This window comes from Copadichromis virginalis, linkage group LG20 (assembly GCF_057382275.1).
Source record: "Copadichromis virginalis isolate Kocher_CV1m ecotype Utaka linkage group LG20, C_Virginalis_male_GT1.1, whole genome shotgun sequence".
Lineage (NCBI taxonomy): Eukaryota > Metazoa > Chordata > Actinopteri > Cichliformes > Cichlidae > Copadichromis > Copadichromis virginalis.
This window is the reverse complement of record NC_140637.1, coordinates 34537394-34608887: the sequence shown is the minus strand read 5'-3', so window position 1 is coordinate 34608887 and position 71494 is coordinate 34537394. Positions and strand designations below refer to the sequence as shown.

The 71494-nt window shown below is 47.0% G+C and overlaps 2 protein-coding genes across 2 annotated transcripts; both read left to right on the top strand.

Annotated features, from left to right (window-relative positions):
- Positions 1–19925: 19925 nt before the first annotated feature.
- Positions 19926–44048, top strand: cry3a (cryptochrome circadian regulator 3a). The gene is made up of 15 exons (XM_085444519.1): positions 19926–20102; positions 22000–22163; positions 29860–29968; positions 30076–30218; positions 30370–30554; positions 33925–34013; positions 35755–35895; positions 36715–37026; positions 37322–37473; positions 40250–40452; positions 40852–40950; positions 41033–41161; positions 41262–41339; positions 41416–41540; positions 41764–44048. The coding sequence occupies exons 1-15, from the start codon at positions 20076–20078 to the stop codon at positions 41770–41772; spliced, it is 1965 nt and encodes a 654-aa protein (XP_085300645.1). The 5' UTR covers positions 19926–20075; the 3' UTR covers positions 41773–44048.
- Positions 44049–56506: 12458 nt separating this feature from the next.
- LOC146685292 (uncharacterized) lies at positions 56507–58537 on the top strand. The gene is made up of 3 exons (XM_085444683.1): positions 56507–56827; positions 57069–57208; positions 57699–58537. Exons 1-3 carry the CDS (start codon positions 56807–56809, stop codon positions 57886–57888), a joined length of 351 nt encoding a protein of 116 aa, XP_085300809.1. The 5' UTR covers positions 56507–56806; the 3' UTR covers positions 57889–58537.
- Positions 58538–71494: the final 12957 nt, after the last annotated feature.

The window sequence follows — 71494 nt, the reverse complement described above, 5'->3', positions numbered from 1 at the left end:
GGGAGCACAGGAAAGGTGCTGGAGACAATGGTGAACAGGAAAAGCTTTTCAAACACACAGCACATGACCTTAGCGTGTTTAGCGGTTTGTACGCTGCACCCTGATGAGAACAAACCAGCCTCACACAGCAGAAACACAGTCGAGGCTTCTGCCACAACTTCACCTACATCCAAGGTGCCCAGAGAAGGAAACTAAGAGATTGAAGCTCCAGAAACACTCACATACATTCATATTAAACACCTTCGTCAATTAACTTTATTCATTTCAGCTTCGTCAGTCCTGATCCACATGAGTTTGAGAGTCCTGGGTGGGGACCCAAACCTGATCTTTGACTAAACCTCTGGAGAGTAAAAGAAGTCGAAGAAAAGAAGTGAAATGATGATGACATACTAAACAATGAATGACACACACCTCCAGCCTCCAGCAGAGGCACACGAGCTAACAAAAGAAAAGGTCTGGTTCAAACCTTTTAAACTGAAAAGGTTAAATTCGTGTTTGGGAATCAGCAGGTGTGCCACCCAGGTAAGCAATGCGAAGCAGAGGCTGAACACGGAAAGGTGGCGTTCAGCGTAGGCGTGGGGACCAGAAGGAGCACATGGAAGGTGAGTGTATCGTGAGAGAACGAGGTGCAGAGCGTGCTCGGTGCAGCCGTCCATCATCTCCCATCACGCTGAGTCGTCCCGACACGTGGCGTCCCCGTGCTGGCGGCGAGGCGTGTGTGAGTGGGTGCTGCACAGCATCAGTGGGACATGCACGGGAGCTCCGACCTGCTGCGAGAAATTCTGCTTTGAATTTTTACACTTTTACTCTTGCTGACAGTTTTTAGCTTCTTTTATTTTTCAGGTTGTCTCCTTGTTTCATTACCTGTTTTACTCTGGCAGTTACCTTCCCTCTGCGTTTCAGTTTGTTTACTTCCTGCCTCTGTCTGTTTCCCTCCTCCTGTGTTTCCCTTCTGTTTCTCAGTGCCTCAGGTTGATTCCTTTGAGCTTATTTGGACTTTCTGGGGGTTTCCAGGATAACCAGCATGCTTTGTGTATTTCCTTTTGCCTGACCTGATGTCATCTGCATTTGTATCCAGTTGTAGCACAGAAACATTTTTCAAAGAAGGCCTTCGGACTGTTTTTCTAGATCTGATTAATAAACATGCTAAAAAGTCAAATACCATCTTATGATTACCCAACTAAGTAAAGTAAAGATAATCAGGCTTATCCTCCCAGGGTGTCATTTGTTTCAGTGAGAGCCAGAGAAACCTGAGAAATTCTTAGCTTGGATTTGGAGCAGGTTCATAAAATGGTCATATTAAGCTTTGGTAAAATTACTTTAATCCCCCAAACAATTGCAGTGAGTAATATCAGGAAACCACAGCCACGTGATCAATAAACTACTTCAGCTTCAAAGAGACCCTCACCACCTCACGCTGTTTTAGTCCATCTGAATTTATGCATAAAGTCAATGTAAATTTCCCCGATGAACATTGATAACATCTGAATTCATGCAGGTTAAAGTATTTCAACTTTAAGCTACTGCAAAAAATGTCCCATCAGCTGCAGGACGACCTAACTGACTCCATCGCCAGCACTCTTTGGTTCACTTTTAAACAGAGCTCAGAAAACATCCAGTGTGACGGGGCGTGGGGCGGCTGCAGCTGATACACCTGAGCTCAATCAGCTCATCCCGCCTCCCCTGCATAAAAGGAGTGGACTGGGTCCAGAGTTATTGTTGTTGCCGCTGAAAAGCTGCATCGCAGGCATGTTTAGACGACAACCAGAAATAAAAGGAAACTGCTGAAAAGTGTTGAAACATGGTTGGATCCATCATGCATCTTTTACATGCAGAAAACAGAAACCCTGGAAGCTTCTATAACTTCCAGCTGTGGGACTAATACAGGCTAAAGGCTGTCTTCTCTTATCACACTGGCTGAGTGGGCTTTCAACTCAAATGAATTCTCACGTTAGGCGTGAGGACGTCATAGCGGTGAGAAAACCATTTAATTCCAGAGTCAGAATCTTTGAGATGGTTTAATTCTATCGAAGTATAAAGTTTTTCTTTCCATGTTTTTGACCTGTCTTTGGGTTTAGCTGAAGAGTCCAACAATGATCTGCTCCTTTTCCTGTATGCTTGGATCGACTGGTTTTCCATTACAATCTGGTACTACCTAACGTGTGTGGCTGTTGTCATAGCAACACGTCTCGCATGTGCGATACAACAAAGGTGGACATCAAGGTGACGATATACCTGCTGCTTGGTCGTGCGGGTCGTTTTTAGCTCCTGAACTGAGTTTCAGGTAGTTTTTAGCATCTAAATCTGAACAGCAGTGGAAAGCGACGCAGAAGCCATAAAGGTGGAACCACAGCTATTAGCATCCTGCAGCTTTAAGATTTCATTGTTCGGCACCCCCATACTCCGGGTCGCGGAGTATGGGGGTGCCTACTGGGGTCAGCGGGGGAGGGGTCACTTGCCCCTCCCTTCCTTCCCACCCCACCTCCAGCTGCCTCCCTCTTCCCGCTCCACCACAACCACCCACACATGCAGGGCCTTGGAGTAGGGGTGTGTCACCAGGGGAGGCTACCCCCCCCCCCCCCCCGCGTCCCCTTCTGGCTGCCTCTGCCTCAATTTTATCCCACAACTTAGACATTCACATTACTCACACTCTCATTACACATACATATAGGATCTTGGGGGTGGGCACGATACACGGAGTCCAAATTACCATCAGGGTGTACACCCCACCCCTGGCATCGTTGCCCACCTCTCAATTTTAAATACACGTAGACATTGAGGGCTAGCAGGTGGGACTATGCGCTTACCTGCTGCTCTCTGGCAGGTAGCTCCATGCCCTCCTGGGTTTTAATTGCACCTTAGAACACACATGCATCAACACTACAATGAGCGGGTGGAGGGAGGTTTGGAGTCTTCTCTCACCCCCGTTCTCTGCGACCTGCTGGAGCAGGGGGGCTAGTAGGAGGAGTTGGCCGTCCGACTGCGGTCTGGAGTGTGGGGCCTCCCTGCTGCTGCGGAGTCGGGGCGGTCTGCCTCCCCCCACCGCAGGGAAAAGGGTAACACCACCTGGGTCTGGGTGCAGTTCCCCCTCCAGGGGCAAGGGTACCTAGACCCGGTTTGTAGAGTACGCTTGGGGAGTGTGATCGTGTGTACAGCGTCTCTTTATGTCTGTCTCCACGTTGGTTGAGTGTGGAGTAAGTGCATATGAGAGCATGAGGGTGGGAATGGATGTTTGTATCTGTGTGTGCCTGTATGTCTGTGTCTATATGTCAGGTTGGGTGTCAGGCGCCACCTCTCTGGGGACATCTCAGGCCCTCCAAGGTTTGGAGGCCTATCTCCCCCCACCACCACTTCCCCTACCAGTGGCGGACTCCCTCAGACATCGGTGCGTTGGTGGTTCTTTGTGTCCGGGGATGGGCGTCCAGGTACACACCGGTTCACTCCTTGGCGGCCGCTTATCGGGGCCTGGAGCCTGGGGCTCGCTCGGGCCACTTCGGAGGTGGGGTGCCCCTGGCCTCTCGGCCTGGGGCTCGGTCACTCAGGCGCAGCTGGCTGCCGGCGGAGCTCACGGGCGCGTCACTGCAACCCCCCCTGGCTTCTGCTCCGCGGCTGCTGAGTGAGCCCTCATCTGGGACTCTCCTCAGCTCTTTCTGGGACAGTGGCGCGGCTGCCCCTCTGTTGGTCTTCCTTGGTCTCTTGTGTTCTGGGGGCCTCTGGATGTCTGGAGTTTTGATCTCCTCCATACCTGCTTCATGCCCTGGAGGACGGGGCTGTGGCCCCCCCACGCCCTCTAGCAGATCATTACATGAAGGAACCTTTTAAAAACAAGCGCGTCCATGCTCACAGGTGTACACACGGGTGATCACACCCACAAACTACACCCTTTTTGGCTCCTACCTCAAAGCACACTGTGTTCTGTTGATCTTATGTGCTGCACAATAATGTTTAATATTTAGTATTTACGGTCATATTCCCATATAGGGCTTTGGAGTTGACGTCACGCCGCAATGCATTGTGGGAGCGCGGCGCCATTTTCGGGGTCTACGATCCAAACAAACTCACTGTTGGAACGGCGACGACGACAAGAAACATGTTTAAAAGCAGCTCAAAAGAAAACGGACGGTATAGAGACCGATTGCGTCCAGAGGCGAAGCAGCGGTATTTGAATAAAAATAGAGTGCATCGCAAATCTGGACCCATACGACATACGGCAGTGGAGTAAAGACCCAGACGACTTACCGCCACTGTCCTACCCCGATATCTTCACCTATCTTGTTTGTGGAGTAAGCGCTTACACAGCGAACCAGTTTCGTAATTACAAGTCACTGGAGGCGCACATCCAATTTACAAATGGCTGGGTGCAAGATTTGACTATTTTCAAGCCGCCAAACTCTGAGTACGTCGTCAAAGTAAGTCAGCTGGAGTGCATCGAGTGAAATAGCCATTTTCCACCCCCCACCATAATTAATGTTATACATTTATCAGTAAACTGCTAAAATATCGTTATCATATTATATGCCCATAATTGTAAAGTAGATGCAAATTAACACATTGATAATCGGGCAAATTATTAACGCCAATTTGTGTCCTCCCTGTCTCCTCCTGCGAATCTTTACATAGCACATATGTCTGCAAAGTCACTCCATTTGATGTTTGATCGCAATTTCTATAACTTCCGAGACCACCAACGATGATATTATTCAGCTATAAAGTGTGATGTGAACATATTTAGAACTTACCGGAATGAAAATGTCTTGAGCACACCAGCTGATATCTGGAGACGTAACAGAACTTGATATCAGCTCGTCTCACGGCTGCTATCCAGGCTAGACGCCTTCGTTTGGTAACATCCGATACATGAGCTCCTTCATGTTGCTTCCAGGTTGGGAAAGCATAAAAAGACAATCCAAACTTATTCCCGTGCCGGTCGTAAGATCGAACATTGCAGCCGACCACACAGCAAGTACGAACCATGGCTATGCTTTGGCTCCTTACTTAGACCCCCAAAATGGCGGATCGGGCCAAAATCCTTTCCACGCCCACCCCCGTGACATCACGCTCCAAAGCCCTATATCATTGTGATGTTGTTTATTCTATTACTCTTGTTCTCTTCTGCTTGTTTTCTTTTTTCTTTCTCAGCAGGTGATCCAGGTGATCGATAGATGCATTTTCTTTTTTTTTTTTTCTGCCCGTTCTGTTGGTTTTTGTCTTTTGCCCTTCTCCCCCGTCCCTCTTCTCAGCTGTTTCTCTTTCCCTCTTTCTTTCCCTCTTTCTTTCCCCCAGTCAAGTCTGTCCCGTATTCAGCAAGTGAAAATAAAATAAACAATAAAAGGTGAATCAAATGGACCATTACGGCAAGGCTGGGATGGTCCATTTGGTAAAGTAAATCCGTTGGGCATCTTTCTTTGCCTTTAGACAACAATTCTGATGCAAAAGAGCCAAACGGGACAGGCAAAAAAAAAAGAAAAAAAAATTTCATTGTTCAGACCCAGAAGATTCATTTATGTTTTCACAGTCTATGGTTTACTTCCTGTTTTATTTTGAAGGTTTGTTGTGTGGTTTTCTTCCCTCCTTTCGTCTTCCTCCTGCTCTTATTAGCGTGTGATTATTATCCTTCCTTCTGATCTTCTCCTTTGGCTCCTTTAGCTTACTGTTCCACCCTCTCTGCGGTCCTCTTTCTAAAAACAATCAAACTGCTGCAGCTTTGGTTTGTCATAAATCAGGAGGCAACGTGACGGTCTGCAGTCAGTGTGAGGTTTCTGTAACTGATTAAACACACTTTAAATGTTTCCCCGTCACTGGAGGCGTTAATATTCACCAGTGAGCTCTGAGCTCAGAGCTGGAAACCCTCAGAGAGGAGGCCGAATGTTGGACAGATGGAGCTCCTGTCTGTGTGTCAGCCTGTCATGGCCACCCCACAGCTCACAGCAGGGGGGGGGGCAGTACCAGGCTCCTCAGAGGGGCTCTTTAGCCGTTAATGGACACAGTGTTGAGAGCGCTTTTCTCCTCCTCTCACTGAGGGGGCCCTGCTAAAGATGCTTTCGCCCATTTTACATGGTCGCAGAGGATTCATCATGGCTTCATGGACAGGTCGCCTCGCCCCACATATTCAGGTGGCTGGGCTGCAGGAGGCTTCTGAGAGCCCCAAATACTGGAGCTGATAATTATGGCCTATATTGTGCAGTGACCCGGCCCAATGCACTGAATGCACAGGTGTCATCCTGCTCATCGTCACATGACAAGGTGTATGTAAACAAGCCCACACAGGCAGCAGACTGCAGCTGAAGTACAGTTTATTAGAGGGTTATAGAGGCTGCAGTGCACACATCTGGGGCTTTATGCATTAGCAGCAACGATTTCTGGCACAACTTCAGCTACTTCCAAGGTGCATGGAGAGGATGAAAGAATTCACAATGCAAGAACTCCAGCAACACTTAAGGGAAGATGAACAACTTTAATAATTGACCAACGCGTTTCAGTTTGTGGCTGTTACGGGTTCGGAAAAGTTCAGTCAAACAATGGTTTATTGAGTACACGCGTGGGAAGATGTATACTGCAACACCAGCATCGATCTTCCCCGAACAGCTCAATTCAGAATGGTTTCATTCATCAGGGTTACGCCCCTTCATGCGTCACAAATGAACATGATATGCATCAGTTACCAGAGGTGTGGACTCGAGTCACATGACTTGGACTCGAGTCAGACTCGAGTCATTAATTTTATGACTTTAGACTTGACTTGAAAAAATGTTGTAAGACTTGTGACTTGACTTGGACTTTTACACCAATGACTTGGGACTTGAATTGGACTTGAACCGGTTTACTTGAAAAGACTTGATATTTTACCCCAAATATAAAATTTAACATGCATATTATATAGAGATTGAAAATGTGACGTCATTCACGGGTAGAACCGCAAAGGATTCTGGGAACTCGTGGCAAGCGGTACTAGCGCACGCAGGCTTTCAATTAAAATCAGTTATACAGCGATAAAAAGAAACACAAAAATGTCAAGAAGCCGTTGTATGATTAACTGCAATAGCCGGTCGCATGACAGCCACGGGAAGCCGACGGGTAAAGAGATCGGTTGTTATCGGATTACGTCGTTGAAGAGAAATTGTTCGAGCCATGTTTCCGAAGTAACAAAGACGCGACTGGATCGCAGCCATTCAAAGATCAAATATAACGTCCCAGAACCCTCCAGCTCACAGGTTAGTCTGCTCCAAGCATTTACACAAAGGTCAGTCTGCTGTTGTAGTTAATGCGTCATTTTCATAACATAATTAGTGATATAGGTTACAAGCAAGTCTGGCGCTGAACAGAAATTGTGGCGCTATGCTCCTTTATTTATTGTGCATAAATAGTGAATTGTCCTGACACAATATTGCGTTTCGCTTCTGTTATTATGGTACATTGACAAAAACATATACTTTTATTCACAGGATAAAACAGGTTTTTTGTATCACTAATTGCCCAGTACGATTACAGCATACAGTCTTATTGTCACTGCTACATTTCTGTGATGCTACCAGAAATTATTTCCACTACTAATTAATTACCGTTGAGCTCAAAGGTCCTATTAATAAACGGTTAAGGAATGTGTATTTATGACGACGATTTGTGAGACTGGTAAACTTATGATAGGTACGATGGTCTTTACTTTCTACACGGTGCATTTCAAGGTCCTGCACCCATCCGTCGGTAAACTGTACCTGGGCTTGTTGCAGTGACCTGAAGTTACTAAACTTCATGAGTGTATGCACTCACTCCAAGAAGCGTATAATTATAAATATGCATATAAATATGCTAAGATGAGATAGCTGACTTCATCTAACTAGCAAATGTTGTCCAGGCTACGTTGGTGATACAGTTTTTTTTAATGTGTATGATATTTTTGTCATGCGATTTCAAAGCCGGTCCTACAACCGCATCCAAGAATAACATGCAGCTTATCTCAGAACTGTCGGTGAAAATTATTCTTGGAGCTAGGTTTAATTGAGCTGCATTTTAAAGAGGTGCAATTTCACAATTTGTGTATATTTTCTAAGTTCACTATTTTGTCATGTGTTGAGAAAAACACAGATTAAAAAATTACATGGTCTAATATTTACATTTAGCATAACTGCAACATGCTTTTTTTCGTTTTTTTTTTAAAGACTCGAAAGGACTTGAAATTCAAAGTTTCAGACTTGTGACTTGACTCGGACTTTTACACCAGTGACTTGAGACTCGACTCTGACTTGCCTGACATTACTTGAGACTTGACTTGAGACTTGAGGATAAAGACTTGAGACTTACTTGAGACTTGCAAAACAATGACTTGGTCCCACCTCTGTCAGTTACAGTAAATGGTCAATCTTAAACCCCTAAAATTAGACAAAGAAGTTCCTTTTTCTATCACACCTTCCAAACAAGGCAATAAGTTGCAAGCCTAAATGGTCCCTGAGGGCTTGTCCTTTTCTTGACTTGTCTTCTGTCACCTGTTACAGGAAACAGAAAAAAAGTTCAAATTAACCAATCAAAACTTCATAGATAGATCAGCTGACATATAACAGGTAGGTATTGGTTAATTGGTTAATAGTAAATACTGGACTAGATCATTAATGATGAGGGCAAGGGGAGGAGACATGACCCCCACCTATCTCAAAAAAACACATGCGCGAAATACATAATAATACTATGACTGTACAAAAGAAAAGGGGGGGGGGGGGGGGGACAAAGGGCAGTATTTAATAATAAAAGGAGGTTGGGCCAGCAGTTGAATTAAAAACAAGAGGACATCATCACATGGGAACATATTTGTTAAAAGGTCCTAATTTATGTCTCTAAAATGTAGACTTAAGATGAGATGTAGATGCTACTCCTTCTTTGGCTGAAAAAATAAATACAATTAATTAAATAAACATTACCCGTGTGAGAACAATTTAACTGATAAAATTAGAATAAAAACATAAAAAATAAAAAAGGTTCAGTTCACAAAAACTCATTGATAGAAAAGTCCTCATTCATACCTCTGGGGTGCAGACTCTTAAAGTGGAGCATGCAAAATGCTTCTCTTTTTGTCTGGATAAAATTAATATGACCACCTCTTTGGTTTAGTTTAATGGCTTCAATGCCTAGAAAAAATAATGGGGAATATGGATGTTTATCATTGGAGCGTCTTGCAACAGGGCTGGTTCGATCACTCCTCTTGATCGAACTTTTGTGTTCATTAATTCGATCTTTCTGCGGGCGCGATGTTTCTCCTGTGTATATTTTATTGCACGGGCACTGTATCATGTAGATTACATTTTTTTTTGTGATTAATATTTTATTGTACTTTTAGAACACTACAGTCCACTGCGGAGACAGATTACATCACATAAAAAAACATCAGCATAGCAGCAGAACAGTAGAGAATACCAAACCAAAATGAGGGGGGCAAACAAAGCAAGAGATAAACAAAAGCATGAAAAAAAAAAACAACAACAAAAAAAAAAAAAAACAACACGAAAGGAACAAAACAAAAACAGCCAGCCTTTGACTATGTGGGTCTTACTGCATGCCACACTCTGACATCCCTGAGAGTGCTTCGTCAGAATTCCAATGTCTGTCCCACTCTAGGGTCTAGTCTGTTCGTTTTATTCTGGACAGATATGGATCCCACTTCAGATGGAAACTCTCCACTTTATTCAGGAGCCTGTATGAGAGTTGTTCTAGTGCAGCAAGTCTCCCTAGTTGAATATGCCATACAGAGACAGGTGGGGTGGAAGGGGCCTTCCACTGGGAGATAATGAGTTTACGCCCCAGCATCAATGCAGCCTTAGGTGGAGCATAGTTAAGGAGTGATGGGTCTCCCAAAACAAATAGTCTTGGTGAAAAAGGAATATCCCATCGTATGGTTGATTTGATAAAGTCATGTATCTCAGTCCAAAAGATTTGGGTTTTAGGACAGCTCCAAATCATATGGGTCAATGTGCCTACCCCAGTCTGACATCTGCATGAGGTTCGCCCTATACAGTCTGTGTGGCGACCAGTAAATTCGGTGTAGTAATTTAAATTGGATTAGTCTCGTTCTAAGTTCCCTGGACACCTTTTTACTATTCTGCAACATTGCAGTCCATTCCTGATCTGTAAAAGCCACACCAAGGTCAGATTCCCAAGCTAACCGGAGGGCAGGTAGTCCTTTACTCGTGCCCGTAACAAGCATTGAGTAATATTTAGAGACTTCACGACCCCCCCCCCCCCCAAAGATTTTTTTGATGTAGCTGAGATATTCAATATTTGGAGGTGGTGTGGAGGAGGAACCAAAGGTTTTGAGCAATAAGTGCCGGAGCTGCAAGTACCTCCAAAACTGACTTTATGGCAACTGAAACTGTGCTTTAAGGTCGTTGAAGGACTTGAGAATCCTCCCCTGATACAGGTCTCCGAGAACAAGTATCCCTCTCTGGACCCACAGTCTCCAGAAAAACGGAAACTTATTAATGCAGAGTTTGGGATTGAGCCATATGGAGGCCTCAGTGTGAAGGTGGGAGTTAAAATTTAGTAGCAAGGCCACCTTCTTCCAGACCGTCTGCAGGAAAGAAAGAATGGGGTGGGTTTGTATATCTGGTGGGAGCTTGGTGGTTAAAATGTGCATCGGAGGGAGTGGTGAGCACAAAGTACTCTCCAGACTAAGCCATGGGGGGGCTCGTTCTGGAGGGAGGGCCAGTGAACCATGTGTCTCAGACTGAAAGCATAATGGTAAAATAGTAGATTTGGGACCCCCAGGCCTCCCGACTCCACTGGTTGCTGTAGCTTTTTAAGCTTTATTCTAGGGCGTCTGTTGTTCCATATGAATTGGTTGCATAATCTGTCAAATTGATGGAAATATTTTGATGGGATTTTTAGCGGGAGTGTTTGTAGTAGGTAATTAAATTTTGGAGCACAATTCATTTTGATGATGTTAACTTTACCCCAAAGGGTGAGGAACAAAGGGGACCATCTACTTATGTCGGTTCTGAACTTGTCCAATAGAGTTTCAAAACTAGCCTGAACTATGTTGTATAACAAACGGGGGAATGTAATGCCTAAGTATTTAATACCAGTCTGAGGCCAGCTGAAATCCCCCGGCTGGAACAGGGTTTTGGGGCAGAAGGCTGTCAGAGGGAGCGCTTCAGACTTTGACCAATTTACTCTATATCCTGATATATTAGAGAACCGGTTAATAATTCTTAAGAGAGCAGGTAGAGAGCGTTCTGGCTGTGATATTAGGACCAGGCCGTCATCAGCATAGAGCATCAACTTGTGATTATTATTGTGGACCTGGATACCTGGAAAATCAAGGTCTCTACGTATTGTCGCTGCCAGAGGCTCTAAAGCTAAAGCAAAAAGCAGAGGACTCAGTGGGCAGCCCTGTCTTCTACCTCTGTGGAGGTCGAAGGACTGTGATATAATACGGTTCGTTAGTATTGATGCTCTTGGATTGTTGTAGAGAAGTTTGACCCACCTTGTGAATTTTGGGCCAAAGCCAAATGCTTCCATTACACAAAATAGAAAACGCCACTCTACCCTGTCGAATGCTTTCTCTGCATCCAGGGAGAGGGCTATAGCTGGAGAAAAGTCCCCCGTAGGGGATTTATTCTGGGTTGCCCACATAATATCAATTAGGCGTCTAATATTATCGGCAGAGCAGCGAGTCCGAATAAAACCAACTTGGTCGGGGTGTATTAAGTAAGTCATGACCTTATCTAATCTGGTTGCTAGTAACTTGGCTAAAATTTTGCAATCGCAATTGATCAAGCTTATTGGCCTGTAACTCTTACAGTCAAGCGGGTCTTTGTTTTTCTTTAAGACAAGGGAAATAAGTGCCTCTGACAGTGTTGGTGGCAGGCTGCCCTTATCCAGGGCCTCCTCAAACATTTGCAGGAGTAAAGGGAAGAGCTCATCTGCAAAGTTCCTGTAAAACTCTGCTGTAAACCCATCCAACCCAGGGTCCTTGTCAATTGGGAGATCTTTGATTACCCTTAAGATCTCTTCCTTTGAAAATGGGGCGTCCAGGGAGTCCACCTGTGTCCTAGAGAGAGTTGGGAGGTTGAGGGGGGAGAGAAAACTGTTAATTTCTTGAGAGTCTGCTTGTATTTCTGAGGAGTAGAGTTGCATATAGAAATCTCTGAAGGCTTCATTCACTTCAGAGGGTTTTGACACCATAGTGCCATCCTGTGCTCTAATTGCTGCTATGATAGTCTGAGCTTCTTTTTGTTTAATATATCTTGCAAGCAGTTTGCCAGGTTTATCTCCATCTTCGAAGTATTTCTGCCCGAAATAGAGAAAACTCCATTTTCTGAGTCAAAATTGAGTTAAACTCATATTTAAGTCTAGTTAGGTGGGTCAGATTTGCCGAGCTCATGTCTGCCTTAAAAGCGGCTTCAGCTATGGCAATCTTCCTCTCCAGGTCTATCTGCTTGGACAGAGCAGTTCTTTTCTTATATGAGGCATGCTGGATGATGAACCCTCTAATAAAGGCTTTCAAAGCTTCCCATGCTACACCCGCACTGGGAGCTGTAGAGAGGTTAATTTCTATATAAGAATTGATCTGCTCTCTCAAGGAGTGGAAAAAGTTGGGATCATGTAAAAGGGTTGAGTTTAGCCTCCATCTGGGAGACTTGGGGGGGTACCAAATGAGCTCAGATGCAGGAGCACCGAGGCGTGGTCAGAAACGCGTATACTACCAATAGAGCAGGACATTGCTGAGGGCATGATAGAATTTGACACAAGAAAATAATCTATTCTTGACAGAGTGTTGTGGGGGGCAGAATAAAAGGTGTAATCTCTGGTGGATGGGTTGAATACTCTCCATACATCCACCAAACCCAAGGTCCTACACATTTTTATAGCGACCGAAGCTGATCTAGAGTGTCGCTGTGAGGGAGTGCTTCGATCCAGTATATCATCCATGACCAAATTGAAGTCCCCTGCTATCAGGATTGGGTAGTCGCCCATATCACTAATTTTGCATTCCAAGTTTCCAAAGAAGGTGGGGTCGTCGATGTTTGGTGCATAGACATTGCTTAAATTCATCCTATGGCCTTGAATCTCAGCCAAGAGTATCAATGTCCGCCCATCTTCATCCTTAACCATCCGGGAGCATTTAAACTGTAACTGCTTATGAATTAAAATTGCGACACCCCTACTCTGACTGCTGCCACACGAAAAGAATACCTGACCCACCCAATCACGGCAAAGTTTATCTGACTCTTGGGGAGACAAGTGAGTCTCTTGAAGAAAGACAACGTCAACTTTTTTTGATTTGATAAATGTCATGATCTTCTTTTTTTTGATTGGATGGTTAAGGCCCTTTACATTCCAGGTCATCAAAGTAAGGGCCCTTTGTTGCTTATTCGCCATCATGCAATACGTATCAGACGCATAGCAGTGGGGTAACTTATTATTAGAACCAGGAGTTCAGTACCGAGTGGACAATATTTGGAAGGCTGGCTGTAAGAAAAATGGGGGGGTTTGGAAGTAAATAAAAATAACAACTGATAAACATTTAAACAGATACGTCTGGGGCAACCGAGAACACTAGTCACCCTCAGGTGGGCTATGAGCCCCAGCAGGGCCGGCCCGTGGCATAGGCCGTATAGGCAAATGCTAAGGGCGCCGTCCATCAGGGGGCGCCACGCCAGTGCCACAAATGTTGAAAAAAAAAAAAAAAGTTGGTACTATTAATTCTAAATACAAAAAATAATCCCACGTTAATTAAAATGCAAAGTAAAGCTTATTTAATAGAAATATTATTTGTTACAACATTACGCCCCCCCTCCCCGCACGATGCGCCCCCTCCCTTCCCGTATCATGGTTCCTTTTGGACGTCACCACATCAAAAAATCAACACAAGATGTCAAAACGGCCAAAACTGTCAGGTGCCCAGGGAAGAAAAAAGAGAGAAGAAGAGGAGGAGAAACGAGAAAAAGACAGAGGTAGGTAACGTTAGCCTACATGAAATTATTTGTCTGAATGTGATAGTAACCTAAATTTTTAGCATTAAGCTAATGTTACATGATTCGCTAATTGCTAATCAATAAATAGCTAGTTAACTGTTTTAACGTCAGTTAATATTGTGGAGGGGGCTAAATTGTTATGGAAAATAATAATGTAACGTTAGGTAATTACAGTACACCCACCTTTCCCACCATTCCTCATTTGTATTCATCTTTTAAGCAGGTGTTTTTTGTTTACATTGTTATTGCCTTCTGGTTAGCTAACGTTTACCCTGCAGGTAATAGTCACATTTCCACCCCTGTATATATTATAGTTGTAAGCCTAGTTGTTAAAGCGCACATCATTAATGTTAATTAAGCAATATCACATGAGAGGGAATGCTGTTTTTTAATATGAGCACTGCTGTGATTCGGTCAAAGATAATCATAACATAACATTCTCATATGATATTATACTGTTACTTTGCATTCTGCTATTCAGCATTTCACTGTAATGATGACAATAAATTGAATCTAATCTAATCTGCATATCAGTTAACATCATATATATATCTCTTTGGTTTTTCATTTATATTATATCATTTCATTTTATTCCTGGAATCATATGTTTTTATTATTAGACTTTAATTCTCAGTGGTGTCACATACTCCTCTCTTCAGATGCACTGTTGAAGTTTCTAAATCCCACCCCTGGGCCATCTACCACATCTACCGCTGCTGCCTCCACTTCAGCAGCACAACCCACCAGTGATGCAGCATCAGCAGCACAACCCAGCCATGATGCAGCAGCATCAAGCGGTCTTCCTGTTGCCTTATTTATATTGTATTTTTAATTTATTTTATCCAACTTGTTGACACGTTTTATTGTGTTTATGTATGTAAAATTTATTGTATTTCATATATTCATTTTTTATTTTTTGTATTCATTTATTTATTCATATCTTTTTTTATCTTGTTAATTATTCTGATTGTGAATTTGCTTTCTTTAAGTAAAAAAAAAAGAAGGTCAAAGACAAAGCTATTCGGTTTCTTGTGAGTACATACACTACACTGCCGATGTAGGGGGGCGCCACCTAAAATCTTGCCTAGGGCGCCAGATTGGTTAGGGCCGGGCCTGAGCCCCAGAAAGCAAAACATAAACTTTATGGTCCGTGACTCTAACCAGTCGAACAGTCATAAACAGGACCCGTCGCCAGCAGCAGCAGCATATTAAGTCGTCGTAATATGAGGAAAACAGTCATTCTGGGACTTAGCTAACTGAACAGACCTCTATGCAGGTTGGTTAGCACTGTCCCCTGACAAACTGAAAAGGGCTTCATGACAACTGAATTACTAAAAGAGGAATTTAATAGTCTTAGTGAGCTTCTCTACCAAGCAGATTGTGTTGTATTCTCAAAAGTAGCACAACTGAATAAATCAAATAAAGCTGTGAAGCCCTATAATATTGAAACTAAACAGTTAAGAGGTGCAAAGTATAGCGTGTTAATTAACGCTAGGGCGAAAAGAAAGAGAAAAAAAAAGGGTAGTGTTTAAATCCAAGCCCTGACTGTAAATAACTCAAGGTAAAGACAGAATGTAGTCCTGGGCTTTTTTGGGGTCAGTAAACTCACGTCTGCCCTCTGTCATTTCCATGCGACACGGATGCCACAGGGAATCTTTGAGTGCCTCTGAGAGACGAGCTGAGGACATGGAAAGTCTCAGTCAGTTAATAGATGCTGATTTTGCTTTCATCATGCTTTTATCAAAGATGGCGAGCACTCGCTGATTTCCACCTCTATTTGGAGCTTTGTTTCCCCCCCCAACAGATCAGACGATGACGTGCGGCCTGGCTCGCTGTGATGCTCGGAGGCAGCAGCGTGGGAGGTTCACATCGGCCCATGTGGGCGGGCTCGCTGAGCCCCCTCGCTCTTGTCATAGTTACATCCCAGAGAGGGAGGAATGGCGAGCCTGAGTCACGATCAGGGCCTGGCTTCAGGCCACAGGAACTCCCAAAGCAGCGTCTGTTCCTCGTCTTATTTTCAGCACGCTTTTCCTCCGGTCTGTCGTCACGACCTGGCCTCAGATCTGAACATACTGGAGTCCCCGCTTTGCTGCTTCTCAGTGAGGGCGCCCATCCCACAGACATTGGCCCAGTTTTATTTATACAGCACCAGGAGACTGGAGGTCTTCTCAGGAAGCTTTGCATTTTAAGGTAAAGATGCTGAAATATCAGACGATCTCCTACACGCAGCACAGGAAACAGCAGGAAGGAAGAACTCCTGACCAGCCCAGTGAGGTTGGTTTTCCAGTTCGTACGAAGCTCTGCGAGTGCGAGGGCCCCTGCAGGTTCCAAAGTGCTGGCTGAGCAAAGTTCTTCAGGCGGCCTCTGAGAGGACTGAGAAAACACAAGACTCAAAAACTCCCTCAGCTGTCGAGCTTTTATTCTGAATATCTGAATCCTGCTGTGCTCTCTCGTTAGCCTTACCTGCAAACAGGTGTACGTTTTCAAATTACACCAGGGATATCAACTCATTTGGCTCAAAACATGCCAGTTAACCTAACCAGTGGCTTATTCCTGTGAAGGGCTGCCTACCTGTCCAGGTTGAAGGAGGTGGAGCGCAATCACGCCTTGCGGCCTTAAAGTCTGTGCTCTCTCTGCTGTTGTGTTGTCGGGCTGTGAGCTGCAAAGCTACAGCCGGCTGTGTGCTTACAGCAACCGTGTGTGAAAAGTGGTCATCAAAGAGATGCTGAAAAGCGCGTTCATGGAAACATCGTCGGGTCTGCTGTGATATGTTTACAATAAGACTTATGGTCCCGAACCTCTGCGCACAGCGTCTGCAGGTCGGGGCTTTCATCTTTATGCAGGACTGCAAGCTGTCATCTGTGAGGCGTGAGCGGTGTTTGTTTTTAACATAGTTCACGGTGGAGAACAGCTGCCGACATAATGTGGATCCGAAGATCCATAACTGGCCTACCTGGGGTCGAAAGTCTCGATAAATGCGCGGCGTTTCTGCGGGTATACCGGTGTTGTGCCAAAAAGTGATTGTCTGCCAAAAACTGATTTCCGGTATTTGCCAAAAACTGATTGCTCGTATTTAAACTGCTATAAGTAACTTGTTGGGCTATAATATGTGAAACATATGTCAAATGCATCCCTCACGGATGACATAAAGTCATCTTGAGCCACAAACAACATTTGTGTAACAAGGTAGTCGCAATCAGTTTTTGGCAGTGACTTTTATATAACCTTTATTTATGCAGTTAAAAAATCTCATTAACATTAAAAATGTCTTTTGTAAGAGTAAGTTGGCCAAGAGGACAGAAGAAATGGCAGCAAATATTACAATAGTTCAGTAAAAATATTTGAAGTGGGGATAAAGGACCGGATTGGTTATAATGTAAGTACAACAACACAGAGTTGTAAAGATACTTGAAAAACGGATAATTTTTTAATTCTATATATAACCTCTTTGTAAACCCTGTTCACCGAAGTCTATTTACGAACATACGTAAAGATATTACACATAAAAAACACACAGAAACATTGGAAATCAGTTTTTGGCACAACACCGGCTACCGCAAGCGTGACGCTTATTTTGAGCGATGAAAAAATAATAAGATATAATTTTATTTTTATATTTCAAAATCACAATAATCTTCCAATTTAGAACTACAAGTTAAAAAAGAACTAAACACAAATAAAAGACACTTCAGCTAAATACTTCTAATTTATTTTCCCAAACCACCCGGAACCGCAGCATAAGGACTAAAGAACCGCAGGTTGCCGACCCCTGGTCTAACCCCTGCGAGTCATCGTACAGTTTGAGGAGGAGCTGATTAACGCGACTGAAAAAATCGCACAGTGGCTGTGTCCCAATTCAGGGTCTGCACGCTTGAAGTATGCATTTTGAGTGCGGTTACGTCACCGCCACGCGACGACGGCTGTCCCAATTTGAAGTGTACTCCAAATGCGCCGTCGATTTCCCCAAATATCAATCGTGGTCCGGTGCACGCTTCGTGGTCCCATATATCCCACAATTCATAGCGCGGCGGTGGGTGCGGATAATTTTGCCGCAAAATACGGCAGAAGGGAGCGGCCGAAGAGTTTTTTTTTGTTTTTTCAAAACTTTATTGAAATTATAAAGCAAACAGTCAGTCATTCCAGTTCAGTTTGTACAGTAGACATACAAGGCAAATAAGAGTAACAATATACAGCACAATGAAATAAGAAGGATAAATAAATAAAGGATAGAAAAGAAAAAAAAGGGGGGGGGGATGTGACAGACTTCATAACAACTTTGTACTTGAAAATTGTGACAGCTCATTCATTAAACATTTCTGAATGAATTTCAATCAATGATAAACCTTTTTTATTGGAAGTTAATTTAATAGAGTTTAAGTAATATTCAATTTCAATCAAAGACAAATTAAATGATGGGGTTGAGTTTTGAAATTGACATTTATGTATGTGGAAGTTCCCTAATAAGATGGAGCGGCCGAAGAGTGAACTGTCAAAAGTACTGAATATGACGCCACTTATTTATGTGCGAATGTTTAATAATTAAAGTCAGTCATATATCCACAAACACAACAAACTGAAAGTCAGTGATTTTATATATATATATATGTATGTATGTATATATATATATATATATATATATATATATATATATATATATATATATATATATATGTATATGTGTATGCATATATATATATATGTATGTATGTATGTATGTATGTATGTATATATATATATATATATATATATATATATATATATATATATATATGTATGTATGTATGTATGTATATATATATATATATATATATATATATATATATATGTATATGTGTATGCATATATATATATATGTATGTATGTATGTATGTATGTATATATATATATATATATATATATATATATATATATATATATATGCATATATATATATATGTATGTATATATGTGTATATATGTATGTGTATGTATATACATACATCATAATAATCTGACAATACTATAATATTGGCCATATTATATTTACATCACCACAGTGAGATGACTTTAGTCTCATGAACAACATTAGCTGATTGTTATTTACTAGCTAATCTTAAAATGAGTGTTCAGCACAGAAATGAAGCCCAACAATCATGTTTACAGTCCTGTGGTCTCAGCCTCAGATACTCAACTAATCAAAGTGATGTCATGACAAAAATTAATGACCAACAAAACATTTTTCTCCTTCATTTCTGTCACACAAAGCTGTATGTAACGTGTCTCGCGGTTAGTATCATGGTTGCTAGGCAACCTGAACAGCGCGACGAAGCGTATACCGTCCCATTTCACAAGCCTCTCATTTCCGCACTTCGCGTACTTATAGTACGCACCGTACGTAGTACGCGTAGTGCGCGTACTTCAAGCGTGCAGACCCTGAATTGGGACACAGCAAGCGTCTGCCCAGCTTAAATGGACTTCCGGATCTCCACGCCTAATAAACGTGACTCGGCGTGGAGCACGTCACTGCTAACCAGCCACTGAGGAAGCCCGGATATGGAGCACGTCAGCATGCGCGTTCAACAGTGCTTGTGTTGCATTCCAGTGCCGTAGGAAAGAATAGGACGACGGCGTATTAGTGGAAATGTGGAGATGACAGCTGTGGTTTCAGGACGAGCTGCTGTGTCCTCCATAAACGCCTCGTGTGAAACTAACTGATGTGGTGTGTAATACAGCATCGTTATTGTACGAGGCTGGAACCGTCGATAACCTCGCACCTGTCCATCACAAGACAACAAGACACTCCTTTGTAGAAATCCACCCTCCTGACTTGGAGTCTTTGAGTCTGGGCAGCTTCTGCAGCGTCTCTTCAGCTCCTCCTGATGACCACCCCTCATTTATTTTATGACTTTAATCATTTATTTTCTCGGTGCACTTTTTTTCCATCGTTCCATGAACGCAGCCTGAGCTGTGGGTAAGAGGGCGGAGCATGCGCACTGAGCCAAAGTGTTATGAAACAAAGTAGCGCAGCAGCGGCTCGAGGTGCAGACAGTCAGAGGGACCCAGCGCGCAAACACTACCCCGGCACAGCTCTCCGCTCTGCCCGAAGACATGCTCCCGTCCCTGGGCCTCACATAGATGTCACCTCCGGGGAGCCAGCACAAGGTGAGCGGGTGGGTGCGGGTTGGGGGGAGACGGAGGTCGGCGTATACAGCGCCACCGGTTACATAAGCTCCGCTCCGGTGACCCAGTTTCTGGGGCCGTATCGGGTGTGCCGTCCCGGGCAGGTGTGTGGGGGGTCTCCCCGGTGTGTGAGGGGCAGGTGGATGTGGTTTGGATTCGCACCGGTTTTATTCAGCCGGAGCTGCGCTGAGGCGGAGAGCCCATTCACAAAAAAACTCCGTGACCTAATTTCCATTTGGAGGGTCCGTGAACGCATCTCAGCCTGTTGGCGTGCCGAAAGCTTCAGCGTTTATGTTTTCATCTTCATCGCGTGGGCTGAGTGTGAGGATGAGAAGTTCAGGCTGGAGCCGCTGGACATCCTGAAGGTCAGAAACGTCTGAGATCCGCCGACTAATCACAAGAGCGGAGCTTTGACCGCAGTCGTCACAACCTGGATCCCAGGATTGATCCCACAGCTGATCTCTGAACCAGCAGCTTCCTGTGCTGGCTGATCGGGGGTCGGTGTGCTGATCGGGGGTCGGTGTGCTGATGGTTTGATTGAGTCGGGGGGAAAGTGGGTCAGTGGGAAGTTTGTGTTGTTGTTAGGAAGAAGTCGGAGCGGCGCTGCGGGTTGCACAGGAGGAGGTTCGCCCCAGAGATGATCCTTGAAGCCGCACATAGTGCAGACCCGCAGCACAGCTGGAAAGTTTACAGACCAGGCTCAGATTATAATCTAGTGTGTTTGGGACATCTGGAGGAGGAGCAGCAGGAGCTCCGACCTGCAGCCCAGCGGCACTCCCTCACCCAGGTGCACCCTGGGAGTGTCGTCATCATTGTTAATATTCTTGATATTGAAAGTGTGATGATGCTGCTTAAAGCTGGGGGAGGGGACAGCTTGGCTTGTCATCTGACCTCAATAAGTTTTGTCTTTGTACGTTTATTTCAAATCAGCCTGCGTGGAAGCAGTCTGGACTCACTGAGCGATGATTGGCTGCTCTTGTTTTCTGGTGTTTGGTGTCGTCTGTATGTTTTTCATGCAGAACAGTAAAAAAAAAACAAAAAAACACTCAAAATATTTAAAAAACAAAGAAACGCATCTTTGTAAAACTGTGTCCTCAGTGAAAATGAGCCCACCACACTACGACTCAACCTCTGAAGCGAGCCTCCAGCTGGTGATTGGTTGAAATATCTCCTCCACGCTGATGACACTGTTTACATCACATTCTAAATAATGGCGTGTGTGTGATAAACAGGTGTGCAGTGTTAGGCGTGCAGCAAACGTCCAGGTGTGGAGACAAACACCACACGCTAACCGTGCGTCCATGTCTCACAGCTCTGTGTGCGCTCTGAGTCTGTCGTGAATCTTCGAGGCGCTGAGTTTTTGTTGAGCACGGCGAGTTCACCTTTGAAGACGAGCTCAGACGAAACAAAAGGCAGTAAAAGTTGTCCGCGCTGCAGGTAAAGCTCACCTGCTGCTTTGATGTTTCAGTGTCAGTAATCGGGTTAAGTTCTCAGCAGGTAAACACTCTGCTCACCGTTTCTCTCGCAGCTGACAGATCCTGCGAGCACCTGTGGGACAGGTGCGATGGAGGGGGTCGGTGCTGCCCGTCCTTCAGCTCTTTAGTCTGATTGGTTGTAGAACTCTGTGATGAGTGAGCTGCACTCACCGAGCTCAATATCAGATTATGAGGTACGACAGGAAGTGAGGAAACAGGAAAAGGTTTGAAGATTTTTTAACCTTGTGCTTTGAGCTTGTTGTGACTGTTTCTACCCACAGCAGAAAGTAAAAGCCTGCTTCTATTGTGGGCCCATCCCACGCCACTGCTCGCCGAGACGCGCCTCCCACCGCTCGGTTCAGTAGACTCACCGAAGCTTCTTCCTGTTTCCTCTTTCCTTTCAGAATAAAATGGCCCTAAATTCCATCCACTGGTTCCGGAAGGGCCTCCGTCTCCACGACAACCCAGCTCTGCGGGAGGCGGTCCAAGGGGCGTCCACGGTGCGGTGCGTTTACTTCCTGGACCCGTGGTTCGCGGGCTCGTCCAACGTCGGGGTCAACAGGTGGAGGTAAGAGGATTTAAGTTACAATCAGATTATCAGTTATTAATCTGTTATTGAGTCCTATCAGGACGCGATTTTAACCATTAAAGTTAACTGGACTTCAAATGATCTGATGCTGAAACTGAGTTTAAAATGGATGTTTTTAAATAGTTTCTGTTTTTCCATCATTCATGTCTTTACTGAGAAACACGCGGCGAGAGAGCGGCGTGTTGTTTAGGAGCACTTCATGCTTCTCTGCGGAGCATCATCTCGCTGTTTCTTCAGTAAGGACAGAAATCACCTCTTTATCCTTCCTGATAACAGCAGAGGTGTTGGAATCATGCTGCTCGTTGTTCCGCGTGCGTTTGACAAACTTGACATGTTTCCATGACGATCTGGTGGTCCTGTCGTTATGAGTCCAGCAGGAGGAAATGAGCAGACCGGTGCTGGGCGAAGCTGCAGTTCCTTAAGGCGCAGCATGATGTCAGCGTTTCTCTGATGTCAGTCACATGAGTTTTATTTAACGGCAGACGTTTTTTTCCATGGGTCGGTGGTCTCTCTGCGCCGGGTTTCACCCGGAGACGCCCGCTCAGCTGCTTTCACAGTCGCTCACTTCTGCATAATCCCAGGAAAGGAGGTCAGCCGGCGCGATGAGCAGGTTACAGCAGAAGTAGGTTAGAGGATCGCTGTCCAGGCTGCGTGTGGTCAGACCAAGCTGCTCGCCGCTTGGCTTCACGTGCAGACCGGCGGGGTTGAACTGCTATTCTTGGTCGCCGCGCAGCACGATCCACCCTGAAGGCAGTGACCCGCTCGTATCCAGCTGACTGCAATGCTAAAAGTGTAAACTGGTCAGCAGTTTCGGCATCGAGACAGGAAGTGCACATGGGTGACGCTCTGTGACTGTTTCTCATGGATTTCCAGAAACTTTCCAGAAATTCCCAGACGGATATTTTTCATTCAAACTAATGAAAATGAATAAATATTAATAAAAGATGGAGTTTAGAGTCCACGCAGAAACTGCTAATACAGGGAGTGCAGAATTATTAGGCAAGTTGTATTTCTGAGGAATAATGTTATTACTGAACAACAACCATGTTCTCAATGAACCCAAAAAACTCATTAATATCAAAGCTGAATGTTTTTGGAAGTAGTTTTTAGTTTGTTTTTAGTTTTAACTATTTTAGGGGGATATCTGTGTGTGCAGGTGACTATTACTGTGCATAATTATTAGGCAACTTAACAAAAAACAAATATATACCCATTTCAATTATTTATTTTTACCAGTGAAACCAATATAACATCTCCACATTCACAAATATACATTTCTGACATTCTGACGTTGCCTAATAATTATGCACACCTGATATAGGGTGTTGATGTCATTAGACCACACCCCTTCTCATTACAGAGATGCACATCACCTAATATGCTTAATTGGTAGTAGGCTTTCCAGCCTATACAGCTTGGAGTAAGACAACATGCATGAAGAGGATGATGTGGACAAAATACTCATTTGCCTAATAGTTCTGCACTCCCTGTAGTAATGGATTGCATTTATATAGCACTTTTCAAGGCACCCAAAGCGCTTTACAATTCCACTATTCATTCACTCTCACACACTGGTGGAGGCAGCTACAGTTGTAGCCACAGCTGCCCTGGGGCAGACTGACAGAAGCGAGGCTGCCATATCGCGCCATCAGCCCCTCTGGCCAACACCAGTAGGTGAAGTGTGTTGCAGGGGGATCGAACCGGCAACCTTCCGGTTACAGCTGAGCTTCCCAACGCCCTGAGCCACGGTTGCCCTGATAGTGTGTTTGATGCCAGTGAGACAGGTTTTATTCTTATTTTCAGACACCAGTTCTTAAAGCTGTCGTACTTTCCTGTGTTGAATATTCACTTTATGATCGCGTGGCATCAAAGTCTGCCTTGAATCTGAGACATGATGCAGGGACCTGGGATGAAAACCTGGAGAATTTCCAAAGGATTCCCGGTGGGGCAGCAGAGGGAATAGCAGTGAGTTTGTGTTGCTACAGCTAAAATCTGCGTTTTCCTGCCATTTCTGTTCATGTGACCAACAAACACATTTAAGGTTTTTCTGAGTCAGTCGTAAGGGGAGGAGAAGCAGAAGGACTCGCAGGGTTGTGCTGCAGCTGAGGGGATGTGGACTCTGAAGGGAGAAGCTTATTTTGTTGAGGTTTTGTTTTCGCGTCTTAAACTAAATCTGCAGACCGTGGCTTAGAAGTGCGCCGTCGCTGAAGCCTTCTATTATGAGCTGCTCTGAGCTTTAATGTCCTGCTTTGGGAGAAGATGAATGAGAGCCAGCAGATGTCTTTTCAGCTGCTGTGACACCTGCAGCTCTGTGATGGCAGCCCATCATCCCATTAGCTTCGTTATCTTTACCTGAAACCTCGAGTCACACCGGGATTAAATGGCTCCGTCTCCTGAATGAGCACGTTTGAAAGTAAACTTGATGGAACAGAACCCTCTGAAGCTTTCTGTGTTCCCGACCCACATCCTCTGTGTGCTGCAGGACTTCGTATAGAGGTCAGAGACGATCACGTTGGATAACATACGCTGAAACCAGAGAGCTGCCTGAGATGTAGGTTACTGTTAACCCAGATCTAATCTGTGCTGCAAGCTTCACTTAAACAAACCAGACTAAGCTGAAACGTCCTAAGATTTGACAGAATAAACACTTAAATCAGTTTTACAAACGACTTCTTTACAGATCATAAAGGTTTTTATATTTTCCACCAATAAACACAGATTATAACAAACATGTGTCAATCACATATTTAAGAGAAGAAGGATCCTGTGCTCATAATTATACATAGATTAGTGTGTAATTATTCTCCCAACAAACTCATTCATTCAACGTATATTTAATATAGGCAAAATACTTGGCAGTGTGTGGAAGCCGCCATGTTCCCCCACCATATTTGAAGGACATCTCCCTTCTCACTAATAACGTTGACCATCCAGCAGAGGTGATGGAGAAGAGGTTGTAGGCTTTGTGTGCCATCTTCAGACTAAAGGATCATATATTTTATTGTTGGATTAAACGTCTTCAAGAAACTTGAAGTCCAGTCACTTTCTCTTGCAGCTCCTTAGACCCCCATGACCTGGATGACGAGCCTGCACAGACATCTGGATAAAACGTCTCCAGAGAGCCAGCTGAACAACCACTGCTGGTTACGATTTAACATTATAACAGCTAATATTCGGCTGTAGTATCGTAGAAGTCACTCTTTCCCCCAATAAACAGTTTGATTATATTCTCAAATCCTATGAAAGTTTATTCAGTAAGAGTCCGAGTCCAACAGTTTCACTAAAGCCAGCTAACAGAGGCTAATGCTGGCGAACAGAGGCAAGCGCGGGTGAACAGAGGCAAGCGCGGGCGAACAGAGGCAAGCGCGGGCGAACAGAGGCAAGCGCGGGCGAACAGAGGCAAGCGCGGGCGAACAGAGGCAAGCGCGGGCGAACAGAGGCAAGCGCGGGCGAACAGAGGCAAGCGCTGGTTAACAGAGACAAGCGCGGGCAAACAGAGGCTAATGCTGGTTAACAGAGGCTAGCGCGGGCGGGCGAACAGAGGCTAGCGCGGGCGAACAGAGGCTAGCGCGGGCGAACAGAGGCTAGCGCGGGCTAACAATAGTGCTTACTGATTCAGCGAGTCCTCAAAAGCACACCTCAGTATCGCTGTCATTGGTCAGAAGTGAGCTTCTGACTGTGTAAAGAAAGATGGACGCTGCTCACGTGCATTGACAGCTGAGGTAAACAGCAGACTGCCAGCCCACACAGCCGGGAAAAACACTTGGGGGTGGATCCAGATTCAGAAGCACGCCGGTGGTCATTAAAGGGCCAAGTTTAACGTGTCAGACTAAAACATGTTTGTCCTGTAGCAGCCACCATAGCTTGAATTATGCACTTGAGCTGCTGAGAGATTTCACACTCACCAGCCTGCAGCGTCTCATTCACACTGCTCCTCCGTGGCTCCTCTCCTCCTCTTCAGCTCACTTCTGCTCTGCTGCTGCTCTGCTCCACATTTCACTCTTTATTTGTTGGCATTGGTTCTCTGGACTGTGTTCAGCTTTGCCTCCCCTGCTGTGCTCAGCCAGAAACCCACCGGCACATCCACGACCCGTTCTGCAGCTTTCATTTAACTACAGTCCTCTTTGTATTTATTAATCAGTCACAACTGGCTCATGTTAAAGCTCCCTTTATATCTCAATGTGTGTATAAAGTCACGCCATCCCTAAAAGTCCAGGATGTAAGTGGACGTTTTGGGGGGGGGGTCTTCCTAAGATTAAATCTATAAACAGTAAAGAAAGTGTCACATTTTGTATATGGACTCATTTTTATCGATACGCTTCTGTTACAGGCTTTTATTTTTCTGATGATCATGGAGATTTTTCTGACATTACCATCATCCTCACAGTAAGAGGCTCAGACACTTGTTTTCAAAGTCCTCGAACGTGCTCAAGTTTCCCGCTCGGTTCTGGTTCTGCTTGGTTGGCGAAGGACCGAAGAGGCGGAGCAGTCAGCGTGCACCAGCGCCGTGTGAGTGCAGAGGCTGAGCAGTGGCCTGTTAATGTGGGACCAGATATTTTGCCATTTTCAGGGAAATGTGAGAGTCTGTGCAGACATGTAGGTTAGTGTGCCAGTGCAGTAAACTTATGAGCGGTTATGTGATGGTGACCTACATGAGGGGAGGCTTTCCCACGTGGCTCTTATTCAATCGTACACACAGCTGATCGATGCTGGAGGAGCAGGAAAAGATAAAGGAGCATCAAACTAAATAACAGTCTGTTAAACTACGTAAGCGTCGGGCATGCCGAGCATTCCCTCTGAGCGAGGCTGGCGGCTACTCCATCAGGCCTGAGTCTCCCTCTCCCTGATGAAGAGCCAGCGAGCTCTACTCGTCAAACACAGCTGCCATACTGTCAAACTGGACTTGCTGCTTATGGGCTGCGAAGCTTTCCAGAATGAGTCCTGATCTGTTTCAGGTCTGTGATGGTGCTCGTAGAGCTGGGCGATATGGCCTAAAATCCATATCATATCTTCTGTAGAACGTACTTTACACACTATAAGGCGCACTTAAAATCCTTTAATTTTCTCACAAATCAACAGTGAGCCTTATGTGTGAATTCTGGTTGTGCTTACTGACCACGAACCGATTTTGTAGCACACGACACGCAGAGCTGTCAAAAATGTTTTAGTATGACGTTGCTAAGCTACGAAGCTGCACCGCTTGATTGCTTGTCGGAGCATTACAGCTGCCGTAGTCTGGAGCCTCGCGGAGTAATCTGGGTCCTAAACTCCGTCTGTTTCAGGTCCCAAAGTCAAACCAACACTGCGGCGTCACAAACTGTATGGCAGCCTCGCTTCTGTCAGTCTGCCCCAGGGCAGCTGTGGCTACAACCGTAGCTGCCTCCACCAGTGTGTGAATGTGAGAGTGAATGTGAGGGTGACTGGGTGTGTAAAGCGCTTTGGGGTCCCTAGGGGGGACTAGTAAAAGCGCTATACAAATACAGGCCATTTACCAGGTGTAACAATTAAGTTTAACATCCATGAAAACAGAATTTATTACTTTTAACAGAGTTAGAAGTTAGCAGGAAGTTAGCTCGCTAGCTTCCACCTAAACATGATATAGCATGTTCTGACTGAGAGATTTCTGAAACAATTCATCCTTACTGAACCAAGCCTGGGAACTCCAACCAGAGCTGGAGAGATACAGCCAACGCACTACAGCACATGAGCCCACCCAAACACAGTGGGAGGGTCTTTGTGCTCTTAAACGTGTTTGTGGCGTTGAGCGGACTATGGAGGATGAGAGTGATCATGTCAGAGTTCACTCTGTCACCTGACTTCCTGTAGTGTCTGTGTTGCTGTTACTGCTGACAGAGAAACAAATGCTCTAAAACTCACACCTCCTGGACAACAATGATGTTACGCACAAAGCTCCAACACCTGATGAGGTTTCTACAGTTTGTGAGCCGTTCAGGCCTCCAGCTGATCAGATCTTCTGAAGTGTTAAAGTGTGAGCCTGCAGAGTGACTCGTGCTGAAGGAATCAGGGAAAACACAACGTCTGGATTTATTTCATGATAATTATCCTGAAGGTTTTGCGTGAAAGTGTCAAAGCACCAAATTCATCCAGTCAGGACAGTGTTTCTATTTGCTCTCGATTCAGCCTGTGACTCATTACAGGTGTGTGTGTCTCTGTGTGCACGCGTGTGTGTGTGTGTGTGCGACAGGAATGAGGTTACTGGGCTAAGGGATTGTGTTGTGGAGCGGTCGAAGCTGAGTGTGTCTGCTCTGACAGATGTAGGCCAGAACAGTTATATAAGGATGGCTGTACACACACACACACATACATACAGTGACACACACACAGCGCCTCCCTGTGTTTTCACCAGCATGTACGTGAGCAGCAGTGCGAGCTTCCCCATCAAAGATACCAGCCTGCTTGAGTGCACGTGGTCATACAGGTTCACTCTCTGCACGTGTACGCTCATGAGGGTGCTCACGTGTGCACACATAACAGCTGATGGCACGAAGGAGCCGAGCGTCTGGCTGGTTTTCATCCAGTCAGATGGAAATGAGGATTTCCTCAGAACAGTCTTTTACTGTCAGTGTTCCTCCTCCAGGGGGCGCCGTTCTGCCATTTGTCTTTGTGACTGCAGACGCGTGGCTCAGGGTCAGGACTCGGGCTCGTAGCCTCTTCACTGTTTTGGTCATTGTCCTCTTTATTCTCACCATCTGAAAACGCAGAAACCTCAGTGATCAGAACGTGTTTCACTTCCATGGATTCAGGCACAGAATAACGGAGGCCACACTGAGGGCTGCACTGAGCCTCTGAGTCCCTGCACACATGAGCGCCGACTGCAGAGAAACCACAGCGCTGTGCTGTGTGAGCACCGTCGTCTTTAGCTCGCTCACAGTCGTTCTTGGACATCAGGTCCGGGGGACTTTTGCGTTTGACTGACTGAATCTGATGACTGCGCTGGTTTTGCGGCCTTGGTCGAGCCGTTTCTGCGCTCGTTGTAAAGTCAACGTCGGGCCGGTTTATTCTCCTGAAATCAGGCATCATGTTGCTCGGAGGCCCGAGTGGCTGCAGACTGAACCGAGCTATAAAAAGAGCAGACGGTGATTATAAAACCTCCTGGCTGAGTGTGTGCAGGCGCTCACGTGCCGCCGCACACAGATTGGGAGCAGGCAGAGCTTTGGCGGTTTAACGATGGGGTCAGACGGGGGGACGGAGCTGTAACGATCAGACTCTGTCTGGTCTGTTGGACCTGCAGTCACACCTGATCAGAACCCCAGCACGCCCTCAGAGCTCATCAGCTTCAGACACTACACACATGAATGCACGCTTTCTTTTCCAAAAACCAAGAAACTTCTCAGGGTTTCGCTGTGGCGCCCCCTAGAGGGGGCAGCTGAGAGGATTTGTGGATCATAGCCTGTCTCATTACAGCGAAATGATTTTTATCTGGGTCGGGTTTTAAAAGCGCGAGTTTCACCTGTAGGATCCAGCATCTTCCTGTGAGCTGTAATTATTACTAAAGTGTTTTTGTAGTGGATAACTCTGAGAGGGCATTTCCAGCTTCGCGGCCCAGCGGGGCAGGGGCGCAGGTGTTGGGAATCCCTGGGTTCCCGTCCTAGATGAGGGTCAATGATTTTCGCTTTGTCATGCATCTCGTTTCTGTCCTCCTGTCTCTCCTCAGGTTTCTTCTCCAGTGTTTGGAGGATCTGGACGCCAGCCTTCGCAAGCTCAACTCTCGCCTTTTCGTCATCAGGGGCCAACCAGCCAACGTGTTCCCGCGGCTCTTTAAGGTGAGATGCAGGAAATCCTACTCCGGGGTTAGGGCAGACATGTGACCAGGGCGCTCTGCTCTGCTGCTCCTGCAGCCTGTTGGGAATCCTCTCTCTCTGTTTCTCAGGAGTGGAAGATCTCCCGGCTGACCTTTGAATACGACTCAGAGCCTTTTGGGAAGGAGAGAGACGCCGCCATCAAGAAGCTGGCCATGGAGGCGGGCGTGGAGGTCATCGTCAAAATATCGCACACCCTGTATGACCTTGACAAGTGAGTGAGCTTTATTTAACGACAGCGCGGATCCTTGAGAACACAGCGACGCTGTAAGGACATTCAGGGAGGGTTGTTTCAAACCGTCATGGAGCCTGAGGTCACATGATCACGGTCATGTGTCATGAGATTCCTCTTTGCTTCTCCGCAGGATCATCGAGCTGAACGGCGGGCAGCCTCCGCTCACTTACAAGCGTTTCCAGACTCTGATCAGCCGGCTGGATCCTCCGGAGATGCCTGTGGAGATGCTGACGGACACACTGATGGGGCACTGCGTCACGCCCGTCCTTGAGGACCACGGGGACAAGTACGGCGTCCCCTCGCTGGAGGAGCTTGGTGAGAAATCAAACACACTCACGAGAAAACAACCACAAAGATGGCCGACAGCGTTTCTCGTAGTTGAAGCACCAATCAGAATCTCCGTGTACTTATTCATCCACGCCCTAAAACCAAAATCCAACAACAAACAGGCGAAGATCTATGGGCTCAAATTGTGGTCATAAATATTTTGTACTTGTAAATCAGGATTTATATGTGTAAAAAGAATTTGTGTGTGCGTAAAAAAGATCTGTGTGTGGCCAAAAAATACGTGTGAAATTCTGCACTGAAGTTTCAGGTTACAAGTATGAATTTTGACCCTACTTTTCTTCCTTTCATCCGGTTGGTCAATGTCATGTCAATCACAAATTTAACAATCCAATCAGAGAACAGATGGGTTTGGCTATTGGAGGGGTGCTTTATGGAGCTTCAGGTCCTTGAAGGGAGTAAATGCCCTTTTACATGCCAGCCCAGCTTTTTCTGTCTGTGGCGGTCCGAGTTTGGTGTCACAGGTTTACGTGCTTAATAAAAGGACCTCCAGAGCCTTTTCAACAGTGCTGCAGACCTCAGGGGGCCAGGCAGTGCTGTGGAAATGACAGTCTTCACTAGTGGGGATAGTTACAAAGCTTTCTTTGTTTTGAATTAGCATACATGTTTTTATTGAACATTTGAAGATAAAAAAACTGAAACACTTGTAGAGGACGTAAAGTCAGAGATAGAAACGACAAGGAGCAGGTGCATCTAGTACAGGTAAACCCCACAGAGCTCAGCAGCCAGCGCAACAAATTCTGGATCCTTTGCTTTTAGTTAGCAGTTAGCATTAGCAGCACATGTTACGTCCGATGTGAAAGGACCTTCATGCTGCGCATTGTGACTCACAGCCATGGTCCCGGGTCAGCCCTGACTTTGTGTTAAACTAATCCTAAAGTAATGATGGTGTTTCTAACCACTGATATAGCACAACTTTATCTTTTAACAGCTGCGGAAAGTTAGGGGACCTGACTGCTATCGGATATTTATACAGAGATCCTCCAGCTTCAAACTGTATCACCCTTCAAGGACCTGCAGTTCAAAAAAAGAACCCCTCCAACAGCCAAACCCATCTGTTCTCTGATTGGACTGTTAAATTTGTGATTGACATGACATTGACCAATCAGATGAAAGGAAGAAAAATAGAGTTTCACGCGTATTGCTTACACACACACAAATTCTTTTTACGCATACAAACCTGATTTACAAGTACAAAATATTTATGACTACAATTTGAGCCCATAAAAATCGACCAATGATCAAATCACACACACACACAGACACACACACTCTCACAGACAGAGACACACTCTCACAGACACACACAGAAACACTCTCACAGACACACGCACTCTCTCTCACACTGAGTGTAGCTGAGCAGGCCTGCAGCGCCCCCTGTGGCAGCTGTGTGCATCACAGCTTCGGTGCAGTTTGATGGCGTTCCTGCACAGCGTCCGTCAGTCAGCTGCTGCTTTCACACCTGCAGGTTTTGTCCCAGAGAGTTTTAAAATCAAAGTAAGGGCCAGGAGACCTTAAACGTGGCTCCTGAGTGAAGCTGTGACGCTTGAAGCTCTTGAGTGTTGCACGTTCATCCAAAGCTGATGACACACATCAGCTTTGGATGAGTGTCTGGAGTGAAATAATATAAAAGATATTTGGCTGAAACTTTTTTCACTTTGAAACACTGATTTGTTTCTCAGACGACAGGGACCAGCCCACCCCAAACAGGGCTTTGGCTTAGTTGTCCTCTCTGCTGAGTCCCTCGACTTCATTGTCATATTTTATTTGTTCCTGTGTGTGACCCGGGCACCGAGCCTGAGCGAAGGCCTCTGCAGCTCCACAAACAGACATGAAACACTTGTTGCAGCGCCCTCTGCTGGAGCTGTTTTAAACGCAGGAAAAGAGCTTCCAGCCTGGTGGATCTGATTCTGGACTCATTCAGCTTTAAGGAGAAACTGCAGTCAGCTGATTGATGCCGAAAGAAGAACTCCTCCCATAATTAAACCCCAAACCTGTCACCTGCTCTCTAATTTAAAGCTCTGAGTCGGGTGAAGCCATCTGTCTCTGTCCATTCATGCAAGCACCTGCTGTGGAGCACCTGCTGTGGAGCACCTGACCCTGAGACATTTAAGGAGCTCTGTGCTCCTGAATGAACGTGCTGATCCTCAGTCTGCTCCCCATTCAAAGAAACCTGCTGCTCCACAAAGCTCCGCCTCCATCTGCCACTCACAGCTGCCGCTCAGGTCACGTGTAGAGTGATGCACACCTGCCCAATATAACTCTAATCTGATCCCAATTAAGTAACTTCTGGTGCTCGTTGATGACTTCTCCTCACTCAGAGTTGAATCTGTCACGAGTCGTAGCGTCAGGCCCACGCCGCTCTCTCAGTCCGAGTCGTCCTCGGGTTTGGCAGGTGGGGACACGGTGGGTTCGGTTTCTGCTTCATCCTACAGCAGGTTCACTGACGGGCCGCATCTGAGCAGATCTGATCAATAACGTCAATAAAGTCCAGAAATGAAATATTGAACTTTTTATTCTGGTGATAAAACATGAAAATAAATCATCTTCAGTCTTTATTTTCAAACCAATCAGACGTTTACTCTGAGCTCGTTCTCAAGAGGTTACAGAAGTGAAATGACGGGGTCGTTTACCCATGGGGTCGTGACGGGTTAGTTTAATCACGGGGTCGTTTAACCACGGTGTCGTTTACCCACAGGGTCGTTTAACCACGGGGTCATGGCGAGGTCATTTACCCACAGGGTTGTGACGGGTGGTTTACCCACGCGGTCGTGGAATGACGGAGCATCGCTCTTTTGTTCCTGAACTAGTCAGTTCAGTTCAGTTCATTTTTATTTCAAGCATTTCAAACATGTGGCTTCACAATCATTACAAAATATCATTCCATTATTTGTTTGAAAAGGAGTGTCTTAAATTAAACAAACAACATATGAAACATATGAAGTAAAGCAAAACAAAACAAAACATACATAAATCAAAAACAAGAAATTAGCAAGCCCCACCACAGTATAGTTTCTTTCATATGAAAAATACAGAATGTGTATATTTGCAGATACACAAGTTATGGAAAAACAAACAAACCAAAACAAAAGAAACAAAAAAGAACCACAACACCATTACCAACAACCAGTCGAAGCTTATTTCTTTGTGTCTCTGAGTACCTTGGGTTTAAATTTCACCTGTGCAGGTGTGACTTAAAGGCACAGCGAGCAGGTTCAGGTAATCCAGCAGGTCTGGGATGGGAGACAGGTGGGTGGGGTGCCGAGTTCTGATTGGCTGTGTGTGTTTATGGAAGGTTGACCTGCTAAGGACAATGATGAAGGTGAACCGTCTCTTTCAGGCTTTGACACGGAGGGGCTGCCGTCAGCCGTGTGGCCAGGAGGAGAGACCGAGGCTCTTACCAGGATAGAGCGCCACCTGGAGAGAAAGGTGGGTACTGCAGCTGATGGTGGGCTGTGGTCATAGAAAGCTCTGAGGGGATGACGTTCAGCAGAAGCGCTGAGGACTTCTCAGTGACGCAGCTCCTATTTTCATTGGCTGTTATCTTTGATGGGGCAGATTAAAGATCTTCAGCATCACAACAGAAGAAACGCGCACTCATCTGTTTCAGTAAACACATTAGTAGGGCTGGGCCATATTATACCGTTCACGGTAATACCGGTACAATGTTAGGCAACGATAAGAAAATGAAATATGGCGATAGAATGTGGGTAAAATGCACATGCGCAGGGCCTTTGTTTTCATATGCACATGGCCGAAAAAGCATGGCGGCGACAGAGAATGAGAAGGGAGAAAGGAACATGCAAGCGGCCGTCGTTATTGCCGTATTTGTCGGACTAAGGTGCTTGTAAATCTGGGAGTAATCTGGGTCCTAAACTCTGTCTCTTCAGGTCCTAAAGTCAAATGAACACTGCGGCATCAGAGTTAAAAAACTGTCTAAATTCTTTCATCTTTAATAAAATGATCAGCGTTGCTGCTTTACCAGGTGTAACAGTTAAGTTTAACATCCAGGCATCCATGAAAACAGGATTTATTACACTTAACGGAGTTAGAAGCTAGCAGGAAGTTAGCGGAAGTTAGCTCGCTAGTTTTGCTAGTTACCTAAACATGATATAGCATGTTCTGACTGAGAGATTTCTGAACAAATTCAAACGTACAGCTCTGCTGTCACTTCCAACATATAATAAGACAGGAAACTAAACAGCAGTGACGTTTGTAGGGTTACTGAAGTTGGACTAGCTGGTATATAATGATGTGCTACGTGATCGCTAACGACACAGCTATGTTAGCACAACAAACACAGTGAAGCTGGAGGATGAACGCTAACACTTTTCCACTCGATAAAAGTTAACTTCAGGGTTCATCATGGTTAGAGACAAATGCAATCCTATGGCAGGATGCTGTAAACGGACCAAACTTCAGTCAGGAGAACAACTGAGATAATCCATCCACAATACGAGGTTAGCCATTAATATACTGCAGCAACATGGGAATAGAGCAGCTGCCAGAGAATTCAACATTAATGAATCAATGGTACAGAAGTGGAGGAAGCAAGAAGAATGAGTTTAATCAAGTTTGATTCATCTGACTGCTTTGTTTCGCTTAATGTGCCTTATAATCCCGTGCAGTTTATGGTCCAAAAAAATACGTATTTGACGTTTTTATTTGGCACACTGCAGTTTAATATTGCAAAGCACCTCTTTTTAACTTTGGTGGATATTATACATGGTTATGCTCAGGATATGTCAGCCCATTTCTACTGGAAATGCCTTTTGGTTAAACCTTCAGCAAGGAATTTGCATTTGCACTGTTCAATTTTTATATAGCTTTAATGCACATAAAAAACAGCTGCTTGTTTAAGTGAAAATAAATGGATGGGTTTTTGCGCTAGTAAAGTTGTGGAGTTGTATTTTGTCTCTTGCGTGTTATCGCAAATTTTCAAATATATATCGTGATAAATATTTTTGGCCATATCGCCCTGCTCTAACAAACACTGTTCGCTTTCTTTTCTTGTCATGTTCTTGTCTGTCCGAAAACGTCTTTTGTTCAGGTTCACAGACATGTGAAACACTCCCTGCTTCTTTCCAAACCAGCCGCCTGTGATTTGGTGAATACTTTAACGTGGCCATCTTACTTCCCCTCCTTTCTCTCTCCCTCTCTCTCTCTCCAGGCGTGGGTGGCGAATTTCGAGCGTCCGAGGATGAACGCCAACTCACTGCTGGCCAGCCCAACAGGCCTCAGCCCATACCTGCGCTTCGGCTGCCTCTCCTGCCGCCTCTTCTACTTCAAGCTCACCGACCTGTACCGCAAGGTCTGCGTCAGACCCACACGTTGCTGTTGCATATTTGTGCTGCCCCGAAGCATCGGTGCGACTGCACCGCAGCGATGATCTCATTTATGGACGTGTATGAAGCAGAGCCCATCTGCTACTCTGTTTCTGTACGAATGAACTCCATAGACGAGACAATGCTGTGCAAAAGTCTTGAGCCACCCCTCATTTCTTCACAAACGTTCCTGTAATCTTTGAAGTGCTCTTGAGCAACAGTTGTCCAGAGGTCTTTGTAATGTTAAACTCTGACCTCTGAATCATTCTGAACCAGTGTTGTAGTGTTAGGTTGTGCCTGTTGTGTGCAGACACAACCTAACACTACAAACACATTTGAATCAGAAGCTAAAACTAAAGAAGGCAGGCTGTCACACAAACACGTTATCTGTGAATCTATGAGACACGCCAAATATAACGCAGTTTGACATGAAATGGGATTTTTGGCCCAACAAGGCGATTCCCAAAGAGGAATAATATCATTTTATTATTTCCAGATCATTGCATATCAGTGCAGGTGTGAGCTATGAGTGCACTTGCCAGATGCAGTGATCTGATTGGTCAGATCTGAACCATCAGAGATGAAATATTGGCATGAAGGCCCCACCGAAAGGGCGGTGACATCACCGCTGGGCTCAGGTCGGTGCTGCTGAACCCACTGAGACGGTCGAACGGTGACTGACTGCTGTGATCAACAGAACGTCGTTGAAGTGAAACACTTTTATAAAACCGATGGCCGAGGTTGAAAGAGTTAACCCCCCCGAACGCTTTTAACCCGATGCTTTTGTGATGTTTCTACTGATGCAGGTGAAGAAGAACAGCTCTCCTCCACTCTCGCTCTACGGACAGCTACTGTGGCGCGAGTTCTTCTACACCGCCGCCACCAACAACCCACGCTTCGACAAGATGGAGGGAAACCCCATCTGCGTCCGCATTCCCTGGGACAAAAATCCTGAGGCGCTCGCCAAGTGGGCTGAGGCGAAGACGGGCTTTCCCTGGATCGATGCCATCATGACTCAGCTGAGGCAGGAGGGGTGGATTCATCACTTGGCCCGGCATGCCGTGGCCTGCTTCCTCACCAGAGGAGACCTGTGGATAAGCTGGGAGGAAGGAATGAAGGTGAGCACATGGGAAGCGGTCATGGTGCGGTGACGTGCCGATACTGAAACATGCCGATGAATCAGACGGGAACAGCTGACCGCATTACTGCCTTTATTTTTGTGCGTCAGGGTTTAATGTCGTAGGTGTTTTTCCTTCTTCGTGTCGGCCTTATTATTTTGGCACGTTTGCCAGTAACTTCCGTTCATGCTTAAGGAATAAAAACAACCGAGTTAAAACAAAGTGATGTTACTCACTCAGGTGTCGGCTTATTTTTGCACTTCCTGTTTTAATGGGCTGTGGTTACCTGCTGCAGGTGTTTGAGGAGCTGCTGCTGGATGCAGACTGGAGCGTGAATGCGGGCAGCTGGATGTGGCTGTCCTGCAGTTCATTCTTCCAGCAGTTCTTCCACTGCTACTGCCCCGTGGGCTTCGGCCGGCGCACCGACCCCAACGGGGACTTCATCAGGTGGGTACCTTTCCTTCTATCGCCCCTTGGTGCCAACAGCTGAGCCCGCACCTGGTTGGCGCCCTTCCTCCCTCTGTCTCTCAGGACTGCACAGATATTAGAGCGTTGAGGGTCATCAGAGGAGAGCAGTGAGTCACAGGGGAAGCACAGACAGATTTACCTGTTTTAAAAGTAACACCTGTTACACCTGATGGAACCTGCCAGTTACTGATGACGTCAGTGTCTCACACACAGTCAGCTCAGGGACAGGTCAGCTGAAGACAGCAGAGGGGGAGAGAGAGATGGGGGGATAAAGGGGACGTCCAGATCTTAGGGTAAGTCAACAAACCAGCGTCCTTCCCTCCTCGTCTTTGTCTGTGTGTCATCAGCTGTTTGTAGCTGTCTGTTCACACCTCAGCACTTAGTCTGGGATCCAGGATGCTAACGACCTCACAGTGTGTGTGTGTGTGTGTGTGTGTGTGTGTGTGTGTGTGTGTGTGTGTGTGTGTGTGTGTGTGTGTGTGTGTGACTCTGAACATGTATGCATCAGTAGACGTGTACCTGCAGCAGCGTGTTCATTACTGCTGCTCTCTCCCCCCTCCTTCCACTCTGTTTGTGATTTTTGGGGGTTGGGGGGAAAGTTCAGCGGTCCCTCTCCCCTTCGTAGATTGTAGCTGATTGCTTTTAAGGTGATTGGCCGGTCTCTCGCCCCTCCACCCAGGTGCAGCCTGCGCTTCCAGCCGGGGCTGCCGTGGATGGACGTTGTTGATGGCGGTTTGTTTCATGTACCTGTGCAGCCCTGAGGCACTCGCGCCCCAGCGGCACCCTCTGAGCAGGTTTATGACTCGGTGGCGTCTCATTTCGTCAAAAGGGATTCTGACCGCTTGGTAGGGAAATGCAAACGCCTCGCCTGCATTCGTTAGGTAGAGCGTTATGAAGCATTCCACGGAGGGTAGTGAGGAGAGGCGTTGGACCAGCTGTAGCTCTGCCATCGCAGTGAAGCACGATTGGCGCCGGTACTCGTTACCTGCGCCGTGCCACGCGAGCCGGTCCACTGTCCAGGCGCTGGGCAAAGCCCCTCATCAGGCCCTTTGTGAAATGTTCAGTGGCGCTCTGCTTTTGTGAATGCAGCCCTGCGGCTCAGGCGGAGCTGGAGCGGCGGCTGGCTCACTCAGACACATGGCGTGGATCACTAGTGCACATGTGCATCACGTAGGGTAAAAAACAGGCCGAGATCAGAGATACAGATCTGACTGCAGAGGATAAGCAGCCCTCGCATGGCTAGGCTTAGGCTTTTCCCCGACCATCATCCACCCAGTCACATCCATCCAACATCCAACCACATGCAGCAGGGAGAGTCAGCCCCACCCTTTATGTTTAAAGATGTCTGCATATCTGCCAGTGTAGGCGTGAGGTGAAAATCCAAAGCCGTGCAGCAGATTGAAGATTACATCATCAAAGATTACATGACAGGAAGAGGAAGCCCTTATTGCCCACGCCACCCGCCGCCCTCCATCGGCTCGCGTGCTGCCGGCAGGTCGCGGATCTTCCTGGCAAAAGGGTTGTGGTCCCTTTTGGTGAAATGAGGGGGCTCCCTAGTGTGCCGGCCCAGAGTATGGCGCTGTGGCGATGGGAGAGGACAGTCAGCAGAGGCTTTGGGCCCACTGACCACTTAAAAGACAACCACCACAGTCAGAGGGGCAGGGGGGGCAGATTTGAGCTCTTTTCTCAGTCCACTGCTGTTTGAAGGGGATGGAGGTGGGGTAAGGTTGGGGGAGGGTGGGGCCAGAGCTGGGAGGTACGGTGGAGGACTTCTGTCATCAACGGCGAGCTCTCAGGAGAACTTCAGCTTCCTCTTCTGTTCAGCTGTGAGGAATGAAACCGAAGAAGAGCTTTGAGCGATGGACGGACAGGAAGCTCGATGGCAGATCTTTTCCACCGTACGCCGGCTCTGGTCCAGGTGGGGTGGGAGGGGTTGGGCGGGTGGGCTCAAAACTTTGTGCTTTCTAATGGCGTGTTGCAGTAGACGTCTTCCTAGCGGCACCAATCAGCAGTGATGTCTCTAACGACACGGCGCTCTCCGTCCGTCGAGCACGCGTGCGTCCACACGGCCGCACCGCTGCCTGCCCCCACTGTGCCGCTTCCCACAGTTCCACTCGCCCCTCTCCTCCGCCCCGCCTGTGTCCCCTCCTCGGACTCGGTAAGGTCGGACCAAGCGCAGTAGGTAGGTGGCTCTCTTTCCACGACAGTCCAAGGAATCTTCTGCACGTTGTGAGATGTTGACCTCTTGCTGCAGTCTGATTGGCTCTCGCAGCGTCGCTCTGCGTGTGCGTGGCGTGGCTGCCGTCACACCAGCTCACAGTAAATGTTGTTGGGACCACAGCCCCTGGTTTTCCACCACGTTTGGCAGCATTAACGTCTCTCTGAGCGCCCTGTGACGGTTACTGCCCGCAGTGCTTCTGACTCATGTCCTGTAGCCTTACTGTGCAGTGTTGTGCTTGTTTGTAGCTTCGTTCTGCAGCAGCTGACTTCCTTAAAACTTGTAAGCACGAAGGGCTGCAGACCAGCGTGCTCCGGCTGCAGGCCTAAACCTCAGCCAGCTCTTCACACAGCAGCAGCTAAAGTTTGGAAACACACATTTCAGCTCATATCTGAGACGGTAGCTCCGAAACATTCAGACATGACATTTTTTCCTCTTAACCCTTTACCTCCCTGCATCACCACCACCCCAATGCACTTTGTACCCCTCCTCGTGCTGACAGAAGCCAGCATGTCTAATGTCTCCATCTGCTTCCAGACGATACTTACCTGTCCTCCGAGGTTTTCCTGCTAAGTTCATCTACGACCCGTGGAACGCTCCAGAGTCTGTGCAGGCGGCGGCCAAGTGCATCATTGGAGTCCATTACCCGAAGCCCATGGTGCACCACGCAGAGGCGAGCCGGCTCAACATCGAGAGGATGAAGCAGATCTACCAGCAGCTGAGCCGATACAGAGGACTGGGTACGAGATCAGAGAACATGAAACGTTAGCCTTAAACCACAGCACAGCACGCCCCGGTCGCTCCAGGAACTAAAGCTATCAGTAACTTTAGAATATTTAATGAGGCCAAGTTCTGTCTTCGTGCTGCGCAAACTTTCAGTTCACACACTCATGTGATTCTTTCCAGAGGTTTGAGTCGTCGTAGCTTCAGGAGTTTAAGAGAGATGCACATGAAAAAAACGAATTCAAAGCTGAACCTAGTTTTTATTCTGCAGGAGTGTTTTTCTCCTCCAAACAGGTTTTATGTGATGGAATAACCTGCAGTAGTTTGATGTCTGTGACGTGTAGCAGCAGTGTTCAGATTTATTACAGTTTCAAATTGTCAAAGTTACGAGTAATAAGTGTGTGTGTGTCTTTCAGGTCTGCTGGCATCAGTGCCGTCCACCCACGGGAACGGGAATGGAGGAATGATGGCCTTTTCCCCTGGAGAGCAGCACCCAGGGACCAACAGTTCACACAGTAAGGCCTCTGGACACAGTCCGAGCTTCCAGCTGCTCTGGCAGCTCTGTTGTTGAGTCACGTCTTCTTCTGTGGTCTTCAGCGCCCGGAGTGTCGGGGAGCCCGGTTCCAACAGGAAATGGCAGCGGAAGCATCCTTCTCAACTTTGACAGCGAAGAACAGACCGGCCCCAGCGGCGTTGGACAGCAGCATCAGCGCCTGCAGCAGCATGGTACATGACGCCGCAGCTTCCTGTGTGGACTGAGGTCAGATTCACAGTTTAGTGGCACGATGTCGTATTTATAGTGTGTTTGTGTGTGTGTGCGATGCAGGATACCACTCAGTGCCAGACACCAGCCAGAACACCAGCAGCCGACTCTACCACGAGTTTGCTGTGCCTCAGCACCCAGGTACGCCGTGGGCAGGAAGCATTTGAAGTGTTTCACGTCAGCTTCGGCTCAGACCTTTCTCCTCCTTTTCCTTCAGGACTCCTCCTGCACCCCCGGGGCGGCATCACAGGGAAACGGGAGCGCGAGTCGGAGCGTGAGGGGTCGGGGGAAGAAGAGCCGGCGTCCTGCTCCGTGCACAAGATGCAGCGACAGAGCGCAGAGGTCAGCCCACCACTCGGCAGAGCTTCTGTCCAAAAGCTGCCAAAACAGTCCTGACACGTAAAGCCAGGCATCCCGTATTTCAGGACTTATTCCTTGTTGAGGGAAATTTAGGCCGTGTGTGAAACAGGAAGAGAGAGCGGCATTCCACCCCGCAGATATGAAGAACTCCTGTGGCGTGCTCGGTTGCCTGCCAATAATCCAGGTGTGTCTCGTCTCATTGCAGGCAACCTAGAGCAGATGGAGAAGAGACCGTGCGGAGTCCATGGAGCCGGCAGAGAGAGGAACGCCCGACATCACCGCCTGTCCTCCAATCACAGCAGCTCCAGACAGGCGCCTCCTCCTCTTCCTACTTTTCCTCACACACAGAAAATCCCAGGGAGCACACAGAGGTGAAAATGTGTCAGTTGGCTCGAATCGGTTGACCTCTGACCTCAGAGGAATGTGCAAAGAAACAAATGACCTCAAACTTTATTTCTAATAAAATAAATAAACCAATAAAAACTTTATTGTCTTAAACGGCAGCCACCGCCACGCAGCTGCCAGGCTACGACGCGGAGCCTTCGTCACAGGCTTCGGAGAGTCTTCTTCTACTCAAACAGGCTTAAACAGGGAAACGCAGCTAAAGCTCCGCCCACGAGCCACGCCTCGAACAAAGAGGTCATCCAGAGGAGCGCAGCTGTAACACGAGTGACCCGAAGCACCAAACGCAGCCTGCCAACTTCACTTCCTGTCTGTGTAAATAAAGCCTTTTTTTAATACTGGAGGTGCAGCGGGTTAATAAACACGAAACCTCCTACTTAACGGCACTGGTTGTGATTCCCCCTTTCACCACCTGGGGCAGCATTTCACCAGCACGTGTCTTCACGCTGTAAATGAGCGCGGCTCACCGCTCCATACATGCGCACGCACGCTACGCTGGGGCTTTGGATGTGGAGTTTCTTCACATCCTGGTGATGCTCCAGTTAACTTTGAGCATTTTTAAAGCAGTTTAGAAAAACAGGATGTTACACGTACTACCTTTATTTCCGACGCTGGCTTCGTGGGAACGTCTTCGACTGCCTGGTTTGTGCTCACTCGTATCGGCAGCTAACATCGAATGCAAGTGAAATTTGGATGCATTAAAGTCACAAGTGTCAGAGGTCTCTATATATTTATAGCCGAGCCCGTTCCTGGTCTTTGAGTCGTGTTTACAGTGACGTTCTTAGATTAGAGCCTTCGTGCCGTGGCGTCGTTTAGCCCTCTGTGTGACGCCGTCATGCACGAGGAGGCGAAGCATGGCTGAACACTCAGGTCCTGATCTGAGACTTGTTCTGTTTCTGTTGTTGGACCATCGTCCTCGCAGCTTTTCCCACATTTTTACTGAGGTCGCTGCGCTTTAGCACTTGTGTTTGGTCCGACCTGGCCAGTCACATTTTCACCTCTCTGTTCCCCTCACACACACCTCCTTCTGCAGATGTGGTGGTTGAGCTAATGGCTGCGTTCAGACTCCTCTCCAAGGCATCACATTTTTCTAAGATTTCTTATAAAAACCAAAAACCTGCTAAACAAAAATGAAGGAAAAAAGACTAAAAACTAAGTTGAGTCAACGCGCTGAGACGGGCGACCCAAACGAGCCTCATTCTGTCACAGACAACATTCCTCACACGGTTTCCTGCGGCGCTGCACGGAGGGACACGTGAAGCATGCACGGCTGTTCGGGATCATTAAAACTGTAAATCTGCCCAACATCTGCTTCATGGCCGACAAACAAACGGTCGCTGGCGTCCAGGGGGATGGGGATCCTCCACCCTCCACCAGCACCGCCACTCCCACTCAGAGAATGTATGATAAAATCCACACAGCAGCATCGGTGGCTGATGTTAGTACCACCAGCTACACACACACAAACAAAGATCTGCACATACACAAAGATACGCACACCTGTTATTACTGCGCAGTTTCATTACAGTTACCCTGTTTTCTTTTGAGTTTACAGTGTGATTACCCGAGTATTTCTCATGTCATTACAGAGTAAATATATACAGTAAATATGCTTTTTTCCCACAGGAAACGTAGTAAAGTACAGAGTAAATACTTGTAAACATCTGGTAATTTCACTGTATTTGCGTACAGTTACATGAGTAAGGACCAGGCTTCATGTGAGTTTGAATCCGGGCTAATTTATCTGTATTTAAACCGTAATCACACCCACAACTGTAAACTCAGATAACTCACTTCCTGTTGTTTCACAATAAAAGTCTTCTTCTACTGAACAGTCAGAGGCCTTTATTGTGAAAAGTGTTCATTAAAAAAACAATAGTCCATATCTCTGTCTCTCTCTCTCACACACACACACAGCCTTCTTGATGATTAGCCAGGAGAGAACATCCCAGCCTGCCCTCTGATATCAGCGCCCCCTTTTGTTTAAGCAGTGTAACTGCGATCGCTGACGAGCAAGTTGGCTGTTTGGAACTTTGTCGCATTTATGTGTGCGTTGTTGGCCAATAATGCTAACAATAATAATAATAATGATAAAAAAATATATGTTTGACCTAAATGCCCAAACCGACCTTGGTATTGATGATATCTGACGTGTTAATAAAACAAGTGTGGGAAATGAGGCAGCATTGCCCCGCCCTCACAGAGCCCAGGTGTTTGAGGTGTTTTACAGGATAAATTAAAGTTCTTTTCTGGCTAGTACAGGAATATAAAGCATGTGAGGCTGAAATCAGAATGTGGACTCGAGTCGGTTAAATGTCCAGCGCACAGGTGAAGAACTGAAGACGCGGCGGGGCTTCACACAGCACCGTTACCGGACCCAGGGGAGGGGCGGGTGTACAGTAGTCGGCATTAGTGCGTCGTGGTCGTGCGCCCTCGGCTTCAGCAGTCACGTGGGGGGCTGATATCGGGGAGGGAGGGGGGGCCTTTAGTATTGTAGTGTTTCTGTATTATAGCTCTGTCTGTACATTGTTAGGTTTGATCGCTTTTATCACTGTGGGGGAAAAGTTGATCCAAGTTTTTATTCTCACTCTTTGTTATGTTTGGTTTCCCTTCGCGAAGGCGAAGACGGACGCCATCCTTCGTCTCTGTAACCTTCTGCTCTTTCTGTCTCCTCGTGATGTGAAAGGCTTTTTGTGATCAAGTTCATGGCAGGAAATTAAAGTTATTACAACCTGAAAACGTCTTGTCATTCTCCACACTGATCCCAAACACCAGACGCACTCATGGCCATCCAGTGTCATTCTAGGACGGTGAACATGGCTCATGTCTTTCCTGGTAAATCACCATGGTAACTGATGCTAAAGACCTACCCTGTGAAGAAGGGGTAAATCTGTTATTTTCTCTGCCCTGTTGGCCCTGACGTTAGATCTGCACTCGCACTCATCCTCATTTCAAACACCTGAAGCACCTTCAGGCTGATGATCTGAAGAAACCTGCAACCAGGAGCTCTTTGATGTGGACACACCTGTCTGTGATAAACATGTGACCCAGAGTTTACCTTTATTTAATTCAGTTTTATTTATATAGCACAAAATCACAGCAACAGTCGCCTCAAGGTGCTTTACATTGTCAGCAGGACCTACAATAATTCATACAGAGAAAGACCCAGACCTTACTCTGGGAGCTCTCACTGAGCTACATTTACAGAGCAAAAGCCTGCAGGTGTGAATAATGTTCCTGACTAAACTCCAGTGTAAACACTCGTTTTTGTAAGTCATGACGCGCACCTCACGTCGCAGCGTGGAGCTGCACAGGCAGGACATCTACTGCAGAAAGTGACTTGGCTCATACACATCAGCCTTTCAGCTTTCAGCCCGACTGTGTTTCAGAGGTGTCTTTGGGCAGACAGTGCTGTGGCTCTGGTTTGAAGGAAACACCGGGCAGAATGTTAAAGCTGTGTTTTGTAGAGTGAGTACAGGGTTGACGTTAGTCTCTGTGGGGTTTCTCCATGGCTGACCTCTGGTCAGTGATGTCCATGTGTGATGTGCCTCTGCCTGTCGCTGACACAGACGTGTGCAAGTTTACTGTGAAGCATCTCTGTTGGAAAGGCTGTCAGCTGTGGGGGGGGGGGGCTTGTGGCGAGAGAGCACAGTTGCACTATTGAGCACATGTTCAATTCAATCACAACATAAGTCGCCTCAAGGCGCTTCATAGATACAGAGAAAAACCCAACAATCATATGACCCCCTATGAGCAGCACTTTGGCAACAGTGGGAAGGAAAAACTCCCTTTTAACAGGAAGAAACCTCCAGCAGAACCAGGCTCAGGGAGGGGCGGGGCCATCTGCTGCGACCGGTTGGAGTGAGAGAAGGAAGACAGGATAAAGACATGCTGTGGAAGAGAGACAGAGGTTAATAACAGATATGATTCAATGCAGAGAGGTCTGTTAATACATAGTGAGTGAAGAAGGTGACTGGAAAGGAAAAACTCAATGCATCATGGGAATCCCCGGCAGCCTACGTCTATTGCAGCATAACTAAGGGAGGATTCAGGGTCACCTGGTCCAGCCCTAACTATATGCTTTAGCAAAAAGGAAAGTTTGAAGCCTAATCTTGAAAGTAGAGATAGTGTCTGTCTCCTGAATCCAAACTGGAAGCTGGTTCCACAGAAGAGGGGCCTGAAAACTGAAGGCTCTCCCTCCCATTCTACTTTTAAATACTCTAGGAACAACAAGTAGGCCTGCAGAGCGAGAGCGGAGCGCTCTAATAGGGTGATATGGTACTACAAGGTCATTAAGATAAGATGGGGCCTGATTATTTAAGACCTTGTATGTGAGGAGCAGGATTTTGAATTCAATTCTGGATTTAACAGGAAGCCAATGAAGGGAAGCCAAAACAGGAGAAATCTGCTCTCTCTTTCTAGTCCCTGTCAGGACTCTTGCTGCAGCATTTTGGATCAGCTGAAGGCTTTTCAGGGAGTTTTTTGGACTTCCTGATAATAATGAATTACAGTCGTCCAGCCTGGAAGTAATAAATGCATGAACTAGTTTTTCAGCGTCACTCTGAGACAGGGTATTTCTAACTTTAGAGATGTTGCGCAAATGGAAGAAAGCAGTCTTACATATTTGTTTAATATGTGCATTGAAGGACATGTCCTGGTCAAAAATGACTCCAAGGTTCCTCACAGTGTTACTGGAGGCCAAGGTAATGCCATCCAGAGTAAGAATCTGATACCATAGATACCATATTTCTAGGCTTTTCAGGGCCGAGTACAATAACCTCAGTTTGATCTGAATTAAGAAGCAGAAAGTTAGCGGCCAGAACTGAGTAGACGTGGAGCCATGCCTGAAAAGGACAGTTTTAGTCTTTTATGCCAATTAGACATTTAGTGGATGTAGAAGTGCAATGTGTATCGACCTGTTCGCTATGTGGCTAGTTCATGCTACTAATGCTTCCTGTTATGCTACATACCTGCTAGCTGTAAGCTAAACGATTTGGTGTTTGTGATATATTGTTGTTGGGTGTATTGGCAATCAATGTCATGTACTGTAAGGGTTTGGGAGTAGTGTATGAAACTCGTGCATGTAGATGTTCATATAGGAATTCCCATTTGTAGTTCTGGTGAGATTCGAAGAACGCTAATGCATCATAATTCATGACTTCGATGTTTATTACATTCAGTATTCTGTATATGTTCTGTTCACAGACCACACACACCCCTCACCACTCTGTAAGCCTGCGGTTGCATTACTGTGTTGCTGTACTGTGCTTTTTAAATATGGTTCTGTTATTATTTCTGGTGATTTTAACATTCATGTCTGTTGTATGGATGACAAATTGGCCAACGATTTTCTAGCACTAACTGCTTCTTTTAATCTTACCCAGTGGGTGAATGAGCCTACCCATGTTAAGGGCCACACCCTTGATTTGGTTTTTTCATATGATGTGGATATATGTATTATGGAAATTAGAAACACTGGACTTTCCGACCATTCTCCGGTTATTTTCGATCTTGACCTTGGCAACACCGGATCACGCTTTGAGGCTCCTCTTTGTCCTACGCGTACTGTGAATGCTGATACTCTGTTGAAATTTTCTAATTCTTTTGTGAACTTTTCATTTACTACGTCAGATTGTCTTACCCCACATACGCTTGAGAATTTCGCCAATACTCTATTAACTACATGTTCCTCTATCCTTGACATTGTAGCGCCGATCAGAATGAAACACCCCAGAACCTACTCACAATGTTGGTTAAATGATTCTGTTCGTGCCTTACGACGTATGTGTCGACGGGATGAGAGGAGGTGGAGGAAGGATAATCTCCAGTCATCATATGACATTTTATGCATTAGCCGCTCGAAGTTTCAATCAGCTGCCAGAACGGCTAAAGCAGCTTTCCTATCTAAAATTATCACCACCAATGGAAACAACCCTCGAATTTTATTCAAAATTTTCAACTCTGTGGTAAACCCCTGCCCCTCTATGCCTCTGCCGTGCTCCCCGGGCCTTTGTGAAAAATTTTCAAGTTATTTTTTGGATAAAGTCGCATCTCTTAAATCTACCCTCCCTTTGGTGACCGACCGTATGCCCACCCCTGATTGTTCTACTACTTTTTGTCAATTTGAACCTGTTTCTCTCTCTACTCTGAAGCATCTAATTGAGAAACTCAATAATACTAATCTTGTACATGATGTTCTTCCATCCCGTATAGTCAAGGATTGTTTTAGTACAATTGGACCTTGTCTTTTGTCCATATTGAACTCCTCCTTGCTGTCCGGCTATGTACCATCAGCTCTTAAACATGCTATAATCCAACCTGTTCTTAAAAAAAGTAACCTCGATCAAAATGATTATGCCAATTATAGGCCGATTTCCAAACTTCCCTTTGTGGCTAAAATTCTTGAGAAGGTAGTTCTGCTTCAACTTCAGACCTACCTGGATGAGAATAACATTAATGATAAATATCAATCGGCCTTTAAACAACACCACAGCACTGAATCAGCACTGCTCCGAGTTTTTAACGACCTTTTACTAATGGCTGACAATGGACGCCCCTCTGTCCTAGTGCTATTGGATCTTTCATCGGCATTTGACATGGTTGACCATAACATACTATTGGCGAGACTAGAGCACACTGTAGGCATCAAGGGCACCGCCTTGGATTGGTTTAAATCTTACCTCTCCGATCGGCTCTCTTCGGTTCACTTGGCTACCTCCTCCTCCTCCGCTGTACCTGTTTGCTGTGGTGTCCCCCAGGGATCTGTGCTAGGCCCTACCCTGTTCTCACTGTATATGCTTCCTTTAAGTGTCATTTTGGAGAAATACCACATTGCCTTTCACTATTATGCCGATGACATCCAGATCTATTTTGAGCTGAATGATGATCTAGCTATGTCCGTGAGTAACTTTCGTGAGTGCATGTGTGAGGTCAAGCAATGGCTTCTGGCAAATTTTCTTATCCTTAACGATAAGAAAACTGAAATTATGATCTTTGGCAGTGACGCTCTTCGTGCCAAACTTCATGATGCTTTTAGTTTTCTCACTAGTTCTTTCCCTGACACTGTTAGGAATCTGGGTGTGCTACTTGACAGTTCATTTAAACTTGACAAACAAGTATCTGCTGTCGTCAGATCTAGTTTCTACCAACTTCGCCTTATTTCCAGGGCCAAACACTACATCCCGCACAATGACTTGGAAAAGCTTATCCATGCCTTTGTTACGTCACGACTAGATTACTGTAATTCACTTTATTATGGTCTCCACTCTACCCTTTTACATAGATTACAGACAGTCCAGAATGCCGCTGCACGCATTCTAACTAAAACTAGGAAGTTTGCTCACATCACTCCCGTCCTTGCTGATCTGCACTGGTTGCCTGTGAAATTTCGTATTCAGTTTAAAATTCTGTTGTTTACTTTTAAAATTACTAATAACACAGGGCCAAGTTATCTTAAGGAACTCTTAAATTCATATCTTCCTACGAGGGCCTTAAGATCTTCCTCACAGTTATTGTTGGTTCAGCCCAGATCTCGCTTGAAGTCTAGAGGTGATCGAGCGTTTGCTCTAGCTGCACCTGAGCTGTGGAACAGTCTCCCGATTGGCATCCGGGCGTCTGATTCTATTCAATCTTTTAAATCACGGCTTAAAACATATCTGTTTGAACTTGCTTTTTCTACCAGTTAAATTCTCGCCTTGCTTCTAGTGTGTTGTTCTAATGTTCTAATGTGTCTGGTTGTTTTGCGTTGTCCTGTGCTGTCAATGTTTTCCATCACTGTGTTTGATGGTTCAGCTTTACAGCTTTACTCTGCTATAGCTCTGTGCTATAGTTTATTCTTATTAGTGGTTTTTACCTGTGAACATAATCTCACACTTATATGACTCTGACGTTATAGTCTTAATTATTTTATTATTTTATTGTTGCGTTGCCTATGTCCTCTATCACTGTGTATGATGGTACAGTTCTCTTTGCTACAGCTGTGTGCTATTGACTGTTCCTATTAGTGGTTTTTACCTGTGAACATAATCCCACACCTATATGACTCCGATGTTTTAGTGTAAATCATTTTATTGTTTTATTGTCTCATGTAAAGCACTTTGGCATGCCCCTGGCTTTTAATGTGCTCTATAAATAAAGATTGTTGTTGTTGTTAAGCTGAGGAATCACAGTAAAGACGGTACAACCTTTATCTGTGCGTCCTGTGTGTTCTGACCGGCACCCCAAGGTGAACACCACTGCTATTCAGCCAACGCCTATACAGTCCTGCGTTCAACCCAAATTAACAATCTCATCCCTTCTGCAGGCGGGCAGCCTGGTTGTTCCTGTTTTCAGGGCCGCTGCCCGAGGGAGATTCGTTATTCATGTTTTTCTTCTTTAGATATGAACCATAAACTGACACATGCAGGGAAGAAGTACACTGTTGATTAACAGCTCCATAAATGCTACAGACGTGTGGTCAGTGAGCCAGTTGGAGGAACTGACAGCATATCAGATCCTACGGCAACAACAGCTGTGGCTTTACTGATGTCACCACACCTGCACGAATGGGAATGTGCACGGTGAGAGCAGCAATGAATAACAAACGGGAGGAATATATGTGAAGAGGAGAAAGGCACACAATGGGACAACTTCCAAAGGACTTGGTGTTACTCTTTCATCGAATGTGGATGCTTTGATTTAAAAGAATCCGCTCACATAAACAATTTCACTGAAACTGCGGCGGCTGAATCATTCGCTGTAAACGAGCTGAGACGGGTTTCACGGTTGCAGTAGATCTGATCTGCCTCCACTCACGATTTCAAAATCACTTTGGATCATAAGAAATGAGCCGCTTTCGTCAGCGCCTCATCACAATTCGCCGATGTCAGGATGTTATTGCGCCTGGAGCAGCACGCCAACTCGTTCAGCAGCTTGTAGTGTTAAATCACCTGAAACCAAATACAGAAGCTGCGGCTTCAAGCTGGTGTCAGATTGCACACGTGTGCTTTCATAACGTTATCTTTGTACTCAGCTACAAACCATTGTGCTCATTTAAGCTGTGAGCTGATAAACCACGGCATCAACACTGCACACGGTGCTTAAAACAAACACAACTGCTATGTGGTTTATATATGTTTATATACTGTATATAGAAAATAGCAGAACACAGAGCAGCCGATGAACAGATTGTGCACAGTGTGAAGGTCTGGGGTGACTTTTCGTTCCCTAAACTGAATCACTCCTGTAGGTGTATATTTATACATTCTTCTGCTTGTGTCGGTGATGGCCTGCAGTCAAAGATCCTGAGAAACAAACAGCCAACAACATTCGTGTTCCTATTGGAGTCATAAAGTCCTGTGGTTTACTTTCCAAGTGCGTGGGAGTGTTCGGAGGGATTCCCTGCCTGCACACAGGCCTCATATCTGGACAACAACACAGAACAGCGCTGTGGAATATGCTTTCCATGCTGCATGTGGGATCGCCTTTTGTCCGCTCTCCCATTGTCCAGCCCTCTCCTGCTTCCTCCATCCACCCACCTGTTTACCTTTCATTATGCAAATACGACATTCGAGGTCTTCCCCAGGATTCCCGAACACAGAGAGCAGCGCGACATTTGAGGAACAAAGGAAGGGAATACACAGAAAGATGTTTCCTTTATTTTATTCTTCCAACGAGGGGAATTATCAACATGTCGACATGTTCTTCAACACCTGAAGTGTTCAGAAAACACCAGCACTTAGAGCAAATTCAAATCCACAACATTCGTTTTATATGAGAAGCTGAAATTCAGTTTTTGTAGGTTCAACTTTACAGATTCTTTATGTTAAATAAAAGGTAGTTACCTGTGTATAAACAAATCTCTGCTTTCAAGATCAGGCTCAAACTTTCCTTTTTGCTAAAGCATATAGTTAGTGCTGGACCAGGTGACCCTGGATCCTCCCTTAGTTAAGCTGCAATAGGTGTAGGCTGCCGGGGATTCCCATGATGCACTGGGTGCTTCTTCTTCACTCACTATGTGTTAATAGACCTCTCTGCATTGAATCGTACCTGTTGTTGATCTCTGGCTCTCGTCTTTGAGCCTGGTTCTGTCGGCGGTTTCTTCCTCCCCATATGATTGTTGGGGTTTCTCTGTGTTATTGTAGGGTCTTTACAATATAGTGCAGCTTGAGGAAAATTATTCTGACTCCTGCAATAGATAATTACTTCAGTTTATGAGTTTGTGCAGGACAACTGAGCTGAAATGTCAGGGAGAGTTGCTGTTGGAGTAATTCCAGGTGTGCTGTGGGGAAACCCAAAGAAAGGACTGATGTACAAACAGAGGGACTAATTCAGCATCAGGAGAATCAATGAAGCTAAAAGAAGGGGCTGTGCTGTGAGGAGTGTGGCTGTTACTGTTGTTCAGATTTGGTAAGCATCTTGGCCGTCTTGTACAAACGTGTGTTTATCCGTCTCCATGTAAACTGGAACCATACAAGCTTTGATTTGGTCATTCGTTGTTTCCTTTGCCTGAGGAAATCATCCCTGGATCACTTCCAGATGGTCCAGGATGCTGCTGTGAGGCTGCAGAAGGCTTCGGCAGGTCCTCCTAAAGGTCCCACGTGACCCTGACTGTGTCCTCTTTACACCGGCTCCCCATAAAGTTCAGGGTTACTGTCAGATTTTGGCGATCACTGTTACAGATCTTGGGGAGTATTAATGAGGTCCTACATCCACTCCTGACTGCGAGGTCTCTGAGGTCTGCTCATCAGGACTTGCTCGGTCCAGGTGACTAAAGGAGACTGTGCTGCAGACCCAAAAGCACTTTGCCACTTTAGTTCTTGAATAAACTTTACTGACTTCCTACAGAAGCACAGGTCACACTGGCTGTTTGGAGGCTGTGTGCATGTTAGTCAAAGCACACTCACCTCCACTCGTCTGCACTGATGAAGCAATCGGTGACATTCAGGAGACACCCGAGCGATGAAATTCATCAATACTGTGCTTCATGCTAAGAAAGGTCACAGCTATGACATCTTACAATAAATATGTCCAAATATGAAACTATCGTGAAACCGCAATCACTCAGAGCTCACAGGAGGATGAGCACAAAGGTCTGATTACAAATACAAGTCGGATCATTGCAATTATTTTTATGACAATCCCAGTTATTCCACAACTTAGACATCCACATTACTCACACTCTCATAACACATACATATAGGGCCTTGAGGGCGGGCACGTTAACGGCGTCCAGAGGACGGTCTGTGTATTCAACCCCACCTCTGACGCCGGTGCCCACCTGTAGGCATTGAGGGTTCTCGGGAGGGGCCGTGCTAACACCTGCTGCTCTCTGGCAGCAGCACCATGCCCTCCCGTGTTTTAAATGCACTTTAGAACAACACGCAGCAACACTACACATGAGCGGGAGGAGGGAGGTATGGGGTCCTCACACACCCCCGTTCTCTGCTGGCCATCGGGGCGGGGGGGCTGGGAGGAGGTGTTGGCCGTCCGATTGGGATCTGGGATGCGGGGCCTCCCTGCTGCTGCAGAGCCTGGGGCGGTCTGCTTGCCTCCACCCGGGGGAAAGGGTAACATCTCCTGGGTCTAGGTGCCGAGGGTACCTGGACCCAGGGTATAGAGTTTGTTTGTTTGTTTGGGGAGTGTGATTGTGTGTACATGTCCATTTATGTCCATCCTTACGTTGGGTGAGTGCTGAGTGTTTGTATATGTGTGCATGAGGGTGGGAATGCATGTTTGTGTCTGTGTGTGCCTGTTTGTCTGTGTCTATATGTCAGGTCGGGTCTTAGACTCCACCTCTCTGGGAACTCCCAGGCCCTCCAACGGCCTGTCTCCCCTCACCACACTCCCTGCCGGACTGATGCCCTCAGGGGTCGGTGCGTTGGTGGTTCTTGGTGTCCGGGGCTGGGCGCTCAGGTATGTACCAGCTCACTCCCGGTGACTACTTGGCGGGGCCTGGTGCCTGTTGCTTGGTCAGGCCTCTTCCGGGGCGTGGGGGGCCCTCGGGCCTCTGGGCCTGCGGCTCGGTTCACTCTGGCACAGCTGGCTGCCGGCAGAGCCGATAGACGCACCAGTGCTTCTGCTCCGTGGCTGCTGGGTGACCCCTCGTCTGGGGCTCTCCTCAGCTCTTCCCAGGAGGGGGGCACTGATGCCCCCCTGGTGGTCCTCCTTGTGTCCTCGTATTCTGGGGCCTCTGGATGTCTGGAGCCTGGACCGTGCCTGATTCATGCCCTGGGAGACGGGGCTATGGCTCTCTACATCCTCTTGCAGACCGTTACATGGGGAAACCTTTTGAATACAAGCGCGCTGATCCACACAGGTGTGCACACGGGTGTTCACTGTTCATAGACATAAACTACACAAGCACATTGTGCGCTGTCGGTCTTGCTTGCTACACAACAACATTCAGTATTTAGTATTTACTGCTGTTTACACTTAGCTAGATTAACGTGACGGTGTTGTGTTTAGTATGTTGCTCTGTTTTTCTTTTCCTTTATCTTTCTTTCTCCCTTTCCTGTCCCTCAGTCATGTCTGTCCCGTCTGTAACAACTGAAAATAAAATAAATAATAACAACAAAGGTCGATCAAATGGACCAATACGGCAAGGCCGTGATGGTCCACTTGGCAAAGTAAATCCATTGGGTCTCCTTGTTGGTCTTCAGACAACAATTCTGACGGTTAAAGAACCAAATGGCACAGGCAACAAAAAAAAGACAATCCCAGTTAATCTGGGGATTCAAGTTAATCTGCACTATAAGGTGTCATGATTCGGCTGTGTGGCAGGCAGGATGAGGACCCAAAATGCAAACTCACGGACTCAGGGGATAAACTCAAAATCACAGCTTTAATGCTGGAAGGCAGATCACAAGAAATACAAAACTTAAACCGGGAACAATAACTAACACTTGCAGAGAGACACAGGGAAATCCACGCAGCTATGAGGGAGACTACGACACAGAACTGAGGGAGACGCAGACATAAATACACAGAGGGTTAACGAGGGAAGTGGGAGCACACGGGGAACACAGCTGACACAGATAATCATAACGAGACAGGGCAGGAGTTCAGTTCAGTTCAGTTCAGTTCAGTTCATTTTTATTTCAAACATGTGCCTTCACAATCATTACAAAATATCATTCCATTATTTGTTTGAAAAGGAGTAGGCTGAAGTATTTACTTATTTGTCCCTACCCCCTCAAGTTTTACCTCTCATTCATTTATTTTTTTTTTTTGTCTTAAATTAAACAAACAACATATGAAACATATAAACATATGAAGTAAAACAAAACATAACATACATAAATCAAAAACAAGAAATTAGCAAGCCCCACCACAGTATAGTTTCTTTCATATGAAAAATACAGAATGTGTATATTTGCAGATACACAAGTTATGGAAAAACAACAAACCAAAACAAAACAAAAAAACAAAACAAAACAAAAACAAAACAAAAGGAGTGAACACAACATGACGCATACTGACGAGAGACTGTCAAAGTAAAACAGAAAGTACAGAGGTTCAGACAGGAGGAGAGAGCACGGGGAGAACACAGACATAACAGGCTGGGGAAAACATGGAAGAAAACACGAAAGGGGACAAGGGCTCATGAATACATAGAGGGGCACACAGGGGGTGAGAGTCACAAAGGGAAAGCACACAGGGAACCACATAACAGGGCAACTCAGGAAACAGAACCTAAACAGGGAACTGAATACAAAAAATACAAGAGAAGAATACTGGGCCAACACGGCCCAGGACCATGACATCAGGTTCATTCACAGAAAACTGTTGCTCTCACTGTAAGGTGTGTGGGATAGTGATGAAACTCAGCGTGTGCAGCTTTGTTCATGAACACGCACATTTCCTGAATCCAAAGCTGCTTGGCTCCAAAGCCTGTATCTGCTTGCCCTCCAAGATTTCTATTTATAGCTTTGCCTGTTTGGAATTTCATTAGGTGAGCGCTTCAGGTGTTGTGAAAGTAGTGAGAGTAGGCAGCAGGCTTGTTCCTACTTGTTCCAACCCACACTTGCATCAGGACTTCTATCGGTGTGTGGGTGTCAGGCCGGGTCAAATTCCAGGGAAGCTGCGCTTTGGTGATGTAGCAGAAGACGAGGAAATCCCTGTCACGGTGTCCCGAGCCTGGGAATTTTGAACCTCGAGGGAAATGACTGGATGACGAGACATTTGAACACTGACGCTCAGTTTGGACATGAAACCAAACGCAGGTCGTATCAGTTGTAGCTGCATCAGGTCAAATGTCGTTTCCCTTAAGCCGTGATAAATGTCAGTATTTATTCTGACTGATCATCCCAAAGGCTGACTTGACAAAATAAGAGCCTGAAAACCAGAGAAGAAGTCTGAAAGTGCTCAATAATCCAGGATAACTTCAAACTGATCAGCAGGTCAGGAAGTCAAAAGCCAACTACAGGATATGATAACATATCTAAAAGAGCTCAATTACATGAAATAATTAAATGTGTGTTTAGTTCTGTTACAGCCTTTTTACCTTTTGAAATATCATGTTATGTTTTCACCTTTGATTTTCTCTCTTTGCTTTGAAACTTGAAAGTTTCCCTCGGGAACAATGAAGCTTAAAGCTGACTGAAAGCCTGCAGGTTCAGACTAAATTTAGCCCCGACACAAAACAAACTTCAACCACGTACACACTCGCTGACTGATGTGTACGCGCGATGATGACATCCCGCTGACACGGCTCCGCCACCTCCCCCGCACAATGCAAATGAGCTTTCATCAGCGAGTGACAGGATAAAACAGGTGTGCTCAGACAGGGAGACACCAGCAGCTCTGTGCCAGCAGAGAGTTTACACAGGTGAACAGGAGGAGACGCATTCCAGCTCAGCAGCTTCAGCATGAACTCCAGCGCTATTCTGGTGAGTACGAGCCGTCACCTGGAGAACAGGTGTGCAGATGCTTTGTACGCTCTGGCTTCACCTCACAGTGACAGCCTGGAAACAGCTTTGGACTGCACAGCTCATTACTACACAAACCTGTGTGATGTGTGTGTACAGAGCAAAGCGTTTTCATCGAGCTTCTTTTGGAGGGACGTTGGAGACAGATCAGTCAAAGCCTCTGATCGGTGTCATTGTGTCAAAATGTGTGCTTGTCTTCCAGCTCTTCCTGGGACTGATGGGGACAGCGTTCAGCAGCCCGGTTTGTCCTCAAAACTGCAACCATGCTCAGCACTATCACAGGCAGTACTTCACTCATGTGTCCGACCTCCATAATTCTTCAGTCGCGCCCTGGAAACTACAGTGAGTTTACTTACTTAAAGCCAGGAAAGAACAAAAGTTTAGGCTTCATTGATCATACAAACACAGCTGTATATATACGACTGGTGCTTCAGGAGTGTAAGGATGCACTTTCAGTGGGGGCCACTCTAAACTGCCCTCATGACTTCATGGTCTCAGTCGCTGGTTTCAGGTCTTACTGAATAAAACACAATGTTCATTTTGTAAATTATGATCTCATTACCGTCACAAATGAGCAGGAAGTCGTGGAGGATTACTGGGTAATGCCCTGTCAGTCCAATCTTGCTGCAGACTTTATGCCACCCAGCCATAAAAACTGGATTTCAACATTGATTTTAGCAGAGGAAAGGTTGGACACAGTGCTGGGACAAGCACATGTGTTACAGCTAAAATTCACAGGCTTTTGAGTCCAGCGTGAGCAGATCTTAATGTCTGACACTGTCACACCTGAACACTTCCGTTTATCCGTGGACTTTGTTTTCCTGTGTTTCAGAAACAACTCTAAAGCAGGCCGAGAACCACAGACGATCAAGGAGGCCAAATGCATGCCTTGCAGTGTGGAGAACATGGTGGCCAGACCAATCTTCGTACAGATTCAGGTGTACGAGAGCATAGGCACGCATGGGTATTGCAGCTGTCCGTTCGATCTGGCGGTCGGATGCACCTGTGTCGCGAAGGAATGACGGCCGGACGCCAGGCTGTGCTGAATGTGCCGTAACAACCTGCTTTTAGTTGCTGGCTGTGCCTATATTGAATGTATTTATTTGTAACTAGGAAATACTGTTTATCAGGTTATATATGAGTGTGCATGTAAAATGCGACCAAGTCATCGTTTTTTAAACTTACCTATATGTCAATGACATGTTTGTTTACATGAGATAAAACTTCATGAATTTTGTGGCAGTGTTGCTCGTTTCAAAGCAACCTGAATCCTTTTTTCTAGAAAAATTCAGTGTACTGATCTGTTCAATGTGCATCTGAATATCACATTTTATTCTTTACATGCATCATGTAATATGCAGTAACTTGATAATATCATAGTCATTTCAGAATATTTCTGGTCAGTACCAATGTGAAAATGTTTGTTTTGTATTATCAAAATGCTGGATTTTTATGTACCTCACTGAGCTTCAGTAAAACTATTACAGCCTCGTATTCATCAAAGGATTTGTAGTGCACTAAATGTGTTTTACTTGCTGATGCCTGGTTTTACATATAAGCACAGTGCTAATAGACAGATAAAGCAATGAAAGTGTATATATAGCGTTATATAATAATATTGCTTAGCAGAACCTAGTTAAATGTAAAAATAAATGTTGTTGTAGCACTGAACCCTGTGGAACTTGTAACAGTCACAATGGTGTGGTGTCTCTGTAATAATAACATAAGTCAAGGGGTTATGAGGTCATTAGTGTGCGCCACTGCCCTCTCTGTGATTTATGGGAGCGACGTGCTTGCACGCGAATACATGGAGAGAGACGGACTTATATGTTTCCCCCCCAGAAACCTTTTGGTTGTGCAATAGTTTTTTTAAAATCTTTTTTTGCTAGCTGGCAGCTGTCTGCTCCCACAGGCCAGGATCCATCCTTCAACCCCTCATCTTCCGGTTCCGGTACGATGGCGCCTGTAGCTGTGTCCAAATTCATGGGCTGCATCGGCCCTGTCACTACCTGATCCGTACCGGAAACCCGATCCGTACCCCGCATGCGCCAAAGGTGTCTACTTCCAGTCGAAGCGTTTTACGATAGTTACGGGTCAGAGTACCTGTTGAGATGTTAAGAATAATAAGTATCTCTTAAAATGTTTCCGATAATGAAACATTTAATATAATGTAGACAAAAATGAAAAATAAAAAGATAGTGACAGATCAGGACTCTCGATCCTTACTGCGCATGTGCAAAGTCTGACCGTACAAATCGGGTCTACCCGATCCGTACTGCGCATTCTTCTTCTTCTGTTCGTTTAATGGCAGTTTACTCCCAATGTACGAGGATACCGCCACCTGCTGACTGAGCGAATAAAGCCTATTATAAACTGAATTAGCGTCATTACAAACGTGTGTTAAATCTGATTTAGTGATAGTCGAGTGTGTTTATGCTTGTCTGTGAGGAGAGGATTGTTGGAATAGTGATGATGATGTGCGCTATCACTGTCAATTGTCAGTAAACACTTAATCTGGCTGATGAATCTACACGTGAGATATTACAAAATCTGTATTATTAACTCTGTAATTAGGCGCCATTCTTCTTATTTTACGGCGCTGTTGTTCAGTCGGGGGACGCTCTCTGTTGAGGAGAAAAGCATGAATTTCTTTGTATACGGCGGTGTCCATTGCTTAAATGTCCCGGTAGTCGAAAAGGAGGCAGCGCTGTTGAGAAATGCTAGGAGCTAACTGGGCGCTAACCGTGTCATTCAAATATATTGAATGTCGCAATGTTGGCAAAGAGAGGAAGTGACGTAAGATTTGCGCATGCGGGGTACGGATCGGGTTTCCGGTACGGATCGGGTAGCGACAGGCCCACACAGACCGCGTAAACTCTCGACCGTCTCACACGTCTGTTTAATCAGTTTTCTGTTTGACGTTTAGTCAGCTGTGTGAAAACCAAGGAGGAACCCACCCGATGGATTAATAATGTTTTATCTAATCTAATCTAATAACTTTAATCTCAGCCAAACCGATTTACTCACGAACAAACAAAACACTGAAAAAAGCCCAACAGTAACATTTTAGGTTGTCTAAGTGACTTATATATTACGTTTAACCCGAGTAGCGAAAGACCGCGGTGATCTGAAAATGATGTGCCGGAGTTGTGGCGTTCTCAGCGGCTCCAGTGACCCTCGAGCTCTCGGCTCGCTATCGAGCTGGTGGGTAACAGACGTCTCCAAAAACGTCGATATGGTGGATATGGCGGGCCACGAAGGACACACCCGACCCATCCTTCAAATTCGGGGAAAAGGAGGACGCGTTTGTCGGCTGCATTCAGAGGAGTCTTTGAATTTGGACAGCCTGCGTCACTGTGACGTAATCGGCCTACAAATGCGTCCTCAGGAGGTTGCAGCCCATGAATTTGGACAGCTTGTGTCTGGCTTTGCCGCTGCCGGCCGTAGTTTCTGTGCTGTTTTTCTCGGCCTTTCTTCTTTCGCTTTTTGTCACTAATGTGTTGGCTGCCCTTGTCTGTGATCGCCTGATGCTGTCATCCATCCGATCCTTTATGTTAAGTCAAGATGCCTCATCCTCCTGCGGTATTTTCCATCCTCCGCTGCCGACACCAGTGTCTGGATCTTCGTTAGGTGTCATCTGTGGAGCCTTTCTGGGTCCACGCAAATCACGGAGGAGGAGAGGAAGAGCAGGTGTCCAGGTAAAACTCAGGCTGTTCTGGAAGCGGGGACTAGCTGTGCCTGGATCTATGAGGCGGCGCTACCTCAGGAGTGTTCATCCAGACTCTCCGGTTGTTTGGCCTTCCATCCCCGCGGTGAGTGGAATTTATGAGCGTCGCGGATCAAACTCTCTGTTTCTTCGTCCCCTAAATCGGGCCGCTTCTGTCAATGAGATGTCTTCTACTTCGCTGAGAGTGGCGCTTTTCAACGCTCGATCAATGACTAATAAAACGTTCCTGCTGAACGATTTTATTCTTTCCAAAAAAACTGGACTTCTTATTTCTAACTGAAACCTGGCAGCGCGATTGTCACGGTCGGACGGCCCTTTCCGGACGACCCTGCTTGTGTTTATGTTTTCTGTATGTGTGTTTGCTTCTCCCTCCCTGGCCCTCGGGGTTGTTTACGGAAGTGTGCGCCGTGGGAGAGGCGTGTCCTGGCGACTGTCGTCATTGGGAGTCCCTCTTCGCTGTTGCCGGCCCACCTGCAGCTGATTACCTGACCAGTGGTTGGTAATCATTCCTCCAGGCTAGAAAGGGGTATTTAACCTGGACTCGCGGCGACAGTCGACGTGGGATTATTACTCCGAACTGGTATAGTCTGTGCGAGCAGTGTGAGTGTGTTATTCGGCTAGCGTGTGGCTAACGCTGGATTTTCCTTCTTCCTCCAGGAGGGGCGAGCGGAGAAGCGAGTTGGGGAGCACACACACTAAGGGAGTTACTACACGAAACGCACTGGGAGCAAGGGACGAGCACGATTGGAAAATTGCACTTTTGAATGGATTGTTGGACTTGTCTGTTTCACTGTAAATAAACGCACTGTGTTTCTGTGAGCAAGAACTGCGCCTGGGTCCCTCTTTTCCGTGACAGAATAATCCCACCACCATGGACCCAGCGGATTCTGCTTCACGCCAGCTGTCTATCCAAGCGGAGGTTTTGGAGCGACACGAGGAAATGCTGAAGCACGTTTCAAAGGAACAAACCGCGCTTCTGCAAGCCATGACAGAGCTTAAAGGTATGTTGATTTCCTCACCTAATACGGCTCCAACGCAGCCCGCCCCTTCGCTGGAAGCCGCGGCAGCCTGTCCGCTTCCTCCTTCACCTCCACCGTGGCAGCGAGAGTACTCACTCCCCGCACCTGAAAAATTTGACGGCGAGTTGGGGAGGAGCCGGGGTTTTTTGACGCAATGCTCTCTTGTGTTTAGACAGCAACCTTGTGCCTTTGCCTCTGATTCTGCTAAAATTGCTTATTTGGTGCAACTTATGACTGGACGGGCGCTTCAATGGGCTCAGGCAGTTTTAAATACCCAGCCCTCTGTGTCATATGACGTCTTTCTCAGCAAGTTTCGCTGTGTGTTTGATAAAGGCGCTAGCTCGGATGCTGCAGGTCATCGCATGTTTTCTCTGAAGCAAGGTAGGAGGAGTGTTGCTGACTTTTCCGTGGAGTTCTGGATCCTGGCGGAGGAGTCGGGCTGGGAGGAGAAAGCACTGCGTGGAGCCTTCCTCAACAGCCTTAATGAGAATATTAAGCGTGAGTTAGCAACCAAGGAACTGCCTAAAGCTTTGTCTGCTCTAATCAATATGTGTATTGACTTAGACGACCACATGCGGGAGTTCGGCAGAAGAGCCGGGGATGGTCGGCGGCCTGCTGGGGGCACGGGTACATCTAGGGACCTTCCTACTCTGATGTGGAGAAGTGAGGAGGAGGAGCAACACGGGGATGAAGAGCAACCCATGCAGCTCGGCGGAGCCAAGCTTTCCTCCTCTAGACTGGGGCGCAAACAACGGACTGGTGAGTGCTTTCTTTGTGGAAAAAGAGGACATTTTGTTGACTCCTGCCCAGACCGAGTAAAAGAGTCGGCCCGTCAGTAATTGTGGGGATACTGGCGGGCGCCACAACAAAAGTGTTCCCTCACCTCAGCTGCCCTGCTAAATTAATGTCTCACTCCCTCACTCACTCCTGCTGCGCACTCATTGACTCTGGTTCTGAACAAAATTTCCTAGACGAAGAGTTAGCCAACATCTTAGGCCTGCCCCTACTTCCCCTTCCAGAGGTCCTGAAGGTCTCAGCCTTAAATGGCGGCCATCTAGCCTCCGTCACACATCGCACTCAGGAGGTTACACTCATTATTTCGGGAAATCACTCTGAGAAGATCAGTTTGTTGGTATTCAAAGCCCCCCACACCCCACTGGTACTGGGATTTCCTTGGCTCCAACATCACAACCCCCAAATCGACTGGGCCAAAGGGTGTGTAACTGGCTGGAGCACGCGGTGTCATGAACAATGTTTACTTGCCGCTGTCCCGGACAATCCTGGGACCGCCTCTGCGAAAAGCTCCTCACCCCCCGACCTTTCCTTGGTGCCCGCCGACTACCACGACCTCGGCCAGGTATTCAGCAAAAATAAGGCGTTGTCTTTGCCTCCACATCGGCCTTACGACTGTGGAATTGACCTACTCCCAGGCGCTCCCCTGCCAGCAAGTCGGCTCTACAGTCTGTCTAAACCGGAACGCGAGACCATGGAATGCTACATAACGGAGTCTCTGGTCACAGGTATTATTCGCCCATCTACTTCGCCTTTAGCAGCAGGATTCTTCTTTGTAAAGAAGAAAGATAAGAGCCTGCGTCCCTGCATTGACTTTCGAGGGCTGAACAAGATCACTGTTAGGAATAAATATCCACTCCCCCTGCTGGCCTCGGCATTCGAACTATTACAGGGGGCAGTCCTGTTCACCAAACTGGATCTTCGGAGTGCCTATCATCTGGTTCGCATCCGCAAGGGTGACGAGTGGAAGACGGCTTTCAACACCCACCTGGGGCACTTCGAATACTTAGTGATTGTTACGCCCCTAGTCTAGGCGGGTAGGGACGCACATAAATGGGGGCTCGTCCCTTTTCGTTCGTGTGATTGGTTCGTTTCCTTTTTGCGTTTCGCTTTGCTCGTGATGTCGTTTGACATGGATGATTTTGCGCAACGTCCCTCCATTGAAAAGTTGGAGCGGTGCACAAAAGCAGATTTGTTGGTAGTGGCTAACTTATTCAGGGTGGATGTTCCGTTGAATGCTAAGAAGGCGGAAATTAAACACTGTTTGGTGGAGAGACTGGTGGACAGGGGAGTGTTTGGGGGGCAGAAAACCTCGCCGAGTGGGTCTGGGAGTTTGGAGACGGCAGTGGGGGCGGAAGCTGCTGGGGCCGTCCCGAAGCCTTCCAAGGGGCGGATGCCGTCGGGGGCGGAAGCTCCTGTCGCCATTCAGTCTCCTGTATTTGACCCGGCTGGCCAGGTTGGGGCGGGTTTGGTGACGGAGGATCTCAGGCTTGCCCTTCGCTTGAAGGAGGTGGAGTTGGCGGCTAAGGCTAAGGAAGTCGAGCTCATGCATCTCCGCATTCGAGCTATGGAGCTTGATCGTTCTCGAGCGAGTGACGCTGCTCCCGTTCCTGTAAGTACACTCCCCGACACTCCCACCATAGACCAGTTTAACGCTAGCAAACAGATTGTTTTGGTACCTCCTTTTAGGGAAGGAGAGGTTGACTCATATTTCACTGCTTTTGAGCGCATCGCAACCACTTTAAAATGGCCAAAGGACGTCTGGAGTCTGTTGCTGCAATGCAAATTAATAGGAAGAGCGCAGGAGGTCTGTGCGAGTCTTTCTATTGCTGACAGCTTGGATTATGAGGTTGTCAAATCCACTATTTTGCGGGCTTATGAACTTGTCCCAGAGGCGTATCGACAGAAGTTTCGTGCCTGTCGCAAGTTTGATAGTCAAACGTTTGTGGAATTTGCACGTGAGCGTGAGAAAACTGTCTTATTTGACAAGTGGGTGGCTGCCAGTCACGCGGAGGACTTTACTCAGCTAAAGGAGTTGATCCTGCTGGAAGAGTTCAAGACATGTCTCCCTGAAAACATTGTCGTGTATCTTAATGAGCAGAAGGTTGGGTTACTGTCTAAAGCCGCGGTCCTTGCCGACGAGTTTGTGTTAACTCATCGTGCTGCACTTTCGACAGAGCGCCGTGAGTACACTTCCTCACCTCGTCCTGTCAGAAGTTATAGGGTTTCCCCTAAGCGCCAGATACGTTCTGCTGCTATTCCTATGTCAGATCGCAAATGTTTTTATTGTCATGAAATCGGGCACCTCGTTGCTGCTTGCCCATCACTACAGCGCAGGGAGCAGGCCAACACGGTGAGGAAGCCGAAAAGTGTGGGTTTCGTTCGTTCTATGTCAGCTTCCACTTCACCTAGCAATGGAGTGGGAAGTGAAGGCTTTGATGAGAGCTACCGCCCTTTTGTGTCGGAGGGGTTTGTTTCGTTGAATGAAAAAGAGGAGGATCGGGTGCCGATCATGATTCTGCGTGACACTGGGGCCGCGCAGACTCTTATTTTGAAGGGTATTCTACCTTTTTCTGATGACTCTTTTTGTGGTTCGGATGCTCTTGTCTGGGGTGTAAAAATGGATGTACTACGTGTGCCACTGCACAATGTGTTTCTTCAATCGCCGCTCGTTTCGGGTTCGGTACCGGTTGGCGTGCGGGACCAGTTGCCAGTGCCCGGAGTTGCGATGATTCTGGGGAATGATTTGGCTAACGGAAAAGTGTTTTCTACCCCGAGAGTGGTTGAGATACCGGTGCCTGATATTTCATTACCTAACCCTGTCGCTGAGGAGCATTCCTCCTCTGTTTTTCCTGCTTGCGCGGTAACTCGTGCGCATAGGCGCAAGTACGGTGACGTGGATTTATCTGATTCTTTTCTCTGTGCTGGTGGTGGGCCGAAGTCTGAATCTGAAACCCGTGTTCCACTGACGGGCGACTCTGAGGCGATGCTGCCTATTAGCCCATCAGTGACACCTCAACTGTCTTTGGAAATCAACAAAAAGGAGTTGGTTTCGGCACAGCAGAGTGACCCAACTCTTGTGAGTTGTTTTTCCGCTGCCAACTCTAGCGACCAGTACCCTCGTGTTTATAGTGTCGAGGATGACGTGTTGATGCGTACTTGGTATCCGCCTACAGCTGGTGATTTGGGTTGGAATGTGTTTAAACAGGTTCTGGTGCCTCAACAGTACCGACCCAAAGTTCTTGGTCTTGCCCATGACAGTTTTTCTGGACATTTAGGTATTAGGAAAACCTATCACCGCATTCTGCGTCATTTCTTTTGGCCAGGATTGAAGAATGACGTTGCTCAGTATTGTCGTTCTTGTCACACCTGTCAGATTAGTGGTAAGCCTAACCAAGTCATTCCACCCGCTCCATTACACCCTATTCCAGTTTTAGGGGAACCTTTTGAACACGTCCTCATCGACTGCGTTGGTCCGCTCCCTAAAACAAAATCGGGTCACCAGTACCTCTTGACTCTGATGTGTGTTGCTACCCGTTTTCCCGAGGCAATTCCGTTGCGCACCCTTAAGGTTAAACCAGTTGTTAAGGCATTGGTGAACTTTTTCTCTATTTTTGGTTTACCAAAAGCTGTTCAAACTGACCAAGGCTCTAATTTCATGTCTAGGATTTTTGCTCAGGTTTTGCAGTCACTTGGCATTAAACATCGGAAATCTAGTGCCTATCATCCGGAGTCGCAGGGTTGATGCGGAAATTTTGCCTTGAGTCTCAAAAGGAGTGGGATGAGGGGTTGCCGCTGCTTCTTTTAGCAGTGAGAGAAAGTGTGCAGGAGTCGTTAGGATTTAGCCCTGCTGAGCTGGTGTTCGGTCACACAGTGCGTGGCCCCTTGCGATTGCTTAAGGAGAACTTCCTGTCCGACACTGTTGCCCCTAAGGAAAATGTGTTAGACTATGTGAGCTCTTTCAGAGAGCGTTTGCATAAAGCGTGCGCAATTGCACGGGATGCTCTCAGTGCAACACAAGGTAGGATGAAGAGGAAGTTTGATGTGAAGGCTGTGCAGCGAAAATTTGAGGTTGGTGATAAAGTTTTAACACTTTTACCGGTCCCTGGATCTTCCCTCCAGGCCAAGTTCAGTGGTCCGTATACAGTGCAGGCGAAATTGAGTGACACGGATTATGTCATCGACACCCCAGAGCGAAGGAAAAAGTGCCGTGTGTGTCATATTAATATGATGAAGCCCTACTTTGCTGGTGGTGTGTCAACAGTTGCGACTGTGGGGGTGCCGGTTTCCGAAACTCGGTATGACCCAGTAGGTGACGATTTGGTTTTCGGTTGTGCTGTGGGCTGCGCACGACTTAGGAATTCTGAAATCCTACGTGATTTAAGGTCACATTTAACTGGGGTAGACGATGATGTCCGAAATGACGTGTGTCGGTTGATTGAAAATCATCCTAATCTTTTCTCGGACACTCCATCCTGTACCACCGTGTTGGAGCATGATATCGATGTGGGGGACCATCCTCCAATCAAACAGCATGCCTACCGGGTGAATCCCACTAAGCGTGCTCTTTTCCAGACAGAAGTCTCTTATCTGTTGGAGAATTGTCTTGCTGTCCCTAGCTCTAGTGCGTGGAGTTCCCCATGTCTCCTAGTGCCTAAAGCGGATAAGACCCCACGGTTTTGTACAGATTTTCGGAAGGTGAACAGTGTGACCAAGCCTGACTCCTATCCTCTGCCCAGAATGGAGGATTGTGTTGATAGGGTCGGTTCTGCGACCTTCGTTACCAAGCTGGACTTGTTAAAGGGCTATTGGCAAGTTCCCCTAACATCACGTGCGGCCGAAATCTCTGCTTTTGTTACTCCTGACCATTTTCTCCAGTACACTGTCATGCCTTTCGGGTTGCGCAACGCTCCCGCCACATTTCAACGGCTCATGAATATCGTGCTGGGCGGCGTCTGCAAGTGTGAAGTGTATTTGGATGACATTGTCGTCTATTCAGACACCTGGTCAGAGCATATGGAGACACTCACTGATGTGTTCCATCGCTTGGAAAGGGCATCCCTCACCCTCAACCTCGCCAAGTGTGATTTTGGTAAAGCCATGGTAACGTACTTAGGAAAGCAGGTGGGTCAGGGGCAAGTGCGCCCTATCTCGGCCAAAATCCAGGCCATACTGGATTTTCCTGCCCCTCCGACTAGGCGTGAGCTTCGCCGTTTCCTCGGCATGGTGGGCTACTACCGGAGTTTCTGTCAAAACTTCGCGGACGTGGTCGCACCTCTCACTAGCCTCACTAGTGTGTTGAGACCTTTTGTGTGGACCTCTGCGTGTCAGAGTGCGTTCCGGGCTGTTAAGACTCTCCTGTGCAGTGCGCCAGTGCTGGCCGCCCCTGATTTTGCACGCCCTTTTAAGTTGGAAGTGGACGCCAGTGCAAACGGGGCAGGTGCCGTATTGCTGCAGGAAGACCATCATGGTGTGGATCACCCAATCGGCTATTTCTCAAAGAAATTCAATGTCCATCAGCGAGGGTGCAGCACGACTGAGAAAGAGGCCCTCTCTCTGCTGTTTGCATTGCAGCATTTCGAGGTGTATGTCGGTGGCAGTCCCTCGCCTGTGATTGTTTATACCGACCACAATCCCTTGGTATTCCTAATGCGGATGCGGAACTCGAACCAAAGGCTGATGAGGTGGTCCCTCCTGGTGCAGGACTTCAATTTGGAAATCCGTCATAAAAAGGGCACAGAGAATGTGTTAGCGGATGCCCTATCCCGTGTTTTCCCTTAAACATGACTGTCCAAAACATCTACAAAGGAGATGTCTTTGATTTTGGGAAGGGGGGTGTTACGGCTGTGGCCATAAGAACACTGTGTGGGCTGTTTGTTCTGTGTCTCTTTACTGTGTTTAAGACTCTTTACAGGTCCCTCCCCTAATGAAGAGTAGTGAGCAGCTGATTGGACCATGGAACAGGTGACCACATTCAAAAAAGCCGCTCTGACAGCTCCAGAGAGAGAGAGAGAGTGTGGAACGAGCGAGTAGCCTGACAGCCGGCGCAGTCCTGACCCTGGTTTTCCCAGCCTGTGTTTATCTTGTGTATTTGTGGGAGTGTGAATTGTAAAAGCCGCTCCTAGTGCATTAGCTGAGAGCTTAGGCACTCGTGGGCTGAAGCGGAAGGGGTGAGCTGCCTTTTCTTTTGGAATCGTTTTCTCCTGTTTTCTTGGTCAGGGAGCGAGGGATAGCTCTGTCATTTGTTTGTTCTTTTTTCTTTCTTAGGGTTTAGTTAGTCTTTTCTGGTGGGACTTAGTTGGTTTTGTTTATTATTTTGGCCTGGGCTCACCCTGGAGCTATGCTTCTTGTCCTTAAATAAAATCACTTTTTTTACTCACAACTGGTTTGGATGTTTGGCTTGGGAACCAGGGCGGGGATTTGTCTCTCTCTCCTCCAACCTTATGTGCGTCCCTACCCGCCTAGACTAGGGGCGTAACAGTGATGCCCTTCGGTCTCACTAACGCCCCTGCGGTCTTCCAGGCCCTGATTAATGATGTGCTCAGGGACTTTATTAACCATTTTGTCTTCGTGTATCTGGATGACATTCTGATTTTTTCCAGGTCGCAGACTGAGCACATCAACCATGTACGTCTGGTTCTACGGCGCCTATTGGTGAACCGCCTTTTTGTGAAAGCGGAAAAATGTGAGTTCCATGTGGAAACTGTTTCTTTTCTGGGTTTCATTGTGGAACAGGGGCGTTTGCGAGCTGACCCGGCCAAAGTCAAAGCCGTAGTGGAATGGCCTATTCCCAAGACCCGCAAGGAGGTGCAGAGGTTCCTGGGCTTCGCCAATTTCTACCGCCGCTTTATCAGGGATTTCAGCAAGGTAGCCCTTCCTCTAACCAACCTAACTTCTCCTAAGTTGTCTTTCCAGTGGTCCTCCGCAGCCCAGCAAGCGTTTGATCGGCTCAAGCACCTGTTTTCCTCGGCTCCGGTCCTCGTCCAGGCGGACCTCAGCCGGCCTTTCGTCGTCGAGGTGGACGCGTCCGATTCGGGCGTGGGGGCGGTTCTCTCCCAACGGATCGACGGCAAGTTTAATCCCTGTGCGTTCTTCTCCCGCAGGTTGTCTCAGGCCGAGAGAAATTACGATGTGGGCGACCGGGAGTTGCTCGCCATCAAGTGGGCCCTCGAGGAATGGCGACATTGGCTGGAGGGCACTGAGCAGCCTTTCGTGGTGTGGACGGACCACAAAAATCTGGCGTATCTCCAGGCAGCCAAGCGCCTCAATGCCCGACAAGCCAGGTGGGCCTTATTTTTTACTCGTTTTCACTTCTCCATTACTTACAGGCCCGGTTCTAGGAACACTAAGCCAGACGCGTTGTCGCGCCAGTTCGCACCCGTGACCGATGAGGACGAGAAGGAAAAACCCATCCTGCCCCCCACCTGCATTGTGGGTGCACTAACATGGGAGATTGAAAAGGTGGTCAGGGACGCCCAGCGACAGGAGCCCGACCCTGGCACGGGTCCGAAAGGGACGCTTTATGTTCCGGCCGCAGCGCGTAGTCAGGTCATTCACTGGGCACATACTGCCAAGTTTTCGTGCCACCCAGGTAAAAATCGCACTGTCTCCTTTCTACGACGTTTGTTTTGGTGGCCCTCTCTTGTTCTCGATGTCCAGAACTATGTTGCGGCATGCCCGGTGTGCGCACGGAACAAAACCTCCAACTCACCTGCTTCTGGCCTCCTGCGACCGTTACCCACTCCAAAACGCCCGTGGTCGCACATCGCCCTGGACTTCGTCACCGGCTTGCCTCCCTCTGCAGGTAACACCTCCATTCTAACCATTATTGACCGTTTTTCCAAGGCCGCCCACTTCATTGCTCTGCCCAAGCTCCCTTCTGCCTTGGAGACGGCCCAGTTACTGACGCAGCATGTGTTTCGGCTCCACGGCATACCCCAGGACATTGTTTCCGACCGTGGCCCTCAGTTCACCTCGCGGGTTTGGAAGGAGTTCTGTGCAGAATTGGGAGCTCAGGTAAGTTTGTCCTCCGGGTTCCACCCCCAAACTAATGGTCAGACCGAAAGGGCCAATCAAGAGCTGGAGGCCATGTTGCGTTGCGTCGCATCATCGAACCAAGCGACCTGGAGCGAGCAGTTGGCCTGGGTGGAGTATGCCCACAACGCAAGCACGTCATCAGCGACTGGACTCTCGCCCTTCGAGGCGTCGCTGGGGTATCAACCCCCTCTCCTCTCCATCTCTGAGGGAGAGCTGGCGGTTCCCTCGGTCCAGCACCACCTTAGGCGCTGTCGTCGGGACTGGCGGGCCAGGCGCGCAGCACTCCTGAGAACGGCCGAGCGGAACAAGGCATTGGCGGATCGCCGTCGCACTCCTGCTCCGGATTAACAGGTCGGCCAGCGGGTGTGGCTCTCCAGCAAGCACATCCCTCTTCGGACTGAGTCCAAGAAACTGGCCCCTCGGTCTCTTGGCCCCTTTGCCATCCAGGAGGTCCTGAACCCGGTGACGGTCCGGCTGGCCCTTCCGCCTGCTATGAAGGTACATAACGTCTTCCATGTTTCTCAGGTTAGGCCCGTCCGGACCAGCCCTTTGTGCCCGCCCCCTGGGCCCCCACCACCCGCCCAGATTATCGACCCGGCGTATTCCATTGCTCGCGTAATGGATGCCCGGCGCCGCGGTAGGGGCTTTCAGTTTTTGGTGGATTGGGAGGGGTACGGTCCGGAAGAACGTTCTTGGGTGCCGCGGTCTGCCATTCTCGATCATCGCATGGTGAGGGAATTCCGCCGCCGGCATCCGGACAAGTTTGCCAGGTCGCCCGGAGGCTCCCGTTAGAGGGGGGGTACTGTCGCCGCCGTTGCCGCCGTTGTCGCCGCCGTTGCCGTCCGCACGGTCGGCCCCCAGAACTGTTTCCATGCCGCTGCCGTTGCCGCTGCCGTTGCCGCTGCCTTCCGCGCGGCCGGCCCCCTGAACAGCTCTGTCGTCGTCGTTGCCGTATAGTCTAGTGTCTTAGTTTGGCTTTCTTGTATTCTGTTTAGTTTTCTCAGTATTTGGTAGCCGCCCTCTATGTCTCTTTGTTGTTGTTCTCTGTGTTTC

Bases quoted from the DNA above. Each gene is read 5' to 3' on its own strand.
- cry3a (XM_085444519.1), top strand. From the start codon at position 20,076: ATGTCACCTCCGGGGAGCCAGCACAAG. The intron at 20,103-21,999 runs GTGAGCGGGTGG...CTTTCCTTTCAG, and splicing joins CTCCGGGGAGCCAGCACAAG to AATAAAATGGCCCTAAATTC. The intron at 37,474-40,249 runs GTGGGTACCTTT...ATCTGCTTCCAG, and splicing joins CCCAACGGGGACTTCATCAG to ACGATACTTACCTGTCCTCC.
- LOC146685292 (XM_085444683.1), top strand. From the start codon at position 56,807: ATGAACTCCAGCGCTATTCTG. The intron at 56,828-57,068 runs GTGAGTACGAGC...CTTGTCTTCCAG, and splicing joins TGAACTCCAGCGCTATTCTG to CTCTTCCTGGGACTGATGGG. The intron at 57,209-57,698 runs GTGAGTTTACTT...CCTGTGTTTCAG, and splicing joins GTCGCGCCCTGGAAACTACA to AAACAACTCTAAAGCAGGCC.